The 72089-nt window shown below is 36.8% G+C and overlaps 2 non-coding genes across 2 annotated transcripts; both read left to right on the top strand.

Moving 5' to 3' along the window:
- Positions 1 to 42909: 42909 nt before the first annotated feature.
- TRNAN-AUU (transfer RNA asparagine (anticodon AUU)) lies at positions 42910 to 42983 on the top strand. The gene has a single exon. It is a non-coding gene; the product is annotated as a tRNA-Asn (tRNA).
- Positions 42984 to 48750: 5767 nt separating this feature from the next.
- TRNAN-AUU (transfer RNA asparagine (anticodon AUU)) lies at positions 48751 to 48824 on the top strand. The gene has a single exon. It is a non-coding gene; the product is annotated as a tRNA-Asn (tRNA).
- The last annotated feature ends 23265 nt before the right edge of the window (positions 48825 to 72089 follow it).

Here is a 72089-nt window from a genome sequence, read left to right as displayed (position 1 = left end):
CTTCATTTTCTGGCTTTATTTTTATGCTAACAAATTTGTTCTCTGAAAAGTGTCCACAAAGCCAAGTCTCTGATTAACACCTTTGTAGGGATGGTTTTTCACCTATTACTAAATTAAACTTGCTTCATTGGAAAGGCAGCAAGATGCATCCTCATTTCAATGTCTACTGAATTAATACAGGTTGACACCAGGAAACATTAACGCCACTGCATCCTTGCTGCTTTCTCATGTGGAAGTCTGTTTAATGTGAAAACAAGGTGATATCTAATTAGCACACAGGTAAGGAATTAAGAAAATCTTTATTTAAGGGTGAAGATGTTTCTCACAAAATCGTTGCCCCAATGCATCATTGAAATTCAAGCTGGAAAGATGATTTTAATATATCACTTGTACATTTTGTATTGCTCTTCTGGTGACAATGTAGTTTGTTTTTGTCAATTACAATTTTAATAATAGGGTAAAGAAAATTAAGTGGATTTTTGAAAGAAAACAATACTGTCAATATACTATCAAAACAAATTAAAATGGTAAACGTTATTGTACTTTAAGTAAAAATAAAAGAGCCAAAATATCAATCCCAGTTTTGGATTACTTTAATTAACAAAAAAAATGCATATAGCAAAGGATAGTTTCAATCTGCCTACCTCTGGGTTATGGGCCCAGCATGCTTCCATTGCAGTACTCTGCTGCACATGTAAGTGCAAGAGATCCTGAAGCACTCACTCATCATGGGAAAGTACCAATGTGTTTCTTCATTGGTTGATGGAAGAAACATCTTACAAAAACTCTCCAGATTATTGACTTTTTAAAGTTTTTCTAGGAAACGTTCTAGATGAATGCTTATTAGCCTTTGTCAGTATGGACTTTTGCAAAGTGTCTCTGTGGTGCAATTGGTTAGTGTGTAAGGCTATTAACCAAAAGGTTGGTGGTTCAATCCCACCCAGGGATGTAATTGACCTTGTGATCAGATTTTGGTGATATTTAAGTAGACAAGTCAAAATTTCAAACCCCATCTTATTGTGTAGGGTACCTGGCCTTCTCTGATGTTATCAGAGTTAGATTTGATTCAGTGATTTTATAAAAAACAGCTAGGAAGCACAATTTAGCAGTGGGTTGCAGAGAAAAAAAATATGCTGGCAAAAAAATCCAATTGAGTGATTAAACAGCTCTTCATTTTCTGGTTTATTTTTATGCTAACAAATTTGTTCTCTGAAAAGTGTCCACAAAGCCAAGTCTCTGATTAACACCGTTGTAGGGATGGTTTTTCACCTATTACTAAATTAAACTTGCTTCATTGGAAAGGCAGCAAGATGCATCATCATTTCAATGTCTACTGAAATAATACAGGTTGACACCAGGAAACATTAACGCCACTGCATCCTTGCTGCTTTCTCATGTGGAAGTCTGTTTAATGTGAAAACAAGGTGATATCTAATTAGCACACAGGTAAGGAATTAAGAAAATCTTTATTTAAGGGTGAAGATGTTTCTCACAAAATCGTTGCCCCAATGCATCATTGAAATTCAAGCTGGAAAGATGATTTTAATATATCACTTGTACATTTTGTATTGCTCTTCTGGTGACAATGTAGTTTGTTTTTGTCAATTACCATTTTAATAATAGGGTAAAGAAAATGAAGTGGATTTTTGAAAGAAAACAATACTGTCAATATACTATTAAAACAAATTAAAATGGTAAAAGTTATTGTACTTTAAGTAAAAATAAAAGAGACAAAATATCAATCCCAGTTTTGGATTACTTTAATTAACAAAAAAAAATGCATATAGCAGAGGATAGTTTCAATCTACCTATCTCTGGGTTATGGGCCCAGCATGCTTCCATTGCAGTACTCTGCTGCACATGTAAGTGCAAGAGATCCTGAAGCACTCACTCATCATGGGAAAGTACCAATGTGTTTCTTCATTGGTTGATGGAAGAAACATCTTACAAAAACTCTCCAGATTATTGACTTTTTAAAGTTTTTCTAGGAAACGTTCTTGATGAATGCTTATTAGCCTTTGTCAGTATGTACTTTTTGCCAAGTGTCTCTGTGGTGCAATTGGTTAGTGTGTAAGGCTATTAACCAAAAGGTTGGTGGTTCAATCCCACCCAGGAACGTAATTGACCTTGTGGTCAGATTTTGGTGATATTTAAGTAGACAAGTCAAAATTTCAAACCCCCTCTTATTGTGTAGGGTACCTGGCCTTCTCTGATGTAATCAGAGTTAGATTTGATTCAGTGATTTTATAAAAAACAGCTAGGAAGCACAATTTAGCAGTGGGTTGCAGAGAAAAAAAATATGCTGGCAAAAAAAATCCAATTGAGTGATTAAACAGATCTTCATTTTCTGGCTTTATTTTTATGCTAACAAATTTGTTCTCTGAAAAGTGTCCACAAAGCCAAGTCTCTGATTAACACCTTTGTAGGGATGGTTTTTCACCTATTACTAAATTAAACTTGCTTCATTGGAAAGGCAGCAAGATGCATCCTCATTTCAATGTCTACTGAAATAATACAAGTTGACACCAGGAAACATTAACGCCACTGCATCCTTGCTGCTTTCTCATGTGGAAGTCTGTTTAATGCGAAAACAAGGTGATATCTAATTAGCACACAGGTAAGGAATTAAGAAAATCTTTATTTAAGGGTGAAGATGTTTCTCACAAAATCGTTGCCCCAATGCATCATTGAAATTCAAGCTGGAAAGATGATTTTAATATATCACTTGTACATTTTGTATTGCTCTTCTGGTGACAATGTAGTTTGTTTTTGTCAATTACCATTTTAATAATAGGGTAAAGAAAATTAAGTGGATTTTTGAAAGAAAACAATACTGTCAATATACTATTAAAACAAATTAAAATGGTAAAAGTTATTGTACTTTAAGTAAAAATAAAAGAGCCAAAATATCAATCCCAGTTTTGGATTACTTTAATTAAAAAAAAAAAAGCATACAGCAGAGGATAGTTTCAATCTGCCTACCTCTGGGTTATGAGCCCAGCATGCTTCCATTGCTGTACTTTGCTGCACATGTAAGTGCAAGAGATCCTGAAGCACTCACTCATCATGGGAAAGTACCAATGTGTTTCTTCGTTGGTTGATGGAAGAAACATCTTACAAAAACTCTCCAGATTATTGACTTTTTAAAGTTTTTCTAGGAAACGTTTTAGATGAATGCTTATTAGCCTTTGTCAGTATGCACTTTCGCAAAGTGTCTCTGTGGCGCAATCAGTTAGTGTGTATGGCTATTAACTAAAAGGTTGGTGGTTCAATCCCACCCAGGGATGTAATTGATCTTGTTATCAGATTTTGGTGATCTTTAAGTAGACAAGTCAAAATTTCAAACCCCCTCTTATGGTGTAGGGTACCTGGCCTTCTCTGATGTAATCAGAGTTAGATTTGATTCATTGATTTTATAAAAACAGCGAGGAAGCACAATTTAGCAGTGGTTTGCAGAGAAAAAAAATATGCTGGCAGAAAAATCCAATTGAGTGATTAAACAGCTCTTCATTTTCTGGCTTTATTTTTATGCTAACAAATTTGTTCTCTGAAAAGTGTCCACAAAGCCAAGTCTCTGATTAACACCTTTGTAAGGATGGTTTTTCACCTATTACTAAATTAAACTTGCTTCATTGGAAAGGCAGCAAGATGCATCCTCATTTCAATGTCTACTGAAATAATACAAGTTGACACCAGGAAACATTAACGCCACTGCATCCTTGCTGCTTTCTCATGTGGAAGTCTGTTTAATGCGAAAACAAGGTGATATCTAATTATCACACAGGTAAGGAATTAAGAAAATCTTTATTTAAGGGTGAAGATGTTTCTCACAAAATCGTTGCCCCAATGCATCATTGAAATTCAAGCTGGAAAGATGATTTTAATATATCACTTGTACATTTTGTATTGCTCTTCTGGTGACAATGTAGTTTGTTTTTGTCAATTACCATTTTAATAATAGGGTAAAGAAAATTAAGTGGATTTTTGAAAGAAAACAATACTGTCAATATACTATTAAAACAAATTAAAATGGTAAAAGTTATTGTACTTTAAGTAAAAATAAAAGAGCCAAAATATCAATCCCAGTTTTGGATTACTTTAATTAACAAAAAAAAAATGCATATAGCAGAGGATAGTTTCAATCTGCCTACCTCTGGGTTATGGGCCCAGCATGCTTCCATTGCTGTACTCTGCTGCACATGTAAGTGCAAGAGATCCTGAAGCACTCACTCATCATGGGAAAGTACCAATGTGTTTCTTCGTTGGTTGATGGAAGAAACATCTTACAAAAACTCTCCAGATTATTAACTTTTTAAAGTTTTTCTAGGAAACGTTTTAGATGAATGCTTATTAGCCCTTGTCAGTATATACTTTTGCAATGTGTCTCTGTGGCGCAATCAGTTAGTGTGTACGGCTATTAACCAAAAGATTGGTGGTTCAATCCCACCCAGGTACGTAATTGACCTTGTTATCAGATTTTGGTGATCTTTAAGTAGACAAGTCAAAATTTCAAACCCCCTGTTATGGTGTAGGGTACCTGGCCTTCTCTGATGTAATCAGAGTTAGATTTAATTCAGTGATTTATAAAAACAGCTAGGAAGCACAATTTAGCAGTGGGTTGTAGAGAAAAAGAAATATGCTGGCAGAAAAATCCAATTGAGTGATTAAACAGCTCTTCATTTTCTGGCTTTATTTTTATGCTAACAAATTTGTTCTCTGAAAAGTGTCCACAAAGCAAAGTCTCTGATTAACACCTTTGTAGGGATGGTTTTTCACCTATTACTAAATTAAACTTGCTTCATTGGAAAGGCAGCAAGATGCATCCTCATTTCAATGTCTACTGAAATAATACAAGTTGACACCAGGAAACATTAACGCCACTGCATCCTTGCTGCTTTCTCATGTGGAAGTCTGTTTAATGTGAAAACAAGGTGATATCTAATTAGCACACAGGTAAGGAAATAAGAAAATCTTTATTTAAGGGTGAAGATGTTTCTCACAAAATCGTTGCCCCAATGCATCATTGAAATTCAAGCTGGAAAGATGATTTTAATATATCACTTGTACATTTTGTATTGCTCTTCTGGTGACAATGTAGTTTGTTTTTGTCAATTACCATTTTAATAATAGGGTAAAGAAAATGAAGTGGATTTTTGAAAGAAAACAATACTGTCAATATACTATTAAAACAAATTAAAATGGTAAGAGTTATTGTACTTTAAGTAAAAATAAAAGAGCCAAAATATCAATCCCAGTTTTGGATTACTTTAATTAACAAAAAAAATGCATATAGCAAAGGATAGTTTCAATCTGCCTACCTCTGGGTTATGGGCCCAGCATGCTTCCATTGCAGTACTCTGCTGCACATGTAAGTGCAAGAGATCCTGAAGCACTCACTCATCATGGGAAAGTACCAATGTGTTTCTTCATTGGTTGATGGAGGAAACATCTTACAAAAACTCTCCAGATTATTGACTTTTTAAAGTTTTTCTAGGAAACGTTCTAGATGAATGCTTATTAGCCTTTGTCAGTATGGACTTTTGCAAAGTGTCTCTGTGGTGCAATTGGTTAGTGTGTAAGGCTATTAACCAAAAGGTTGGTGGTTCAATCCCACCCAGGGACGTAATTGACCTTGTGATCAGATTTTGGTGATATTTAAGTAGACAAGTCAAAATTTCAAACCCCCTCTTATTGTGTAGGGTACCTGGCCTTCTCTGATGTTACCAGAGTTAGATTTGATTCAATGATTTTATAAAAAACAGCTAGGAAGCACAATTTAGCAGTGGGTTGCAGAGAAAAAAAATATGCTGGCAAAAAAATCCAATTGAGTGATTAAACAGCTCTTCATTTTCTGGTTTATTTTTATGCTAACAAATTTGTTCTCTGAAAAGTGTCCACAAAGCCAAGTCTCTGATTAACACCGTTGTAGGGATGGTTTTTCACCTATTACTAAATTAAACTTGCTTCATTGGAAAGGCAGCAAGATGCATCCTCATCTCAATGTCTACTGAAATAATACAGGTTGACACCAGGAAACATTAACGCCACTGCATCCTTGCTGCTTTCTCATGTGGAAGTCTGTTTAATGTGAAAACAAGGTGATATCTAATTAGCACACAGGTAAGGAATTAAGAAAATCTTTATTTAAGGGTGAAGATGTTTCTCACAAAATCGTTGCCCCAATGCATCATTGAAATTCAAGCTGGAAAGATGATTTTAATATATCACTTGTACATTTTGTATTGCTCTTCTGGTGACAATGTAGTTTGTTTTTGTCAATTACCATTTTAATAATAGGGTAAAGAAAATGAAGTGGATTTTTGAAAGAAAACAATACTGTCAATATACTATTAAAACAAATTAAAATGGTAAAAGTTATTGTACTTTAAGTAAAAATAAAAGAGACAAAATATCAATCCCAGTTTTGGATTACTTTAATTAACAAAAAAAAAAATGCATATAGCAGAGGATAGTTTCAATCTACCTATCTCTGGGTTATGGGCCCAGCATGCTTCCATTGCAGTACTCTGCTGCACATGTAAGTGCAAGAGATCCTGAAGCACTCACTCATCGTGGGAAAGTACCAATGTGTTTCTTCATTGGTTGATGGAAGAAACATCTTACAAAAACTCTCCAGATTATTGACTTTTTAAAGTTTTTCTAGGAAACGTTCTAGATGAATGCTTATTAGCCTTTGTCAGTATGGACTTATGCAAAGTGTCTCTGTGGTGCAATTGGTTAGTGTGTAAGGCTATTAACCAAAAGGTTGGTGGTTCAATCCCACCCAGGGACGTAATTGACCTTGTGATCAGATTTTGGTGATATTTAAGTAGACAAGTCAAATTTCATACTCCCTGTTATTGTGTAGGGTACCTGGCCTTCTCTGATGTAATCAGAGTTAGATTTGATTCAGTGATTTTATAAAAAAAGCTAGGAAGCACAATTTAGCAGTGGGTTGCAGAGAAAAAAAATATGCTGGCAGAAAAATCCAATTGAGTGATTAAACAGCTCTTTATTTTCTGGCTTTATTTTTATGCTAACAAATTTGTTCTCTGAAAAGTGTCCACAAAGCCAAGTCTCTGATTAACACCTTTGTAAGGATGGTTTTTCACCTATTACTAAATTAAACTTGCTTCATTGGAAAGGCAGCAAGATGCATCCTCATTTCAATGTCTACTGAAATAATACAGGTTGACACCAGGAAACATTAACGCCACTGCATCCTTGCTGCTTTCTCATGTGGAAGTCTGTTTAATGTGAAAACAAGGTGATATCTAATTATCACACAGGTAAGGAATTAAGAAAATCTTTATTTAAGGGTGAAGATGTTTCTCACAAAATCGTTGCCCCAATGCATCATTGAAATTCAAGCTGGAAAGATGATTTTAATATATCACTTGTACATTTTGTATTGCTCTTCTGGTGACAATGTAGTTTGTTTTTGTCAATTACCATTTTAATAATAGGGTAAAGAAAATAAAGTGGATTTTTGACAGAAAACAATACTGTCAATATACTATTAAAACAAATTAAAATGGTAAAAGTTATTGTACTTTAAGTAAAAATAAAAGAGCCAAAATATCAATCCCAGTTTTGGATTACTTTAATTAAAAAAAAAAAAGCATACAGCAGAGGATAGTTTCAATCTGCCTACCTCTGGGTTATGAGCCCAGCATGCTTCCATTGCTGTACTTTGCTGCACATGTAAGTGCAAGAGATCCTGAAGCACTCACTCATCATGGGAAAGTACCAATGTGTTTCTTCGTTGGTTGATGGAAGAAACATCTTACAAAAACTCTCCAGATTATTGACTTTTTAAAGTTTTTCTAGGAAACGTTTTAGATGAATGCTTATTAGCCTTTGTCAGTATGCACTTTCGCAAAGTGTCTCTGTGGCGCAATCAGTTAGTGTGTACGGCTGTTAACTAAAAGGTTGGTGGTTCAATCCCACCCAGGGATGTAATTGATCTTGTTATCAGATTTTGGTGATCTTTAAGTAGACAAGTCAAAATTTCAAACCCCCTCTTATGGTGTAGGGTACCTGGCCTTCTCTGATGTAATCAGAGTTAGATTTGATTCATTGATTTTATAAAAACAGCGAGGAAGCACAATTTAGCAGTGGTTTGCAGAGAAAAAAAATATGCTGGCAGAAAAATCCAATTGAGTGATTAAACAGCTCTTCATTTTCTGGCTTTATTTTTTGCTAACAAATTTGTTCTCTGAAAAGTGTCCACAAAGCCAAGTCTCTGATTAACACCTTTGTAAGGATGGTTTTTCACCTATTACTAAATTAAACTTGCTTCATTGGAAAGGCAGCAAGATGCATCCTCATTTCAATGTCTACTGAAATAATACAAGTTGACACCAGGAAACATTAACGCCACTGCATCCTTGCTGCTTTCTCATGTGGAAGTCTGTTTAATGCGAAAACAAGGTGATATCTAATTATCACACAGGTAAGGAATTAAGAAAATCTTTATTTAAGGGTGAAGATGTTTCTCACAAAATCGTTGCCCCAATGCATCATTGAAATTCAAGCTGGAAAGATGATTTTAATATATCACTTGTACATTTTGTATTGCTCTTCTGGTGACAATGTAGTTTGTTTTTGTCAATTACCATTTTAATAATAGGGTAAAGAAAATTAAGTGGATTTTTGAAAGAAAACAATACTGTCAATATACTATTAAAACAAATTAAAATGGTAAAAGTTATTGTACTTTAAGTAAAAATAAAAGAGCCAAAATATGAATCCCAGTTTTGGATTACTTTAATTAACAAAAAAAAAGCATATAGCAGAGGATAGTTTCAATCTGCCTACCTCTGGGTTATGGGCCCAGCATGCTTCCATTGCTGTACTCTGCTGCACATGTAAGTGCAAGAGATCCTGAAGCACTCACTCATCATGGGAAAGTACCAATGTGTTTCTTCGTTGGTTGATGGAAGAAACATCTTACAAAAACTCTCCAGATTATTAACTTTTTAAAGTTTTTCTAGGAAACGTTTTAGATGAATGCTTATTAGCCCTTGTCAGTATATACTTTTGCAATGTGTCTCTGTGGCGCAATCAGTTAGTCTGTACGGCTATTAACCAAAAGGTTGGTGGTTCAATCCCACCCAGGTACGTAATTGACCTTGTTATCAGATTTTGGTGATCTTTAAGTAGACAAGTCAAAATTTCAAACCCCCTGTTATGGTGTAGGGTACCTGGCCTTCTCTGATGTAATCAGAGTTAGATTTGATTCAGTGATTTATAAAAACAGCTAGGAAGCACAATTTAGCAGTGGGTTGTAGAGAAAAAGAAATATGCTGGCAGAAAAATCCAATTGAGTGATTAAACAGCTCTTCATTTTCTGGCTTTATTTTTATGCTAACAAATTTGTTCTCTGAAAAGTGTCCACAAAGCAAAGTCTCTGATTAACACCTTTGTAGGGATGGTTTTTCACCTATTACTAAATTAAACTTGCTTCATTGGAAAGGCAGCAAGATGCATCCTCATTTCAATGTCTACTGAAATAATACAAGTTGACACCAGGAAACATTCACGCCACTGCATCCTTGCTGCTTTCTCATGTGGAAGTCTGTTTAATGTGAAAACAAGGTGATATCTAATTAGCACACAGGTAAGGAATTAAGAAAATCTTTATTTAAGGGTGAAGATGTTTCTCACAAAATCGTTGCCCCAATGCATCATTGAAATTCAAGCTGGAAAGATGATTTTAATATATCACTTGTACATTTTGTATTGCTCTTCTGGTGACAATGTAGTTTGTTTTTGTCAATTACCATTTTAATAATAGGGTAAAGAAAATGAAGTGGATTTTTGAAAGAAAACAATACTGTCAATATACTATTAAAACAAATTAAAATGGTAAGAGTTATTGTACTTTAAGTAAAAATAAAAGAGCCAAAATATCAATCCCAGTTTTGGATTACTTTAATTAACAAAAAAAAATGCATATAGCAGAGGATAGTTTCAATCTGCCTACCTCTGGGTTATGGGCCCAGCATGCTTCCATTGCTGTACTCTGCTGCACATGTAAGTGCAAGAGATCCTGAAGCACTCACTCATCATGGGAAAGTACCAATGTGTTTCTTCGTTGGTTGATAGAAGAAACATCTTACAAAAACTCTCCAGATTATTGACTTTTTTAAGTTTTTCTAGGAAACGTTTTAGATGAATGCTTATTAGCATTTGTCAGTATGTACTTTTGCAAAGTGTCTCTGTGGCGCAATCAGTTAGTGTGTACGGCTATTAACCAAAAGGTTAGTGGTTCAATCCCACCCAGGGACGCAATTGACCTTGTGATCAGATTTTGGTGATCTTTAAGTAGACAAGTCAAATTTCATACTCCCTGTTATTGTGTAGGGTACCTGGCCTTCTCTGATGTAATCAGAGTTAGATTTGATTCAGTGATTTTATAAAAAAAAGCTAGGAAGCACAATTTAGCAGTGGGTTGCAGAGAAAAAAAATATGCTGGCAGAAAAATCCAATTGAGTGATTAAACAGCTCTTTATTTTCTGGCTTTATTTTTATGCTAACAAATTTGTTCTCTGAAAAGTGTCCACAAAGCCAAGTCTCTGATTAACACCTTTGTAAGGATGGTTTTTCACCTATTACTAAATTAAACTTGCTTCATTGGAAAGGCAGCAAGATGCATCCTCATTTCAATGTCTACTGAAATAATACAGGTTGACACCAGGAAACATTAACGCCACTGCATCCTTGCTGCTTTCTCATGTGGAAGTCTGTTTAATGTGAAAACAAGGTGATATCTAATTAGCACACAGGTAAGGAATTAAGAAAATCTTTATTTAAGGGTGAAGATGTTTCTCACAAAATCGTTGCCCCAATGCATCATTGAAATTCAAGCTGGAAAGATGATTTTAATATATCACTTGTACATTTTGTATTGCTCTTCTGGTGACAATGTAGTTTGTTTTTGTCAATTACCATTTTAATAATAGGGTAAAGAAAATTAAGTGGATTTTTGACAGAAAACAATACTGTCAATATACTATTAAAACAAATTAAAATGGTAAAAGTTATTGTACTTTAAGTAAAAATAAAAGAGCCAAAATATCAATCCCAGTTTTGGATTACTTTAATTAAAAAAAAAAAAGCATACAGCAGAGGATAGTTTCAATCTGCCTACCTCTGGGTTATGAGCCCAGCATGCTTCCATTGCTGTACTTTGCTGCACATGTAAGTGCAAGAGATCCTGAAGCACTCACTCATCATGGGAAAGTACCAATGTGTTTCTTCGTTGGTTGATGGAAGAAACATCTTACAAAAACTCTCCAGATTATTGACTTTTTAAAGTTTTTCTAGGAAACGTTTTAGATGAATGCTTATTAGCCTTTGTCAGTATGCACTTTCGCAAAGTGTCTCTGTGGCGCAATCAGTTAGTGTGTAAGGCTATTAACTAAAAGGTTGGTGGTTCAATCCCACCCAGGGATGTAATTGATCTTGTTATCAGATTTTGGTGATCTTTAAGTAGACAAGTCAAAATTTCAAACCCCCTCTTATGGTGTAGGGTACCTGGCCTTCTCTGATGTAATCAGAGTTAGATTTGATTCATTGATTTTATAAAAACAGCGAGGAAGCACAATTTAGCAGTGGTTTGCAGAGAAAAAAAATATGCTGGCAGAAAAATCCAATTGAGTGATTAAACAGCTCTTCATTTTCTGGCTTTATTTTTATGCTAACAAATTTGTTCTCTGAAAAGTGTCCACAAAGCCAAGTCTCTGATTAACACCTTTGTAAGGATGGTTTTTCACCTATTACTAAATTAAACTTGCTTCATTGGAAAGGCAGCAAGATGCATCCTCATTTCAATGTCTACTGAAATAATACAAGTTGACACCAGGAAACATTAACGCCACTGCATCCTTGCTGCTTTCTCATGTGGAAGTCTGTTTAATGCGAAAACAAGGTGATATCTAATTATCACACAGGTAAGGAATTAAGAAAATCTTTATTTAAGGGTGAAGATGTTTCTCACAAAATCGTTGCCCCAATGCATCATTGAAATTCAAGCTGGAAAGATGATTTTAATATATCACTTGTACATGTTGTATTGCTCTTCTGGTGACAATGTAGTTTGTTTTTGTCAATTACCATTTTAATAATAGGGTAAAGAAAATTAAGTGGATTTTTGAAAGAAAACAATACTGTCAATATACTATTAAAACAAATTAAAATGGTAAAAGTTATTGTACTTTAAGTAAAAATAAAAGAGCCAAAATATGAATCCCAGTTTTGGATTACTTTAATTAACAAAAAAAAAGCATATAGCAGAGGATAGTTTCAATCTGCCTACCTCTGGGTTATGGGCCCAGCATGCTTCCATTGCTGTACTCTGCTGCACATGTAAGTGCAAGAGATCCTGAAGCACTCACTCATCATGGGAAAGTACCAATGTGTTTCTTCGTTGGTTGATGGAAGAAACATCTTACAAAAACTCTCCAGATTATTAACTTTTTAAAGTTTTTCTAGGAAACGTTTTAGATGAATGCTTATTAGCCCTTGTCAGTATATACTTTTGCAATGTGTCTCTGTGGCGCAATCAGTTAGTGTGTACGGCTATTAACCAAAAGGTTGGTGGTTCAATCCCACCCAGGTACGTAATTGACCTTGTTATCAGATTTTGGTGATCTTTAAGTAGACAAGTCAAAATTTCAAACCCCCTGTTATGGTGTAGGGTACCTGGCCTTCTCTGATGTAATCAGAGTTAGATTTGATTCAGTGATTTATAAAAACAGCTAGGAAGCACAATTTAGCAGTGGGTTGTAGAGAAAAAGAAATATGCTGGCAGAAAAATCCAATTGAGTGATTAAACAGCTCTTCATTTTCTGGCTTTATTTTTATGCTAACAAATTTGTTCTCTGAAAAGTGTCCACAAAGCAAAGTCTCTGATTAACACCTTTGTAGGGATGGTTTTTCACCTATTACTAAATTAAACTTGCTTCATTGGAAAGGCAGCAAGATGCATCCTCATTTCAATGTCTACTGAAATAATACAAGTTGACACCAGGAAACATTCACGCCACTGCATCCTTGCTGCTTTCTCATGTGGAAGTCTGTTTAATGTGAAAACAAGGTGATATCTAATTAGCACACAGGTAAGGAATTAAGAAAATCTTTATTTAAGGGTGAAGATGTTTCTCACAAAATCGTTGCCCCAATGCATCATTGAAATTCAAGCTGGAAAGATGATTTTAATATATCACTTGTACATTTTGTATTGCTCTTCTGGTGACAATGTAGTTTGTTTTTGTCAATTACCATTTTAATAATAGGGTAAAGAAAATGAAGTGGATTTTTGAAAGAAAACAATACTGTCAATATACTATTAAAACAAATTAAAATGGTAAGAGTTATTGTACTTTAAGTAAAAATAAAAGAGCCAAAATATCAATCCCAGTTTTGGATTACTTTAATTAACAAAAAAAAATGCATATAGCAGAGGATAGTTTCAATCTGCCTACCTCTGGGTTATGGGCCCAGCATGCTTCCATTGCTGTACTCTGCTGCACATGTAAGTGCAAGAGATCCTGAAGCACTCACTCATCATGGGAAAGTACCAATGTGTTTCTTCGTTGGTTGATAGAAGAAACATCTTACAAAAACTCTCCAGATTATTGACTTTTTTAAGTTTTTCTAGGAAACGTTTTAGATGAATGCTTATTAGCATTTGTCAGTATGTACTTTTGCAAAGTGTCTCTGTGGCGCAATCAGTTAGTGTGTACGGCTATTAACCAAAAGGTTAGTGGTTCAATCCCACCCAGGGACGCAATTGACCTTGTGATCAGATTTTGGTGATCTTTAAGTAGACAAGTCAAATTTCATACTCCCTGTTATTGTGTAGGGTACCTGGCCTTCTCTGATGTAATCAGAGTTAGATTTGATTCAGTGATTTTATAAAAAAAGCTAGGAAGCACAATTTAGCAGTGGGTTGCAGAGAAAAAAAATATGCTGGCAGAAAAATCCAATTGAGTGATTAAACAGCTCTTTATTTTCTGGCTTTATTTTTATGCTAACAAATTTGTTCTCTGAAAAGTGTCCACAAAGCCAAGTCTCTGATTAACACCTTTGTAAGGATGGTTTTTCACCTATTACTAAATTAAACTTGCTTCATTGGAAAGGCAGCAAGATGCATCCTCATTTCAATGTCTACTGAAATAATACAGGTTGACACCAGGAAACATTAATGCCACTGCATCCTTGCTGCTTTCTCATGTGGAAGTCTGTTTAATGTGAAAACAAGGTGATATCTAATTAGCACACAGGTAAGGAATTAAGAAAATCTTTATTTAAGGGTGAAGATGTTTCTCACAAAATCGTTGCCCCAATGCATCATTGAAATTCAAGCTGGAAAGATGATTTTAATATATCACTTGTACATTTTGTATTGCTCTTCTGGTGACAATGTAGTTTGCTTTTGTCAATTACCATTTTAATAATAGGGTAAAGAAAATTAAGTGGATTTTTGACAGAAAACAATACTGTCAATATACTATTAAAACAAATTAAAATGGTAAAAGTTATTGTACTTTAAGTAAAAATAAAAGAGCCAAAATATCAATCCCAGTTTTGGATTACTTTAATTAAAAAAAAAAAAGCATACAGCAGAGGATAGTTTCAATCTGCCTACCTCTGGGTTATGAGCCCAGCATGCTTCCATTGCTGTACTTTGCTGCACATGTAAGTGCAAGAGATCCTGAAGCACTCACTCATCATGGGAAAGTACCAATGTGTTTCTTCGTTGGTTGATGGAAGAAACATCTTACAAAAACTCTCCAGATTATTGACTTTTTAAAGTTTTTCTAGGAAACGTTTTAGATGAATGCTTATTAGCCTTTGTCAGTATGCACTTTCGCAAAGTGTCTCTGTGGCGCAATCAGTTAGTGTGTACGGCTATTAACTAAAAGGTTGGTGGTTCAATCCCACCCAGGGATGTAATTGATCTTGTTATCAGATTTTGGTGATCTTTAAGTAGACAAGTCAAAATTTCAAACCCCCTCTTATGGTGTAGGGTACCTGGCCTTCTCTGATGTAATCAGAGTTAGATTTGATTCATTGATTTTATAAAAACAGCGAGGAAGCACAATTTAGCAGTGGTTTGCAGAGAAAAAAAATATGCTGGCAGAAAAATCCAATTGAGTGATTAAACAGCTCTTCATTTTCTGGCTTTATTTTTTGCTAACAAATTTGTTCTCTGAAAAGTGTCCACAAAGCCAAGTCTCTGATTAACACCTTTGTAAGGATGGTTTTTCACCTATTACTAAATTAAACTTGCTTCATTGGAAAGGCAGCAAGATGCATCCTCATTTCAATGTCTACTGAAATAATACAAGTTGACACCAGGAAACATTAACGCCACTGCATCCTTGCTGCTTTCTCATGTGGAAGTCTGTTTAATGCGAAAACAAGGTGATATCTAATTATCACACAGGTAAGGAATTAAGAAAATCTTTATTTAAGGGTGAAGATGTTTCTCACAAAATCGTTGCCCCAATGCATCATTGAAATTCAAGCTGGAAAGATGATTTTAATATATCACTTGTACATTTTGTATTGCTCTTCTGGTGACAATGTAGTTTGTTTTTGTCAATTACCATTTTAATAATAGGGTAAAGAAAATTAAGTGGATTTTTGAAAGAAAACAATACTGTCAATATACTATTAAAACAAATTAAAATGGTAAAAGTTATTGTACTTTAAGTAAAAATAAAAGAGCCAAAATATGAATCCCAGTTTTGGATTACTTTAATTAACAAAAAAAAAGCATATAGCAGAGGATAGTTTCAATCTGCCTACCTCTGGGTTATGGGCCCAGCATGCTTCCATTGCTGTACTCTGCTGCACATGTAAGTGCAAGAGATCCTGAAGCACTCACTCATCATGGGAAAGTACCAATGTGTTTCTTCGTTGGTTGATGGAAGAAACATCTTACAAAAACTCTCCAGATTATTAACTTTTTAAAGTTTTTCTAGGAAACGTTTTAGATGAATGCTTATTAGCCCTTGTCAGTATATACTTTTGCAATGTGTCTCTGTGGCGCAATCAGTTAGTGTGTACGGCTATTAACCAAAAGGTTGGTGGTTCAATCCCACCCAGGTACGTAATTGACCTTGTTATCAGATTTTGGTGATCTTTAAGTAGACAAGTCAAAATTTCAAACCCCCTGTTATGGTGTAGGGTACCTGGCCTTCTCTGATGTAATCAGAGTTAGATTTGATTCAGTGATTTATAAAAACAGCTAGGAAGCACAATTTAGCAGTGGGTTGTAGAGAAAAAGAAATATGCTGGCAGAAAAATCCAATTGAGTGATTAAACAGCTCTTCATTTTCTGGCTTTATTTTTATGCTAACAAATTTGTTCTCTGAAAAGTGTCCACAAAGCAAAGTCTCTGATTAACACCTTTGTAGGGATGGTTTTTCACCTATTACTAAATTAAACTTGCTTCATTGGAAAGGCAGCAAGATGCATCCTCATTTCAATGTCTACTGAAATAATACAAGTTGACACCAGGAAACATTCACGCCACTGCATCCTTGCTGCTTTCTCATGTGGAAGTCTGTTTAATGTGAAAACAAGGTGATATCTAATTAGCACACAGGTAAGGAATTAAGAAAATCTTTATTTAAGGGTGAAGATGTTTCTCACAAAATCGTTGCCCCAATGCATCATTGAAATTCAAGCTGGAAAGATGATTTTAATATATCACTTGTACATTTTGTATTGCTCTTCTGGTGACAATGTAGTTTGTTTTTGTCAATTACCATTTTAATAATAGGGTAAAGAAAATGAAGTGGATTTTTGAAAGAAAACAATACTGTCAATATACTATTAAAACAAATTAAAATGGTAAGAGTTATTGTACTTTAAGTAAAAATAAAAGAGCCAAAATATCAATCCCAGTTTTGGATTACTTTAATTAACAAAAAAAAATGCATATAGCAGAGGATAGTTTCAATCTGCCTACCTCTGGGTTATGGGCCCAGCATGCTTCCATTGCTGTACTCTGCTGCACATGTAAGTGCAAGAGATCCTGAAGCACTCACTCATCATGGGAAAGTACCAATGTGTTTCTTCGTTGGTTGATAGAAGAAACATCTTACAAAAACTCTCCAGATTATTGACTTTTTTAAGTTTTTCTAGGAAACGTTTTAGATGAATGCTTATTAGCATTTGTCAGTATGTACTTTTGCAAAGTGTCTCTGTGGCGCAATCAGTTAGTGTGTACGGCTATTAACCAAAAGGTTAGTGGTTCAATCCCACCCAGGGACGCAATTGACCTTGTGATCAGATTTTGGTGATCTTTAAGTAGACAAGTCAAATTTCATACTCCCTGTTATTGTGTAGGGTACCTGGCCTTCTCTGATGTAATCAGAGTTAGATTTGATTCAGTGATTTTATAAAAAAAGCTAGGAAGCACAATTTAGCAGTGGGTTGCAGAGAAAAAAAATATGCTGGCAGAAAAATCCAATTGAGTGATTAAACAGCTCTTTATTTTCTGGCTTTATTTTTATGCTAACAAATTTGTTCTCTGAAAAGTGTCCACAAAGCCAAGTCTCTGATTAACACCTTTGTAAGGATGGTTTTTCACCTATTACTAAATTAAACTTGCTTCATTGGAAAGGCAGCAAGATGCATCCTCATTTCAATGTCTACTGAAATAATACAGGTTGACACCAGGAAACATTAACGCCACTGCATCCTTGCTGCTTTCTCATGTGGAAGTCTGTTTAATGTGAAAACAAGGTGATATCTAATTAGCACACAGGTAAGGAATTAAGAAAATCTTTATTTAAGGGTGAAGATGTTTCTCACAAAATCGTTGCCCCAATGCATCATTGAAATTCAAGCTGGAAAGATGATTTTAATATATCACTTGTACATTTTGTATTGCTCTTCTGGTGACAATGTAGTTTGCTTTTGTCAATTACCATTTTAATAATAGGGTAAAGAAAATTAAGTGGATTTTTGAAAGAAAACAATACTGTCAATATACTATTAAAACAAATTAAAATGGTAAAAGTTATTGTACTTTAAGTAAAAATAAAAGAGCCAAAATATCAATCCCAGTTTTGGATTACTTTAATTAAAAAAAAAAAAGCATACAGCAGAGGATAGTTTCAATCTGCCTACCTCTGGGTTATGAGCCCAGCATGCTTCCATTGCTGTACTTTGCTGCACATGTAAGTGCAAGAGATCCTGAAGCACTCACTCATCATGGGAAAGTACCAATGTGTTTCTTCGTTGGTTGATGGAAGAAACATCTTACAAAAACTCTCCAGATTATTGACTTTTTAAAGTTTTTCTAGGAAACGTTTTAGATGAATGCTTATTAGCCTTTGTCAGTATGCACTTTCGCAAAGTGTCTCTGTGGCGCAATCAGTTAGTGTGTACGGCTATTAACTAAAAGGTTGGTGGTTCAATCCCACCCAGGGATGTAATTGATCTTGTTATCAGATTTTGGTGATCTTTAAGTAGACAAGTCAAAATTTCAAACCCCCTCTTATGGTGTAGGGTACCTGGCCTTCTCTGATGTAATCAGAGTTAGATTTGATTCATTGATTTTATAAAAACAGCGAGGAAGCACAATTTAGCAGTGGTTTGCAGAGAAAAAAAATATGCTGGCAGAAAAATCCAATTGAGTGATTAAACAGCTCTTCATTTTCTGGCTTTATTTTTTGCTAACAAATTTGTTCTCTGAAAAGTGTCCACAAAGCCAAGTCTCTGATTAACACCTTTGTAAGGATGGTTTTTCACCTATTACTAAATTAAACTTGCTTCATTGGAAAGGCAGCAAGATGCATCCTCATTTCAATGTCTACTGAAATAATACAAGTTGACACCAGGAAACATTAACGCCACTGCATCCTTGCTGCTTTCTCATGTGGAAGTCTGTTTAATGCGAAAACAAGGTGATATCTAATTATCACACAGGTAAGGAATTAAGAAAATCTTTATTTAAGGGTGAAGATGTTTCTCACAAAATCGTTGCCCCAATGCATCATTGAAATTCAAGCTGGAAAGATGATTTTAATATATCACTTGTACATTTTGTATTGCTCTTCTGGTGACAATGTAGTTTGTTTTTGTCAATTACCATTTTAATAATAGGGTAAAGAAAATTAAGTGGATTTTTGAAAGAAAACAATACTGTCAATATACTATTAAAACAAATTAAAATGGTAAAAGTTATTGTACTTTAAGTAAAAATAAAAGAGCCAAAATATGAATCCCAGTTTTGGATTACTTTAATTAACAAAAAAAAAGCATATAGCAGAGGATAGTTTCAATCTGCCTACCTCTGGGTTATGGGCCCAGCATGCTTCCATTGCTGTACTCTGCTGCACATGTAAGTGCAAGAGATCCTGAAGCACTCACTCATCATGGGAAAGTACCAATGTGTTTCTTCGTTGGTTGATGGAAGAAACATCTTACAAAAACTCTCCAGATTATTAACTTTTTAAAGTTTTTCTAGGAAACGTTTTAGATGAATGCTTATTAGCCCTTGTCAGTATATACTTTTGCAATGTGTCTCTGTGGCGCAATCAGTTAGTGTGTACGGCTATTAACCAAAAGGTTGGTGGTTCAATCCCACCCAGGTACGTAATTGACCTTGTTATCAGATTTTGGTGATCTTTAAGTAGACAAGTCAAAATTTCAAACCCCCTGTTATGGTGTAGGGTACCTGGCCTTCTCTGATGTAATCAGAGTTAGATTTGATTCAGTGATTTATAAAAACAGCTAGGAAGCACAATTTAGCAGTGGGTTGTAGAGAAAAAGAAATATGCTGGCAGAAAAATCCAATTGAGTGATTAAACAGCTCTTCATTTTCTGGCTTTATTTTTATGCTAACAAATTTGTTCTCTGAAAAGTGTCCACAAAGCAAAGTCTCTGATTAACACCTTTGTAGGGATGGTTTTTCACCTATTACTAAATTAAACTTGCTTCATTGGAAAGGCAGCAAGATGCATCCTCATTTCAATGTCTACTGAAATAATACAAGTTGACACCAGGAAACATTCACGCCACTGCATCCTTGCTGCTTTCTCATGTGGAAGTCTGTTTAATGTGAAAACAAGGTGATATCTAATTAGCACACAGGTAAGGAATTAAGAAAATCTTTATTTAAGGGTGAAGATGTTTCTCACAAAATCGTTGCCCCAATGCATCATTGAAATTCAAGCTGGAAAGATGATTTTAATATATCACTTGTACATTTTGTATTGCTCTTCTGGTGACAATGTAGTTTGTTTTTGTCAATTACCATTTTAATAATAGGGTAAAGAAAATGAAGTGGATTTTTGAAAGAAAACAATACTGTCAATATACTATTAAAACAAATTAAAATGGTAAGAGTTATTGTACTTTAAGTAAAAATAAAAGAGCCAAAATATCAATCCCAGTTTTGGATTACTTTAATTAACAAAAAAAAATGCATATAGCAGAGGATAGTTTCAATCTGCCTACCTCTGGGTTATGGGCCCAGCATGCTTCCATTGCTGTACTCTGCTGCACATGTAAGTGCAAGAGATCCTGAAGCACTCACTCATCATGGGAAAGTACCAATGTGTTTCTTCGTTGGTTGATAGAAGAAACATCTTACAAAAACTCTCCAGATTATTGACTTTTTTAAGTTTTTCTAGGAAACGTTTTAGATGAATGCTTATTAGCATTTGTCAGTATGTACTTTTGCAAAGTGTCTCTGTGGCGCAATCAGTTAGTGTGTACGGCTATTAACCAAAAGGTTAGTGGTTCAATCCCACCCAGGGACGCAATTGACCTTGTGATCAGATTTTGGTGATCTTTAAGTAGACAAGTCAAATTTCATACTCCCTGTTATTGTGTAGGGTACCTGGCCTTCTCTGATGTAATCAGAGTTAGATTTGATTCAGTGATTTTATAAAAAAAGCTAGGAAGCACAATTTAGCAGTGGGTTGCAGAGAAAAAAAATATGCTGGCAGAAAAATCCAATTGAGTGATTAAACAGCTCTTTATTTTCTGGCTTTATTTTTATGCTAACAAATTTGTTCTCTGAAAAGTGTCCACAAAGCCAAGTCTCTGATTAACACCTTTGTAAGGATGGTTTTTCACCTATTACTAAATTAAACTTGCTTCATTGGAAAGGCAGCAAGATGCATCCTCATTTCAATGTCTACTGAAATAATACAGGTTGACACCAGGAAACATTAACGCCACTGCATCCTTGCTGCTTTCTCATGTGGAAGTCTGTTTAATGTGAAAACAAGGTGATATCTAATTAGCACACAGGTAAGGAATTAAGAAAATCTTTATTTAAGGGTGAAGATGTTTCTCACAAAATCGTTGCCCCAATGCATCATTGAAATTCAAGCTGGAAAGATGATTTTAATATATCACTTGTACATTTTGTATTGCTCTTCTGGTGACAATGTAGTTTGCTTTTGTCAATTACCATTTTAATAATAGGGTAAAGAAAATTAAGTGGATTTTTGAAAGAAAACAATACTGTCAATATACTATTAAAACAAATTAAAATGGTAAAAGTTATTGTACTTTAAGTAAAAATAAAAGAGCCAAAATATCAATCCCAGTTTTGGATTACTTTAATTAAAAAAAAAAAAGCATACAGCAGAGGATAGTTTCAATCTGCCTACCTCTGGGTTATGAGCCCAGCATGCTTCCATTGCTGTACTTTGCTGCACATGTAAGTGCAAGAGATCCTGAAGCACTCACTCATCATGGGAAAGTACCAATGTGTTTCTTCGTTGGTTGATGGAAGAAACATCTTACAAAAACTCTCCAGATTATTGACTTTTTAAAGTTTTTCTAGGAAACGTTTTAGATGAATGCTTATTAGCCTTTGTCAGTATGCACTTTCGCAAAGTGTCTCTGTGGCGCAATCAGTTAGTGTGTACGGCTATTAACTAAAAGGTTGGTGGTTCAATCCCACCCAGGGATGTAATTGATCTTGTTATCAGATTTTGGTGATCTTTAAGTAGACAAGTCAAAATTTCAAACCCCCTCTTATGGTGTAGGGTACCTGGCCTTCTCTGATGTAATCAGAGTTAGATTTGATTCATTGATTTTATAAAAACAGCGAGGAAGCACAATTTAGCAGTGGTTTGCAGAGAAAAAAAATATGCTGGCAGAAAAATCCAATTGAGTGATTAAACAGCTCTTCATTTTCTGGCTTTATTTTTTGCTAACAAATTTGTTCTCTGAAAAGTGTCCACAAAGCCAAGTCTCTGATTAACACCTTTGTAAGGATGGTTTTTCACCTATTACTAAATTAAACTTGCTTCATTGGAAAGGCAGCAAGATGCATCCTCATTTCAATGTCTACTGAAATAATACAAGTTGACACCAGGAAACATTAACGCCACTGCATCCTTGCTGCTTTCTCATGTGGAAGTCTGTTTAATGCGAAAACAAGGTGATATCTAATTATCACACAGGTAAGGAATTAAGAAAATCTTTATTTAAGGGTGAAGATGTTTCTCACAAAATCGTTGCCCCAATGCATCATTGAAATTCAAGCTGGAAAGATGATTTTAATATATCACTTGTACATTTTGTATTGCTCTTCTGGTGACAATGTAGTTTGTTTTTGTCAATTACCATTTTAATAATAGGGTAAAGAAAATTAAGTGGATTTTTGAAAGAAAACAATACTGTCAATATACTATTAAAACAAATTAAAATGGTAAAAGTTATTGTACTTTAAGTAAAAATAAAAGAGCCAAAATATGAATCCCAGTTTTGGATTACTTTAATTAACAAAAAAAAAGCATATAGCAGAGGATAGTTTCAATCTGCCTACCTCTGGGTTATGGGCCCAGCATGCTTCCATTGCTGTACTCTGCTGCACATGTAAGTGCAAGAGATCCTGAAGCACTCACTCATCATGGGAAAGTACCAATGTGTTTCTTCGTTGGTTGATGGAAGAAACATCTTACAAAAACTCTCCAGATTATTAACTTTTTAAAGTTTTTCTAGGAAACGTTTTAGATGAATGCTTATTAGCCCTTGTCAGTATATACTTTTGCAATGTGTCTCTGTGGCGCAATCAGTTAGTGTGTACGGCTATTAACCAAAAGGTTGGTGGTTCAATCCCACCCAGGTACGTAATTGACCTTGTTATCAGATTTTGGTGATCTTTAAGTAGACAAGTCAAAATTTCAAACCCCCTGTTATGGTGTAGGGTACCTGGCCTTCTCTGATGTAATCAGAGTTAGATTTGATTCAGTGATTTATAAAAACAGCTAGGAAGCACAATTTAGCAGTGGGTTGTAGAGAAAAAGAAATATGCTGGCAGAAAAATCCAATTGAGTGATTAAACAGCTCTTCATTTTCTGGCTTTATTTTTATGCTAACAAATTTGTTCTCTGAAAAGTGTCCACAAAGCAAAGTCTCTGATTAACACCTTTGTAGGGATGGTTTTTCACCTATTACTAAATTAAACTTGCTTCATTGGAAAGGCAGCAAGATGCATCCTCATTTCAATGTCTACTGAAATAATACAAGTTGACACCAGGAAACATTCACGCCACTGCATCCTTGCTGCTTTCTCATGTGGAAGTCTGTTTAATGTGAAAACAAGGTGATATCTAATTAGCACACAGGTAAGGAATTAAGAAAATCTTTATTTAAGGGTGAAGATGTTTCTCACAAAATCGTTGCCCCAATGCATCATTGAAATTCAAGCTGGAAAGATGATTTTAATATATCACTTGTACATTTTGTATTGCTCTTCTGGTGACAATGTAGTTTGTTTTTGTCAATTACCATTTTAATAATAGGGTAAAGAAAATGAAGTGGATTTTTGAAAGAAAACAATACTGTCAATATACTATTAAAACAAATTAAAATGGTAAGAGTTATTGTACTTTAAGTAAAAATAAAAGAGCCAAAATATCAATCCCAGTTTTGGATTACTTTAATTAACAAAAAAAAATGCATATAGCAGAGGATAGTTTCAATCTGCCTACCTCTGGGTTATGGGCCCAGCATGCTTCCATTGCTGTACTCTGCTGCACATGTAAGTGCAAGAGATCCTGAAGCACTCACTCATCATGGGAAAGTACCAATGTGTTTCTTCGTTGGTTGATAGAAGAAACATCTTACAAAAACTCTCCAGATTATTGACTTTTTTAAGTTTTTCTAGGAAACGTTTTAGATGAATGCTTATTAGCATTTGTCAGTATGGACTTTTGCAAAGTGTCTCTGTGGCGCAATCAGTTAGTGTGTACGGCTATTAACCAAAAGGTTAGTGGTTCAATCCCACCCAGGGACGCAATTGACCTTGTGATCAGATTTTGGTGATCTTTAAGTAGACAAGTCAAATTTCATACTCCCTGTTATTGTGTAGGGTACCTGGCCTTCTCTGATGTAATCAGAGTTAGATTTGATTCAGTGATTTTATAAAAAAAGCTAGGAAGCACAATTTAGCAGTGGGTTGCAGAGAAAAAAAATATGCTGGCAGAAAAATCCAATTGAGTGATTAAACAGCTCTTTATTTTCTGGCTTTATTTTTATGCTAACAAATTTGTTCTCTGAAAAGTGTCCACAAAGCCAAGTCTCTGATTAACACCTTTGTAAGGATGGTTTTTCACCTATTACTAAATTAAACTTGCTTCATTGGAAAGGCAGCAAGATGCATCCTCATTTCAATGTCTACTGAAATAATACAGGTTGACACCAGGAAACATTAACGCCACTGCATCCTTGCTGCTTTCTCATGTGGAAGTCTGTTTAATGTGAAAACAAGGTGATATCTAATTAGCACACAGGTAAGGAATTAAGAAAATCTTTATTTAAGGGTGAAGATGTTTCTCACAAAATCGTTGCCCCAATGCATCATTGAAATTCAAGCTGGAAAGATGATTTTAATATATCACTTGTACATTTTGTATTGCTCTTCTGGTGACAATGTAGTTTGTTTTTGTCAATTACCATTTTAATAATAGGGTAAAGAAAATTAAGTGGATTTTTGACAGAAAACAATACTGTCAATATACTATTAAAACAAATTAAAATGGTAAAAGTTATTGTACTTTAAGTAAAAATAAAAGAGCCAAAATATCAATCCCAGTTTTGGATTACTTTAATTAAAAAAAAAAAAGCATACAGCAGAGGATAGTTTCAATCTGCCTACCTCTGGGTTATGAGCCCAGCATGCTTCCATTGCTGTACTTTGCTGCACATGTAAGTGCAAGAGATCCTGAAGCACTCACTCATCATGGGAAAGTACCAATGTGTTTCTTCGTTGGTTGATGGAAGAAACATCTTACAAAAACTCTCCAGATTATTGACTTTTTAAAGTTTTTCTAGGAAACGTTTTAGATGAATGCTTATTAGCCTTTGTCAGTATGCACTTTCGCAAAGTGTCTCTGTGGCGCAATCAGTTAGTGTGTACGGCTATTAACTAAAAGGTTGGTGGTTCAATCCCACCCAGGGATGTAATTGATCTTGTTATCAGATTTTGGTGATCTTTAAGTAGACAAGTCAAAATTTCAAACCCCCTCTTATGGTGTAGGGTACCTGGCCTTCTCTGATGTAATCAGAGTTAGATTTGATTCATTGATTTTATAAAAACAGCGAGGAAGCACAATTTAGCAGTGGTTTGCAGAGAAAAAAAATATGCTGGCAGAAAAATCCAATTGAGTGATTAAACAGCTCTTCATTTTCTGGCTTTATTTTTATGCTAACAAATTTGTTCTCTGAAAAGTGTCCACAAAGCCAAGTCTCTGATTAACACCTTTGTAAGGATGGTTTTTCACCTATTACTAAATTAAACTTGCTTCATTGGAAAGGCAGCAAGATGCATCCTCATTTCAATGTCTACTGAAATAATACAAGTTGACACCAGGAAACATTAACGCCACTGCATCCTTGCTGCTTTCTCATGTGGAAGTCTGTTTAATGCGAAAACAAGGTGATATCTAATTATCACACAGGTAAGGAATTAAGAAAATCTTTATTTAAGGGTGAAGATGTTTCTCACAAAATCGTTGCCCCAATGCATCATTGAAATTCAAGCTGGAAAGATGATTTTAATATATCACTTGTACATTTTGTATTGCTCTTCTGGTGACAATGTAGTTTGTTTTTGTCAATTACCATTTTAATAATAGGGTAAAGAAAATTAAGTGGATTTTTGAAAGAAAACAATACTGTCAATATACTATTAAAACAAATTAAAATGGTAAAAGTTATTGTACTTTAAGTAAAAATAAAAGAGCCAAAATATCAATCCCAGTTTTGGATTACATTAATTAACAAAAAAAAAGCATATAGCAGAGGATAGTTTCAATCTGCCTACCTCTGGGTTATGGGCCCAGCATGCTTCCATTGCTGTACTCTGCTGCACATGTAAGTGCAAGAGATCCTGAAGCACTCACTCATCATGGGAAAGTACCAATGTGTTTCTTCGTTGGTTGATGGAAGAAACATCTTACAAAAACTCTCCAGATTATTAACTTTTTAAAGTTTTTCTAGGAAACGTTTTAGGTGAATGCTTATTAGCCCTTGTCAGTATATACTTTTGCAATGTGTCTCTGTGGCGCAATCAGTTAGTGTGTACGGCTATTAACCAAAAGGTTGGTGGTTCAATCCCACCCAGGTACGTAATTGACCTTGTTATCAGATTTTGGTGATCTTTAAGTAGACAAGTCAAATTTCATACCCCCTGTTATTGTGTAGGGTACCTGGCCTTCTCAGATGTAATCAGAGTTAGATTTGATTCAGTGATTTTATAAAAACATCTAGGAAGCACAATTTAGCAGTGGGTTGCAGAGAAAAAGAAATATGCTGGCAAAAAAATCAAATTGCGTGATTAAACAGCTCTTCATTTTCTGGCTTTATTTTTATGCTAACAAATTTGTTCTCTGAAAAGTGTCCACAAAGCCAAGTCTCTGATTAACACCTTTGTAGGGATGGTTTTTCACCTATTACTAAATTAAACTTGCTTCATTGGAAAGGCAGCAAGATGCATCCTCATTTCAATGTCTACTGAAATAATACAGGTTGAAACCAGGAAACATTAACGCCACTGCATCCTTGCTGCTTTCTCATGTGGAAGTCTGTTTAATGTGAAAACAAGGTGATATCTAATTAGCACACAGGTAAGGAATTACGAAAATCTTTATTTAAGGGTGAAGATGTTTCTCACAAAATTGTTGCCCCAATGCATCATTGAAATTTAAGCTGGAAAGATGATTTTAATATATCACTTGTACATTTTGTATTGCTCTTCTGGTGACAATGTAGTTTTTTTTGTCAATTACCATTTTAATAATAGGGTAAAGAAAATTAAGTGGATTTTTGAAAGAAAACTATACTGTCAATATACTATTAAAACAAATTAAAATGGTAAAAGTTATTGTACTTTAAGTAAAAATAAAAGAGCAAAAATATCAATCCCAGTTTTGATTACTTAAATTAACAACAAAAAATGCATATAGCAAAGGATAGTTTCAATCTGCCTACCTCTGGGTTATGGGTCCAGCATGCTTCCATTGCAGTACTCTGCTGCACATGTAAGTGCAAGAGATCCTGAAGCACTCACTCATCATGGGAAAGTACCAATGTGTTTATTCGTTGGTTGATAGAAGAAACATCTTACAAAAACTCTCCAGATTATTGATTTTTTAATGTTTTTCTAGGAAACGTTCTAGATGTATGCTTATTAGCCTTTGTCAGTATGTACTTTTTGCAAAGTGTCTCTGTGGCGCAATTGGTTAGTGTGTTCGGCTATTAACCAAAAGGTTGGTGGTTCAATCCCACCCAGGGACGTAATTGACCTTGTTATCAGATTTTGGTGATCTTTAAGTAGACAAGTCAAATTTCATACCCCCTGTTATTGTGTAGGGTACCTGGCCTTCTCAGATGTAATCAGAGTTAGATTTGATTCAGTGATTTTATAAAAACATCTAGGAAGCACAATTTAGCAGTGGGTTGCAGAGAAAAAGAAATATGCTGGCAAAAAAATCAAATTGCGTGATTAAACAGCTCTTCATTTTCTGGCTTTATTTTTATGCTAACAAATTTGTTCTCTGAAAAGTGTCCACAAAGCCAAGTCTCTGATTAACACCTTTGTAGGGATGGTTTTTCACCTATTACTAAATAAAACGTGCTTCATTGGAAAGGCAGCAAGATGCATCCTCATTTCAATGTCTACTGAAATAATACAGGTTGAAACCAGGAAACATTAACGCCACTGCATCCTTGCTGCTTTCTCATGTGGAAGTCTGTTTAATGTGAAAACAAGGTGATATCTAATTAGCACACAGGTAAGGAATTACGAAAATCTTTATTTAAGGGTGAAGATGTTTCTCACAAAATTGTTGCCCCAATGCATCATTGAAATTCAAGCTGGAAAGATGATTTTAATATATCACTTGTACATTTTGTATTGCTCTTCTGGTGACAATGTAGTTTTTTTTGTCAATTACCATTTTAATAATAGGGTAAAGAAAATTAAGTGGATTTTTGAAAGAAAACTATACTGTCAATATACTATTAAAACAAATTAAAATGGTAAAAGTTATTGTACTTTAAGTAAAAATAAAAGAGCAAAAATATCAATCCCAGTTTTGATTACTTAAATTAAAAAAAAAAATGCATATAGCAAAGGATAGTTTCAATCTGCCTACCTCTGGGTTATGGGTCCAGCATGCTTCCATTGCAGTACTCTGCTGCACATGTAAGTGCAAGAGATCTTGAAGCACTCACTCATCATGGGAAAGTACCAATGTGTTTATTCGTTGGTTGATAGAAGAAACATCTTACAAAAACTCTCCAGATTATTGATTTTTTAATGTTTTTCTAGGAAACGTTCTAGATGTATGCTTATTAGCCTTTGTCAGTATGTACTTTTTGCAAAGTGTCTCTGTGGCGCAATCGGTTAGTGTGTTCGGCTATTAACCAAAAGGTTGGTGGTTCAATCCCACCCAGGGACGTAATTGACCTTGTGATCAGATTTTGGTGATATTTAAGTAGACAAGTCAAAATTTCAAACCCCCTCTTATTGTGTAGGGTACCTGGCCTTCTCTGATGTAATCAGAGTTAGATTTGATTCAGTGATTTTATAAAAAACAGCTAGGAAGCACAATTTAGCAGTGGGTTGCAGAGAAAAAAAATATGCTGGCAAAAAAAAATCCAATTGAGTGATTAAACAGCTCTTCATTTTCTGGCTTTATTTTTATGCTAACAAATTTGTTCTCTGAAAAGTGTCCACAAAGCCAAGTCTCTGATTAACACCTTTGTAGGGATGGTTTTTCACCTATTACTAAATTAAACTTGCTTCATTGGAAAGGCAGCAAGATGCATCCTCATTTCAATGTCTACTGAAATAATACAAGTTGACACCAGGAAACATTAACGCCACTGCATCCTTGCTGCTTTCTCATGTGGAAGTCTGTTTAATGCGAAAACAAGGTGATATCTAATTAGCACACAGGTAAGGAATTAAGAAAATCTTTATTTAAGGGTGAAGATGTTTCTCACAAAATCGTTGCCCCAATGCATCATTGAAATTCAAGCTGGAAAGATGATTTTAATATATCACTTGTACATTTTGTATTGCTCTTCTGGTGACAATGTAGTTTGTTTTTGTCAATTACCATTTTAATAATAGGGTAAAGAAAATTAAGTGGATTTTTGAAAGAAAACTATACTGTCAATATACTATTAAAACAAATTAAAATGGTAAAAGTTATTGTACTTTAAGTAAAAATAAAAGAGCAAAAATATCAATCCCAGTTTTGATTACTTAAATTAACAAAAAAAAATGCATATAGCAAAGGATAGTTTCAATCTGCCTACCTCTGGGTTATGGGTCCAGCATGCTTCCATTGCAGTACTCTGCTGCACATGTAAGTGCAAGAGATCCTGAAGCACTCACTCATCATGGGAAAGTACCAATGTGTTTATTCGTTGGTTGATAGAAGAAACATCTTACAAAAACTCTCCAGATTATTGATTTTTTAATGTTTTTCTAGGAAACGTTCTAGATGTATGCTTATTAGCCTTTGTCAGTATGTACTTTTTGCAAAGTGTCTCTGTGGCGCAATCGGTTAGTGTGTTCGGTTATTAACCAAAAGGTTGGTGGTTCAATCCCACCCAGGGACGTAATTGACCTTGTGATCAGATTTTGGTGATATTTAAGTAGACAAGTCAAAATTTCAAACCCCATCTTATTGTGTAGGGTACCTGGCCTTCTCTGATGTTATCAGAGTTAGATTTGATTCAGTGATTTTATAAAAAACAGCTAGGAAGCACAATTTAGCAGTGGGTTGCAGAGAAAAAAAATATGCTGGCAAAAAAATCCAATTGAGTGATTAAACAGCTCTTCATTTTCTGGTTTATTTTTATGCTAACAAATTTGTTCTCTGAAAAGTGTCCACAAAGCCAAGTCTCTGATTAACACCGTTGTAGGGATGGTTTTTCACCTATTACTAAATTAAACTTGCTTCATTGGAAAGGCAGCAAGATGCATCCTCATTTCAATGTCTACTGAAATAATACAGGTTGACACCAGGAAACATTAACGCCACTGCATCCTTGCTGCTTTCTCATGTGGAAGTCTGTTTAATGTGAAAACAAGGTGATATCTAATTAGCACACAGGTAAGGAATTAAGAAAATCTTTATTTAAGGGTGAAGATGTTTCTCACAAAATCGTTGCCCCAATGCATCATTGAAATTCAAGCTGGAAAGATGATTTTAATATATCACTTGTACATTTTGTATTGCTCTTCTGGTGACAATGTAGTTTGTTTTTGTCAATTACCATTTTAATAATAGGGTAAAGAAAATGAAGTGGATTTTTGAAAGAAAACAATACTGTCAATATACTATTAAAACAAATTAAAATGGTAAAAGTTATTGTACTTTAAGTAAAAATAAAAGAGACAAAATATCAATCCCAGTTTTGGATTACTTTAATTAACAAAAAAAAATGCATATAGCAGAGGATAGTTTCAATCTAGCTATCTCTGGGTTATGAGCCCAGCATGCTTCCATTGCAGTACTCTGCTGCACATGTAAGTGCAAGAGATCCTGAAGCACTCACTCATCATGGGAAAGTACCAATGTGTTTCTTCATTGGTTGATGGAAGAAACATCTTACAAAAACTCTCCAGATTATTGACTTTTTAATGTTTTTCTAGGAAACGTTCTAGATGTATGCTTATTAGCCTTTGTCAGTATGGACTTTTTGCAAAGTGTCTCTGTGGTGCAATTGGTTAGTGTGTAAGGCTATTAACCAAAAGGTTGGTGGTTCAATCCCACCCAGGGACGTAATTGACCTTGTGATCAGATTTTGGTGATCTTTAAGTAGACAAGTCAAAATTTCAAACCCCCTCTTATTGTGTAGGGTACCTGGCCTTCTCTGATGTAATCAGAGTTAGATTTGATTCAGTGATTTTATAAAAAACAGCTAGGAAGCACAATTTAGCAGTGGGTTGCAGAGAAAAAAAATATGCTGGCAAAAAAAATCCAATTGAGTGATTAAACAGCTCTTCATTTTCTGGCTTTATTTTTATGCTAACAAATTTGTTCTCTGAAAAGTGTCCACAAAGCCAAGTCTCTGATTAACACCTTTGTAGGGATGGTTTTTCACCTATTACTAAATTAAACTTGCTTCATTGGAAAGGCAGCAAGATGCATCCTCATTTCAATGTCTACTGAAATAATACAAGTTGACACCAGGAAACATTAACGCCACTGCATCCTTGCTGCTTTCTCATGTGGAAGTCTGTTTAATGCGAAAACAAGGTGATATCTAATTAGCACACAGGTAAGGAATTAAGAAAATCTTTATTTAAGGGTGAAGATGTTTCTCACAAAATCGTTGCCCCAATGCATCATTGAAATTCAAGCTGGAAAGATGATTTTAATATATCACTTGTACATTTTGTATTGCTCTTCTGGTGACAATGTAGTTTGTTTTTGTCAATTACCATTTTAATAATAGGGTAAAGAAAATTAAGTGGATTTTTGAAAGAAAACAATACTGTCAATATACTATTAAAACAAATTAAAATGGTAAAAGTTATTGTACTTTAAGTAAAAATAAAAGAGCCAAAATATCAATCCCAGTTTTGGATTACTTTAATAAAAAAAAAAAAGCATACAGCAGAGGATAGTTTCAATCTGCCTACCTCTGGGTTATGAGCCCAGCATGCTTCCATTGCTGTACTTTGCTGCACATGTAAGTGCAAGAGATCCTGAAGCACTCACTCATCATGGGAAAGTACCAATGTGTTTCTTCGTTGGTTGATGGAAGAAACATCTTACAAAAACTCTCCAGATTATTGACTTTTTAAAGTTTTTCTAGGAAACGTTTTAGATGAATGCTTATTAGCCTTTGTCAGTATGCACTTTCGCAAAGTGTCTCTGTGGCGCAATCAGTTAGTGTGTACGGCTATTAACTAAAAGGTTGGTGGTTCAATCCCACCCAGGGATGTAATTGATCTTGTTATCAGATTTTGGTGATCTTTAAGTAGACAAGTCAAAATTTCACACCCCCTCTTATGGTGTAGGGTACATGGCCTTCTCTGATGTAATCAGAGTTAGATTTGATTCATTGATTTTATAAAAACAGCGAGGAAGCACAATTTAGCAGTGGTTTGCAGAGAAAAAAAATATGCTGGCAGAAAAATCCAATTGAGTGATTAAACAGCTCTTCATTTTCTGGCTTTATTTTTATGCTAACAAATTTGTTCTCTGAAAAGTGTCCACAAAGCCAAGTCTCTGATTAACACCTTTGTAAGGATGGTTTTTCACCTATTACTAAATTAAACTTGCTTCATTGGAAAGGCAGCAAGATGCATCCTCATTTCAATGTCTACTGAAATAATACAAGTTGACACCAGGAAACATTAACGCCACTGCATCCTTGCTGCTTTCTCATGTGGAAGTCTGTTTAATGCGAAAACAAGGTGATATCTAATTATCACACAGGTAAGGAATTAAGAAAATCTTTATTTAAGGGTGAAGATGTTTCTCACAAAATCGTTGCCCCAATGCATCATTGAAATTCAAGCTGGAAAGATGATTTTAATATATCACTTGTACATTTTGTATTGCTCTTCTGGTGACAATGTAGTTTGTTTTTGTCAATTACCATTTTAATAATAGGGTAAAGAAAATTAAGTGGATTTTTGAAAGAAAACAATACTGTCAATATACTATTAAAACAAATTAAAATGGTAAAAGTTATTGTACTTTAAGTAAAAATAAAAGAGCCAAAATATCAATCCCAGTTTTGGATTACTTTAATTAACAAAAAAAAAGCATATAGCAGAGGATAGTTTCAATCTGCCTACCTCTGGGTTATGGGCCCAGCATGCTTCCATTGCTGTACTCTGCTGCACATGTAAGTGCAAGAGATCCTGAAGCACTCACTCATCATGGGAAAGTACCAATGTGTTTCTTCGTTGGTTGATGGAAGAAACATCTTACAAAAACTCTCCAGATTATTAACTTTTTAAAGTTTTTCTAGGAAACGTTTTAGATGAATGCTTATTAGCCCTTGTCAGTATATAATTTTGCAATGTGTCTCTGTGGCGCAATCAGTTAGTGTGTACGGCTATTAACCAAAAGGTTGGTGGTTCAATCCCACCCAGGTACGTAATTGACCTTGTTATCAGATTTTGGTGATCTTTAAGTAGACAAGTCAAAATTTCAAACCCCCTGTTATGGTGTAGGGTACCTGGCCTTCTCTGATGTAATCAGAGTTAGATTTGATTCAGTGATTTATAAAAACAGCTAGGAAGCACAATTTAGCAGTGGGTTGTAGAGAAAAAGAAATATGCTGGCAGAAAAATCCAATTGAGCGATTAAACAGCTCTTCATTTTCTGGCTTTATTTTTATGCTAACAAATTTGTTCTCTGAAAAGTGTCCACAAAGCAAAGTCTCTGATTAACACCTTTGTAGGGATGGTTTTTCACCTATTACTAAATTAAACTTGCTTCATTGGAAAGGCAGCAAGATGCATCCTCATTTCAATGTCTACTGAAATAATACAAGTTGACACCAGGAAACATTAACGCCACTGCATCCTTGCTGCTTTCTCATGTGGAAGTCTGTTTAATGTGAAAACAAGGTGATATCTAATTAGCACACAGGTAAGGAATTAAGAAAATCTTTATTTAAGGGTGAAGATGTTTCTCACAAAATCGTTGCCCCAATGCATCATTGAAATTCAAGCTGGAAAGATGATTTTAATATATCACTTGTACATTTTGTATTGCTCTTCTGGTGACAATGTAGTTTGTTTTTGTCAATTACCATTTTAATAATAGGGTAAAGAAAATGAAGTGGATTTTTGAAAGAAAACAATACTGTCAATATACTATTAAAACAAATTAAAATGGTAAGAGTTATTGTACTTTAAGTAAAAATAAAAGAGCCAAAATATCAATCCCAGTTTTGGATTACTTTAATTAACAAAAAAAAATGCATATAGCAGAGGATAGTTTCAATCTGCCTACCTCTGGGTTATGGGCCCAGCATGCTTCCATTGCTGTACTCTGCTGCACATGTAAGTGCAAGAGATCCTGAAGCACTCACTCATCATGGGAAAGTACCAATGTGTTTCTTCGTTGGTTGATAGAAGAAACATCTTACAAAAACTCTCCAGATTATTGACTTTTTTAAGTTTTTCTAGGAAACGTTTTAGATGAATGCTTATTAGCATTTGTCAGTATGTACTTTTGCAAAGTGTCTCTGTGGCGCAATCAGTTAGTGTGTACGGCTATTAACCAAAAGGTTAGTGGTTCAATCCCACCCAGGGACGTAATTGACCTTGTGATCAGATTTTGGTGATCTTTAAGTAGACAAGTCAAATTTCATACTCCCTGTTATTGTGTAGGGTACCTGGCCTTCTCTGATGTAATCAGAGTTAGATTTGATTCAGTGATTTTATAAAAAAAAGCTAGGAAGCACAATTTAGCAGTGGGTTGCAGAGAAAAAAAATATGCTGGCAGAAAAATCCAATTGAGTGATTAAACAGCTCTTTATTTTCTGGCTTTATTTTTATGCTAACAAATTTGTTCTCTGAAAAGTGTCCACAAAGCCAAGTCTCTGATTAACACCTTTGTAAGGATGGTTTTTCACCTATTACTAAATTAAACTTGCTTCATTGGAAAGGCAGCAAGATGCATCCTCATTTCAATGTCTACTGAAATAATACAGGTTGACACCAGGAAACATTAACGCCACTGCATACTTGCTGCTTTCTCATGTGGAAGTCTGTTTAATGTGAAAACAAGGTGATATCTAATTAGCACACAGGTAAGGAATTAAGAAAATCTTTATTTAAGGGTGAAGATGTTTCTCACAAAATCGTTGCCCCAATGCATCATTGAAATTCAAGCTGGAAAGATGATTTTAATATATCACTTGTACATTTTGTATTGCTCTTCTGGTGACAATGTAGTTTGTTTTTGTCAATTACCATTTTAATAATAGGGTAAAGAAAATGAAGTGGATTTTTGAAAGAAAACAATACTGTCAATATACTATTAAAACAAATTAAAATGGTAAAAGTTATTGTACTTTAAGTAAAAATAAAAGAGCCAAAATATCAATCCCAGTTTTGGAATACTTTAATTAACAAACAAAAAAATGCATATAGCAGAGGATAGTTTCAATCTGCCTACCTCTGGGTTATGGGCCCAGCATGCTTCCATTGCTGTACTCTGCTGCACATGTAAGTGCAAGAGATCCTGAAGCACTCACTCATCATGGGAAAGTACCAATGTGTTTCTTCGTTGGTTGATAGAAGAAACATCTTACAAAAACTCTCCAGATTATTGACTTTATTAAGTTTTTCTAGGAAACGTTTTAGATGAATGCTTATTAGCCTTTGTCAGTATGTAGTTTTGCAAAGTGTCTCTGTGGCGCAATCAGTTAGTGTGTATGGCTATTAACCAAAAGGTTGGTGGTTCAATCCCACCCAGGGACGTAATTGACCTTGTTATCAGATTTTGGTGATATTTAAGTAGACAAGTCAAAATTTCACACCCCCTCTTATTGTGTAGGGTACCTGGCCTTCTCTGATGTAATCAGAGTTAGATTTGATTCAGTGATTTTATAAAAACATCTAGGAAGCACAATTTAGCAGTGGGTTGCAGAGAAAAAGAAATATGCTTGCAAAAAAATCAAATTGCTTGATTTAACAGCTCTTAATTTTCTTGCTTTATTTTTATGCTAACAAATTTGTTCTCTGAAAAGTGTCCACAAAGCCAAGTCTCTGATTAACACCTTTGTAGGGATGGTTTTTCACCTATTACTAAATTAAACTTGCTTCATTGGAAAGGCAGCAAGATGCATCCTCATTTCAATGTCTACTGAAATAATACAGGTTGACACCAGGAAACATTAACGCCACTGCATCCTTGCTGCTTTCTCATGTGGAAGTCTGTTTAATGTGAAAACAAGGTGATATCTAATTAGCACACAGGTAAGGAATTACGAAAATCTTTATTTAAGGGTGAAGATGTTTCTCACAAAATTGTTGCCCCAATGCATCATTGAAATTCAAGCTGGAAAGATGATTTTAATATATCACTTGTACATTTTGTATTGCTCTTCTGGTGACAATGTAGTTTTTTTTGTCAATTACCATTTTAATAACAGGGTAAAGAAAATTAAGTGGATTTTTGAAAGAAAACTATACTGTCAATATACTATTAAAACAAATTAAAATGGTAAAAGTTATTGTACTTTAAGTAAAAATAAAAGAGCAAAAATATCAATCCCAGTTTTGATTACTTAAATTAACAAAAAAAATGCATATAGCAAAGGATAGTTTCAATCTGCCTACCTCTGGGTTATGGGTCCAGCATGCTTCCATTGCAGTACTCTGCTGCACATGTAAGTGCAAGAGATCCTGAAGCACTCACTCATCATGGGAAAGTACCAATGTGTTTATTCGTTAGTTGATGGAAGAAACATCTTACAAAAACTCTCCAGATTATTGATTTTTTAATGTTTTTCTAGGAAACGTTCTAGATGTATGCTTATTAGCCTTTGTCAGTAGGCACTTTTTGCAAAGTGTCTCTGTGGCGCAATCGGTTAGTGTGTTCAGCTATTAACCGAAAGGTTGGTGGTTCAATCCCACCCAGGGACCTAATTAAACTTGTGATCAGATTTTGGTGATATTTAAGTAGACAAGTCAAAATTTCAAACCCCCTCTTATGGTGTAGGGTACATGGCCTTCTCTGATGTAATCAGAGTTAGATTTGATTCAGTGATTTTATAAAAAACAGCTAGGAAGCACAATTTAGCAGTGGGTTGCAGAGAAAAAAAATATGCTGGCAAAAAAAATCCAATTGAGTGATTAAACAGCTCTTCATTTTCTGGCTTTATTTTTATGCTAACAAATTTGTTCTCTGAAAAGTGTCCACAAAGCCAAGTCTCTGATTAACACCGTTGTAGGGATGGTTTTTCACCTATTACTAAATTAAACTTGCTTCATTGGAAAGGCAGCAAGATGCATCCTCATTTCAATGTCTACTGAAATAATACAGGTTGACACCAGGAAACATTAACGCCACTGCATCCTTGCTGCTTTCTCATGTGGAAGTCTGTTTAATGTGAAAACAAGGTGATATCTAATTATCACACAGGTAAGGAATTAAGAAAATCTTTATTTAAGGGTGAAGATGTTTCTCACAAAATCGTTGCCCCAATGCATCATTGAAATTCAAGCTGGAAAGATGATTTTAATATATCACTTGTACATTTTGTATTGCTCTTCTGGTGACAATGTAGTTTGTTTTTGTCAATTACCATTTTAATAATAGGGTAAAGAAAATGAAGTGGATTTTTGAAAGAAAACAATACTGTCAATATACTATTAAAACAAATTAAAATGGTAAAAGTTATTGTACTTTAAGTAAAAATAAAAGAGACAAAATATCAATCCCAGTTTTGGATTACTTTAATTAACAAAAAAAAATGCATATAGCAGAGGATAGTTTCAATCTACCTATCTCTGGGTTATGGGCCCAGCATGCTTCCATTGCAGTACTCTGCTGCACATGTAAGTGCAAGAGATCCTGAAGCACTCACTCATCATGGGAAAGTACCAATGTGTTTCTTCATTGGTTGATGGAAGAAACATCTTACAAAAACTCTCCAGATTATTGACTTTTTAAAGTTTTTCTAGGAAACGTTCTTGATGAATGCTTATTAGCCTTTGTCAGTATGTAGTTTTTGCAAAGTGTCTCTGTGGTGCAATTGGTTAGTGTGTAAGGCTATTAACCAAAAGGTTGGTGGTTCAATCTCACCCAGGAACGTAATTGACCTTGTGATCAGATTTTGGTGATATTTAAGTAGACAAGTCAAAATTTCAAACCCCCTCTTATGGTGTAGGGTACCTGGCCTTCTCTGATGTAATCAGAGTTAGATTTGATTCATTGATTTTATAAAAACAGCGAGGAAGCACAATTTAGCAGTGGTTTGCAGAGAAAAAAAATATGCTGGCAGAAAAATCCAATTGAGTGATTAAACAGCTCTTCATTTTCTGGCTTTATTTTTATGCTAACAAATTTGTTCTCTGAAAAGTGTCCACAAAGCCAAGTCTCTGATTAACACCTTTGTAGGGATGGTTTTTCACCTATTACTAAATTAAACTTGCTTCATTGGAAAGGCAGCAAGATGCATCCTCATTTCAATGTCTACTGAAATAATACAAGTTGACACCAGGAAACATTAACGCCACTGCATCCTTGCTGCTTTCTCATGTGGAAGTCTGTTTAATGCGAAAACAAGGTGATATCTAATTAGCACACAGGTAAGGAATTAAGAAAATCTTTATTTAAGGGTGAAGATGTTTCTCACAAAATCGTTGCCCCAATGCATCATTGAAATTCAAGCTGGAAAGATGATTTTAATATATCACTTGTACATTTTGTATTGCTCTTCTGGTGACAATGTAGTTTGTTTTTGTCAATTACCATTTTAATAATAGGGTAAAGAAAATTAAGTGGATTTTTGAAAGAAAACAATACTGTCAATATACTATTAAAACAAATTAAAATGGTAAAAGTTATTGTACTTTAAGTAAAAATAAAAGAGCCAAAATATCAATCCCAGTTTTGGATTACTTTAATTAAAAAAAAAAAGCATACAGCAGAGGATAGTTTCAATCTGCCTACCTCTGGGTTATGAACCCAGCATGCTTCCATTGCTGTACTTTGCTGCACATGTAAGTGCAAGAGATCCTGAAGCACTCACTCATCATGGGAAAGTACCAATGTGTTTCTTCGTTGGTTGATGGAAGAAACATCTTACAAAAACTCTCCAGATTATTGACTTTTTAAAGTTTTTCTAGGAAACGTTTTAGATGAATGCTTATTAGCCTTTGTCAGTATGCACTTTCGCAAAGTGTCTCTGTGGCGCAATCAGTTAGTGTGTACGGCTATTAACTAAAAGGTTGGTGGTTCAATCCCACCCAGGGATGTAATTGATCTTGTTATCAGCTTTTGGTGATCTTTAAGTAGACAAGTCAAAATTTCAAACCCCCTCTTATGGTGTAGGGTACCTGGCCTTCTCTGATGTAATCAGAGTTAGATTTGATTCATTGATTTTATAAAAACAGCGAGGAAGCACAATTTAGCAGTGGTTTGCAGAGAAAAAAAATATGCTGGCAGAAAAATCCAATTGAGTGATTAAACAGCTCTTCATTTTCTGGCTTTATTTTTATGCTAACAAATTTGTTCTCTGAAAAGTGTCCACAAAGCCAAGTCTCTGATTAACACCTTTGTAAGGATGGTTTTTCACCTATTACTAAATTAAACTTGCTTCATTGGAAAGGCAGCAAGATGCATCCTCATTTCAATGTCTACTGAAATAATACAAGTTGACACCAGGAAACATTAACGCCACTGCATCCTTGCTGCTTTCTCATGTGGAAGTCTGTTTAATGCGAAAACAAGGTGATATCTAATTATCACACAGGTAAGGAATTAAGAAAATCTTTATTTAAGGGTGAAGATGTTTCTCACAAAATCGTTGCCCCAATGCATCATTGAAATTCAAGCTGGAAAGATGATTTTAATATATCACTTGTACATTTTGTATTGCTCTTCTGGTGACAATGTAGTTTGTTTTTGTCAATTACCATTTTAATAATAGGGTAAAGAAAATGAAGTGGATTTTTGAAAGAAAACAATACTGTCAATATACTATTAAAACAAATTAAAATGGTAAAAGTTATTGTACTTTAAGTAAAAATAAAAGAGCCAAAATATCAATCCCAGTTTTGGATTACTTTAATTAACAAAAAAAAAGCATATAGCAGAGGATAGTTTCAATCTGCCTACCTCTGGGTTATGGGCCCAGCATGCTTCCATTGCTGTACTCTGCTGCACATGTAAGTGCAAGAGATCCTGAAGCACTCACTCATCATGGGAAAGTACCAATGTGTTTCTTCGTTGGTTGATGGAAGAAACATCTTACAAAAACTCTCCAGATTATTAACTTTTTAAAGTTTTTCTAGGAAACGTTTTAGATGAATGCTTATTAGCCCTTGTCAGTATATACTTCTGCAATGTGTCTCTGTGGCGCAATCAGTTAGTGTGTACGGCTATTAACCAAAAGGTTGGTGGTTCAATCCCACCCAGGTACGTAATTGACCTTGTTATCAGATTTTGGTGATCTTTAAGTAGACAAGTCAAAATTTCAAACCCCCTGTTATGGTGTAGGGTACCTGGCCTTCTCTGATGTAATCAGAGTTAGATTTGATTCAGTGATTTATAAAAACAGCTAGGAAGCACAATTTAGCAGTGGGTTGTAGAGAAAAAGAAATATGCTGGCAGAAAAATCCAATTGAGTGATTAAACAGCTCTTCATTTTCTGGCTTTATTTTTATGCTAACAAATTTGTTCTCTGAAAAGTGTCCACAAAGCAAAGTCTCTGATTAACACCTTTGTAGGGATGGTTTTTCACCTATTACTAAATTAAACTTGCTTCATTGGAAAGGCAGCAAGATGCATCCTCATTTCAATGTCTACTGAAATAATACAAGTTGACACCAGGAAACATTAACGCCACTGCATCCTTGCTGCTTTCTCATGTGGAAGTCTGTTTAATGTGAAAACAAGGTGATATCTAATTAGCACACAGGTAAGGAATTAAGAAAATCTTTATTTAAGGGTGAAGATGTTTCTCACAAAATCGTTGCCCCAATGCATCATTGAAATTCAAGCTGGAAAGATGATTTTAATATATCACTTGTACATTTTGTATTGCTCTTCTGGTGACAATGTAGTTTGTTTTTGTCAATTACCATTTTAATAATAGGGTAAAGAAAATGAAGTGGATTTTTGAAAGAAAACAAAACTGTCAATATACTATTAAAACAAATTAAAATGGTAAAAGTTATTGTACTTTAAGTAAAAATAAAAGAGCCAAAATATCAATCCCAGTTTTGGAATACTTTAATTAACAAACAAAAAAATGCATATAGCAGAGGATAGTTTCAATCTGCCTACCTCTGGGTTATGGGCCCAGCATGCTTCCATTGCTGTACTCTGCTGCACATGTAAGTGCAAGAGATCCTGAAGCACTCACTCATCATGGGAAAGTACCAATGTGTTTCTTCGTTGGTTGATAGAAGAAACATCTTACAAAAACTCTCCAGATTATTGACTTTATTAAGTTTTTCTAGGAAACGTTTTAGATGAATGCTTATTAGCCTTTGTCAGTATGTACTTTTGCAAAGTGTCTCTGTGGCGCAATCAGTTAGTGTGTATGGCTATTAACCAAAAGGTTGGTGGTTCAATCCCACCCAGGGACGTAATTGACCTTGTTATCAGATTTTGGTGATATTTAAGTAGACAAGTCAAAATTTCAAACCCCCTCTTATTGTGTAGGGTACCTGGCCTTCTCTGATGTAATCAGAGTTAGATTTGATTCAGTGATTTTATAAAAACATCTAGGAAGCACAATTTAGCAGTGGGTTGCAGAGAAAAAGAAATATGCTTGCAAAAAAATCAAATTGCTTGATTTAACAGCTCTTAATTTTCTTGCTTTATTTTTATGCTAACAAATTTGTTCTCTGAAAAGTGTCCACAAAGCCAAGTCTCTGATTAACACCTTTGTAGGGATGGTTTTTCACCTATTACTAAATTAAACTTGCTTCATTGGAAAGGCAGCAAGATGCATCCTCATTTCAATGTCTACTGAAATAATACAGGTTGACACCAGGAAACATTAACGCCACTGCATCCTTGCTGCTTTCTCATGTGGAAGTCTGTTTAATGTGAAAACAAGGTGATATCTAATTAGCACACAGGTAAGGAATTACGAAAATCTTTATTTAAGGGTGAAGATGTTTCTCACAAAATTGTTGCCCCAATGCATCATTGAAATTCAAGCTGGAAAGATGATTTTAATATATCACTTGTACATTTTGTATTGCTCTTCTGGTGACAATGTAGTTTTTTTTGTCAATTACCATTTTAATAACAGGGTAAAGAAAATTAAGTGGATTTTTGAAAGAAAACTATACTGTCAATATACTATTAAAACAAATTAAAATGGTAAAAGTTATTGTACTTTAAGTAAAAATAAAAGAGCAAAAATATCAATCCCAGTTTTGATTACTTAAATTAACAAAAAAAATGCATATAGCAAAGGATAGTTTCAATCTGCCTACCTCTGGGTTATGGGTCCAGCATGCTTCCATTGCAGTACTCTGCTGCACATGTAAGTGCAAGAGATCCTGAAGCACTCACTCATCATGGGAAAGTACCAATGTGTTTATTCGTTAGTTGATGGAAGAAACATCTTACAAAAACTCTCCAGATTATTGACTTTTTTAATGTTTTTCTAGGAAACGTTCTAGATGTATGCTTATTAGCCTTTGTCAGTAAGCACTTTTTGCAAAGTGTCTCTGTGGCGCAATCGGTTAGTGTGTTCGGCTATTAACCGAAAGGTTGGTGGTTCAATCCCACCCAGGGACCTAATTAAACTTCTGATCAGATTTTGGTGATATTTAAGTAGACAAGTCAAAATTTCAAACCCCCTCTTATGGTGTAGGGTACATGGCCTTCTCTGATGTAATCAGAGTTAGATTTGATTCAGTGATTTTATAAAAAACAGCTAGGAAGCACAATTTAGCAGTGGGTTGCAGAGAAAAAAAATATGCTGGCAAAAAAAATCCAATTGAGTGATTAAACAGCTCTTCATTTTCTGGCTTTATTTTTATGCTAACAAATTTGTTCTCTGAAAAGTGTCCACAAAGCCAAGTCTCTGATTAACACCGTTGTAGGGATGGTTTTTCACCTATTACTAAATTAAACTTGCTTCATTGGAAAGGCAGCAAGATGCATCCTCATTTCAATGTCTACTGAAATAATACAGGTTGACACCAGGAAACATTAACGCCACTGCATCCTTGCTGCTTTCTCATGTGGAAGTCTGTTTAATGTGAAAACAAGGTGATATCTAATTATCACACAGGTAAGGAATTAAGAAAATCTTTATTTAAGGGTGAAGATGTTTCTCACAAAATCGTTGCCCCAATGCATCATTGAAATTCAAGCTGGAAAGATGATTTTAATATATCACTTGTACATTTTGTATTGCTCTTCTGGTGACAATGTAGTTTGTTTTTGTCAATTACCATTTTAATAATAGGGTAAAGAAAATGAAGTGGATTTTTGAAAGAAAACAATACTGTCAATATACTATTAAAACAAATTAAAATGGTAAAAGTTATTGTACTTTTAGTAAAAATAAAAGAGACAAAATATCAATCCCAGTTTTGGATTACTTTAATTAACAAAAAAAAATGCAGATAGCAGAGGATAGTTTCAATCTACCTATCTCTGGGTTATGGGTCCAGCATGCTTCCATTGCAGTACTCTGCTGCACATGTAAGTGCAAGAGATCCTGAAGCACTCACTCATCATGGGAAAGTACCAATGTGTTTCTTCATTGGTTGATGGAAGAAACATCTTACAAAAACTCTCCAGATTATTGACTTTTTAAAGTTTTTCTAGGAAACGTTCTTGATGAATGCTTATTAGCCTTTGTCAGTATGTACTTTTTGCAAAGTGTCTCTGTTGTGCAATTGGTTAGTGTGTAAGGCTATTAACCAAAAGGTTGGTGGTTCAATCCCACCCAGGAATGTAATTGACCTTGTGATCAGATTTTGGTGATATTTAAGTAGACAAGTCAAAATTTCAAACCCCCTCTTATTGTGTAGGGTACCTGGCCTTCTCTGATGTAATCAGAGTTAGATTTGATTCAGTGATTTTATAAAAAACAGCTAGGAAGCACAATTTAGCAGTGGGTTGCAGAGAAAAAAAATATGCTGGCAAAAAAAATCCAATTGAGTGATTAAACAGCTCTTCATTTTCTGGCTTTATTTTTATGCTAACAAATTTGTTCTCTGAAAAGTGTCCACAAAGCCAAGTCTCTGATTAACACCTTTGTAGGGATGGTTTTTCACCTATTACTAAATTTAACTTGCTTCATTGGAAAGGCAGCAAGATGCATCCTCATTTCAATGTCTACTGAAATAATACAAGTTGACACCAGGAAACATTAACGCCACTGCATCCTTGCTGCTTTCTCATGTGGAAGTCTGTTTAATGCGAAAACAAGGTGATATCTAATTAGCACACAGGTAAGGAATTAAGAAAATCTTTATTTAAGGGTGAAGATGTTTCTCACAAAATCGTTGCCCCAATGCATCATTGAAATTCAAGCTGGAAAGATGATTTTAATATATCACTTGTACATTTTGTATTGCTCTTCTGGTGACAATGTAGTTTGTTTTTGTCAATTACCATTTTAATAATAGGGTAAAGAAAATTAAGTGGATTTTTGAAAGAAAACAATACTGTCAATATACTATTAAAACAAATTAAAATGGTAAAAGTTATTGTACTTTAAGTAAAAATAAAAGAGCCAAAATATCAATCCCAGTTTTGGATTACTTTAATTAAAAAAAAAAAGCATACAGCAGAGGATAGTTTCAATCTGCCTACCTCTGGGTTATGAACCCAGCATGCTTCCATTGCTGTACTTTGCTGCACATGTAAGTGCAAGAGATCCTGAAGCACTCACTCATCATGGGAAAGTACCAATGTGTTTCTTCGTTGGTTGATGGAAGAAACATCTTACAAAAACTCTCCAGATTATTGACTTTTTAAAGTTTTTCTAGGAAACGTTTTAGATGAATGCTTATTAGCCTTTGTCAGTATGCACTTTCGCAAAGTGTCTCTGTGGCGCAATCAGTTAGTGTGTACGGCTATTAACTAAAAGGTTGGTGGTTCAATCCCACCCTGGGATGTAATTGATCTTGTTATCAGCTTTTGGTGATCTTTAAGTAGACAAGTCAAAATTTCAAACCCCCTCTTATGGTGTAGGGTACCTGGCCTTCTCTGATGTAATCAGAGTTAGATTTGATTCATTGATTTTATAAAAACAGCGAGGAAGCACAATTTAGCAGTGGTTTGCAGAGAAAAAAAATATGCTGGCAGAAAAATCCAATTGAGTGATTAAACAGCTCTTCATTTTCTGGCTTTATTTTTATGCTAACAAATTTGTTCTCTGAAAAGTGTCCACAAAGCCAAGTCTCTGATTAACACCTTTGTAAGGATAGTTTTTCACCTATTACTAAATTAAACTTGCTTCATTGGAAAGGCAGCAAGATGCATCCTCATTTCAATGTCTACTGAAATAATACAAGTTGACACCAGGAAACATTAACGCCACTGCATCCTTGCTGCTTTCTCATGTGGAAGTCTGTTTAATGCGAAAACAAGGTGATATCTAATTATCACACAGGTAAGGAATTAAGAAAATCTTTATTTAAGGGTGAAGATGTTTCTCACAAAATCGTTGCCCCAATGCATCATTGAAATTCAAGCTGGAAAGATGATTTTAATATATCACTTGTACATTTTGTATTGCTCTTCTGGTGACAATGTAGTTTGTTTTTGTCAATTACCATTTTAATAATAGGGTAAAGAAAATGAAGTGGATTTTTGAAAGAAAACAATACTGTCAATATACTATTAAAACAAATTAAAATGGTAAAAGTTATTGTACTTTAAGTAAAAATAAAAGAGCCAAAATATCAATCCCAGTTTTGGATTACTTTAATTAACAAAAAAAAAGCATATAGCAGAGGATAGTTTCAATCTGCCTACCTCTGGGTTATGGGCCCAGCATGCTTCCATTGCTGTACTCTGCTGCACATGTAAGTGCAAGAGATCCTGAAGCACTCACTCATCATGGGAAAGTACCAATGTGTTTCTTCGTTGGTTGATGGAAGAAACATCTTACAAAAACTCTCCAGATTATTGACTTTTTTAAGTTTTTCTAGGAAACGTTTTAGATGAATGCTTATTAGCATTTGTCAGTATGTACTTTTGCAAAGTGTCTCTGTGGCGCAATCAGTTAGTGTGTACGGCTATTAACCAAAAGGTTAGTGGTTCAATCCCACCCAGGGACGTAATTGACCTTGTGATCAGATTTTGGTGATCTTTAAGTAGACAAGTCAAATTTCATACTCCCTGTTATTGTGTAGGGTACCTGGCCTTCTCTGATGTAATCAGAGTTAGATTTGATTCAGTGATTTTATAAAAAAAGCTAGGAAGCACAATTTAGCAGTGGGTTGCAGAGAAAAAAATATGCTGGCAGAAAAATCCAATTGAGTGATTAAACAGCTCTTTATTTTCTGGCTTTATTTTTATGCTAACAAATTTGTTCTCTGAAAAGTGTCCACAAAGCCAAGTCTCTGATTAACACCTTTGTAAGGATGGGTTTTCACCTATTACTAAATTAAACTTGCTTCATTGGAAAGGCAGCAAGATGCATCCTCATTTCAATGTCTACTGAAATAATACAGGTTGACACCAGGAAACATTAACGCCACTGCATCCTTGCTGCTTTCTCATGTGGAAGTCTGTTTAATGTGAAAACAAGGTGATATCTAATTAGCACACAGGTAAGGAATTAAGAAAATCTTTATTTAAGGGTGAAGATGTTTCTCACAAAATCGTTGCCCCAATGCATCATTGAAATTCAAGCTGGAAAGATGATTTTAATATATCACTTGTACATTTTGTATTGCTCTTCTGGTGACAATGTAGTTTGTTTTTGTCAATTACCATTTTAATAATAGGGTAAAGAAAATGAAGTGGATTTTTGAAAGAAAACAAAACTGTCAATATACTATTAAAACAAATTAAAATGGTAAAAGTTATTGTACTTTAAGTAAAAATAAAAGAGCCAAAATATCAATCCCAGTTTTGGAATACTTTAATTAACAAACAAAAAAATGCATATAGCAGAGGATAGTTTCAATCTGCCTACCTCTGGGTTATGGGCCCAGCATGCTTCCATTGCTGTACTCTGCTGCACATGTAAGTGCAAGAGATCCTGAAGCACTCACTTATCATGGGAAAGTACCAATGTGTTTCTTCGTTGGTTGATAGAAGAAACATCTTACAAAAACTCTCCAGATTATTGACTTTATTAAGTTTTTCTAGGAAACGTTTTAGATGAATGCTTATTAGCCTTTGTCAGTATGTACTTTTGCAAAGTGTCTCTGTGGCGCAATCAGTTAGTGTGTATGGCTATTAACCAAAAGGTTGGTGGTTCAATCCCACCCAGGGACGTAATTGACCTTGTTATCAGATTTTGGTGATATTTAAGTAGACAAGTCAAAATTTCAAACCCCCTCTTATTGTGTAGGGTACCTGGCCTTCTCTGATGTAATCAGAGTTAGATTTGATTCAGTGATTTTATAAAAACATCTAGGAAGCACAATTTAGCAGTGGGTTGCAGAGAAAAAGAAATATGCTTGCAAAAAAATCAAATTGCTTGATTTAACAGCTCTTAATTTTCTTGCTTTATTTTTATGCTAACAAATTTGTTCTCTGAAAAGTGTCCACAAAGCCAAGTCTCTGATTAACACCTTTGTAGGGATGGTTTTTCACCTATTACTAAATTAAACTTGCTTCATTGGAAAGGCAGCAAGATGCATCCTCATTTCAATGTCTACTGAAATAATACAGGTTGACACCAGGAAACATTAACGCCACTGCATCCTTGCTGCTTTCTCATGTGGAAGTCTGTTTAATGTGAAAACAAGGTGATATCTAATTAGCACACAGGTAAGGAATTACGAAAATCTTTATTTAAGGGTGAAGATGTTTCTCACAAAATTGTTGCCCCAATGCATCATTGAAATTCAAGCTGGAAAGATGATTTTAATATATCACTTGTACATTTTGTATTGCTCTTCTGGTGACAATGTAGTTTTTTTTGTCAATTACCATTTTAATAACAGGGTAAAGAAAATTAAGTGGATTTTTGAAAGAAAACTATACTGTCAATATACTATTAAAACAAATTAAAATGGTAAAAGTTATTGTACTTTAAGTAAAAATAAAAGAGCAAAAATATCAATCCAAGTTTTGATTACTTAAATTAACAAAAAAAATGCATATAGCAAAGGATAGTTTCAATCTGCCTACCTCTGGGTTATGGGTCCAGCATGCTTCCATTGCAGTACTCTGCTGCACATGTAAGTGCAAGAGATCCTGAAGCACTCACTCATCATGGGAAAGTACCAATGTGTTTATTCGTTAGTTGATGGAAGAAACATCTTACAAAAACTCTCCAGATTATTGATTTTTTAATGTTTTTCTAGGAAACGTTCTAGATGTATGCTTATTAGCCTTTGTCAGTAGGCACTTTTTGCAAAGTGTCTCTGTGGCGCAATCGGTTAGTGTGTTCGGCTATTAACCGAAAGGTTGGTGGTTCAATCCCACCCAGGGACCTAATTAAACTTGTGATCAGATTTTGGTGATATTTAAGTAGACAAGTCAAAATTTCAAACCCCCTCTTATGGTGTAGGGTACATGGCCTTCTCTGATGTAATCAGAGTTAGATTTGATTCAGTGATTTTATAAAAAAACAGCTAGGAAGCACAATTTAGCAGTGGGTTGCAGAGAAAAAAAATATGCTGGCAGAAAAATCCAATCGAGTGATTAAACAGCTCTTCATTTTCTGGCTTTATTTTTATGCTAACAAATTTGTTCTCTGAAAAGTGTCCACAAAGCCAAGTCTCTGATTAACACCTTTGTAAGGATGGTTTTTCACCTATTACTAAATTAAACTTGCTTCATTGGAAAGGCAGCAAGATGCATCCTCATTTCAATGTCTACTGAAATAATACAAGTTGACACCAGGAAACATTAACGCCACTGCATCCTTGCTGCTTTCTCATGTGGAAGTCTGTTTAATATGAAAACAAGGTGATATCTAATTAGCACACAGGTAAGGAATTAAGAAAATCTTTATTTAAGGGTGAAGATGTTTCTCACAAATTTGTTGACCCAATGCATCATTGAAATTCAAGCTGGAAAGATGATTTTAATATATCACTTGTACATTTTGTATTGCTCTTCTGGTGACAATGTAGTTTGTTTTTGTCAATTACCATTTTAATAATAGGGTAAAGAAAATGAAGTGGATTTTTGAAAGAAAACAATACTGTCAATATACTATTAAAACAAATTAAAATGGTAAAAGTTATTGTACTTTAAGTAAAAATAAAAGAGACAAAATATCAATCCCAGTTTTGGATTACTTTAATTAACAAAAAAAAATGCATATAGCAGAGGATAGTTTCAATCTGCCTACCTCTGGGTTATGGGCCCAGCATGCTTCCATTGCAGTACTCTGCTGCACATGTAAGTGCAAGAGATCCTGAAGCACTCACTCATCATGGGAAAGTACCAATGTGTTTCTTCGTTGGTTGATGGAAGAAACATCTTACAAAAACTCTCCAGATTATTGACTTTTTAAAGTTTTTCTAGGAAACGTTTTAGATGAATGCTTATTAGCCTTTGTCAGTATGGACTTTTGCAAAGTGTCTCTGTGGCGCAATCAATTAGTATGTACGGCTGTTAACCATAAGGTTGGTGGTTCAATCCCACCCAGGGACCTAATTTCCCTTGTTATCAGATTTTGGTGATCTTTAAGTAGACAAGTCAAAATTTCAAACCCCCTGTTACGGTGTAGGGTACCTGGCCTTCTCTGATGTAATCAGAGTTAGATTTGATTCAGTGATTTTATAAAAACAGCTAGGAAGCACAATTTAGCAGTGGGTTGCAGAGAAAAAAAATATGCTGGCAGAAAAATCCAATTGAGTGATTAAACAGCTCTTCATTTTCTGGCTTTATTTTTATGCTAACAAATTTGTTCTCTGAAAAGTGTCCACAAAGCCAAGTCTCTGATTAACACCTTTGTAAGGATGGTTTTTCACCTATTACTAAATTAAACTTGCTTCATTGGAAAGGCAGCAAGATGCATCCTCATTTCAATGTCTACTGAAATAATACAAGTTGACACCAGGAAACATTAACGCCACTGCATCCTTGCTGCTTTCTCATGTGGAAGTCTGTTTAATATGAAAACAAGGTGATATCTAATTAGCACACAGGTAAGGAATTAAGAAAATCTTTATTTAAGGGTGAAGATGTTTCTCACAAAATCGTTGCCCCAATGCATCATTGAAATGCAAGCTGGAAATATGATTTTAATATATCACTTGTACATTTTGTATTGCTCTTCTGGTGACAATGTAGTTTGTTTTTGTCAATTACCATTTTAATAATAGGGTAAAGAAAATTAAGTGGATTTTTGAAAGAAAACAATACTGTCAATATACTATTAAAACAAATTAAAATGGTAAAAGTTGTTGTACTTTAAGTAAAAATAAAAGAGCCAAAATATCAATCCCAGTTTTGGATTACTTTAATTAACAAAAAAAAATGCATATAGCAGAAGATAGTTTCAATCTGCCTACCTCTGGGTTATGGGCCTAGCATGCTTCCATTGCTGTACTCTGCTGCACATGTAAGTGCAAGAGATCCTGAAGCACTCACTCATCATGGGAAAGTACCAATGTGTTTCTTCGTTGGTTGATGGAAGAAACATCTTACAAAAACTCTCCAGATTATTGACTTTTTAAAGTTTTTCTAGGAAACGTTTTAGATGAATGCTTATTAGCCTTTGTCAGTATGTACTTTTGCAAAGTGTCTCTGTGGCGCAATCAGTTAGTGTGTACGGCTATTAACCAAAAGGTTGGTGGTTCAATCCCACCCAGGGACGTACTTGACCTTGTTATCAGATTTTGGTGATCTTTAAGTAGACAAGTCAAATTTCATACCCCCTGTTATGGTGTAGGGTACCTGGCCTTCTCTGATGTAATCAGAGTTAGATTTGATTCAGTGATTTTATAAAAACATCTAGGAATCACAATTTAGCAGTGGGTTGCAGAGAAAAAGAAATATGCTGGCAAAAAAATCAAATTGCGTGATTAAACAGCTCTTCATTTTCTGGCTTTATTTTTATGCTAACAAATTTGTTCTCTGAAAAGTGTCCACAAAGCCAAGTCTCTGATTAACACCTTTGTAAGGATGGTTTTTCACCTATTACTAAATTAAACTTGCTTCATTGGAAAGGCAGCAAGATGCATCCTCATTTCAATGGTAAGTCAACCTTCTTGCCCTATGTTCCCTGTCAACGGATGAAGACGCATCATTATCTACCGCAGTCATTTTGGCCCAATAGATATGCAAGAAGTTTAGATTCCCCTTTCTTTGCAGGTAGAGGAAGGAAAAGGAAGAGGTCTGTAGCCTCTTCAAGATCGCAGGACCAGAGATTGTCCTCTGCTTCTGCCAAATCCACTGCATGACACTGGGGCTTTCTTGCAGGAGCCCACACCAGTGGGGGCACGTCTAAAACTCTTCAGTCAGTTCTGGATTCATTCGGACCTGGACTCGTGGGTTTTACAAATAGTGTCCCAAGGGTACAAACTGGGGTTTCAAGACGTTCCCCCTCACCGATTGTTCAAATTGGCCTTTGTCAGCAGGGAGAAGGTTTTTATTCAAGCCTCTTCGTGGTCCCGAAGCCGGACGGCTCAGTCAGACCAATCTTAAATCTGAAATCCCTCAATTTCTTCCTAAAGAAATTCAATTTCAAGATGGAATTTCTCAGGGCAGTGATCTCCAGTCCGGAGGACGGAGATTTCATGGTTTTGGTAGACATAAAGGATGCCTACTTACATGTTCCCATTTAGCCACTGCCTCAAGCTACCTAAGGTTTGCAATTCAGGATTGTCATTACCAATTTCAGACATTGCCGTTTGGTCTGTCCACGGCTCCGAGGATTTTCACCAGGGTGATGGCGGAAATTATGGTTCTCCTTCGCAAGCAAGGAGTCACAATTATCCCGTACTTGGATGATCTCCTGATAAAGGCGAGATCCAGGGACCAGTTGGTGCAAAACATTGCACTCTCCCTGACAGTTCTTCAACAACATGGTTGGCTCCTAAACTTGCCAAAATCGCAGTTGGTCCCAATGACGCGGTTGTTGTTTTTGGGAGTCATACTGTTAGGCGCCAGGGTCCGCATGATGGTCTGCGCGGCCCGGCGCCTAGCAACTAGAGACGCCGTGCACGTACAGCCGCCGGCTCCCTAGCAACGCTAGACGCCGGGCGCGCTGAGCCGCACGGACCCTAGCAACGGGGACGCCACTGGCGGACCGCGTTCCCCATTGCTAGGCTTTAGGAAATTAAGATATTCACCTGCTCTCTGGCCGTGCAGCAAGGCAGCTGCACGGCATTTATTCTAATCAGCCTTTAGCAGCTGATTGGAGGACTCCTTGTTAAATACACTCCCAGGGCTTCTCACAGACGCCGGTAATAGCTTCCTGCATGCTGCCTTTGTTTGCTGAGAGTCTGTTTCCAGTCCTGCTGTATCCGGTCATTCCAGTCCGCAGAAGTCCGGTATTCGGGAGTTGTCATCTCATCCCAAGAGGTCGTTTGGTTCCCTGGAGTCCTGACTGATCACCGTTTTATATCCAGTGGTGTTCGTGAGTTGCGGCTCTGCCGTGTGTTGCGGCTCAGCCGCTTTACCTTTTATATTTTGTGTTTGGAGCATTTGCGGAGGGTTCCGCTTCCACAAGTCCTCTCTGGTACTTGGCGGTGCCGGGTAGGAGAATTGGACAAGTGGATATTTTGGTTGTCCTTTTTCCTGGCGGTTTCTCCGCACATATTATAGTTTTGAGTTTGCTTAGCCCCTGGCCTGGTTGTTTAGTTAGAGGGCCTCTTGTTATCACCCTGTCTCAGGTTTCCCTTTGTCTCTCATTAAGACCGGGGGGCATCGAAGTTGGGCAGACATAATCCGCCCTTCAAACGCGGCTGCCAAGGGCTCAAGAAACCATAGTCTCGCAGGGGATTTCTGACAACACGGGTGAGACAACAGAGTTAGGGCGCCAGGGGCTATTTTCCTGTCCTGCTCCCTTCCCCAGCATTCCGTTCCAGTGCTCCAGTCCTTGCCATAAGATCTTCTCTGACCAGAGTGCTGGAATCATAACATTATTACCGGCCATACCAAAACTTAAAATTAAACAGGGTTTAATTTTTGCTCATTCAGTTTTGTGAGAGTTTATCGGCCTCATGAATCCAACAGGTTTAGGGCCAAATCCTGGTCAGCTCTTAGTCAGCCAGATTCAAGAACTTACTCAGATGGTTCAGGATCTTTCTCTTCGGGTGAAGTCGCAGGAAGATCTTTTGCGAGCTTCCCCAAGGGTAGTCCCTGAACCAAAGATGCATTTGCCTGACCGTTTTTCTGGTGATAGAAAAGAGTTTTTTTAATTTTAAAGAATCCTGTAAACTTTATTTTCGTTTAAGACCGACTTCCTCGGGTACTGAATCTCAGCGGGTCGGGTTTATTATTTCTTTGCTCCAGGGGGATCCTCAGACCTGGGCATTTGGTTTAAGAGCAGAGGATCCGGCATTGTTGTCAATTGACGCTTTTTTTGAGTCTTTAGGGCTCTTGTATGATGACCCTGATAGAGAGGTGTCCGCTGAAAGTCAGTTGCGCGCTCTCAGACAGGGTAGAAATCCTGCAGAGGTTTATTGTACGGAGTTTCGCCGTTGGTCGAACGACTGTGGCTGGAATGACCCAGCCCTGCGCAGTCAGTTTCGCCTCGGCTTATCAGAGTCTATAAAAGACAGTCTCCTTCAGTACCCCGCTCCTGAGACTCTCGATAAACTCATGGAGCTTTCTATTAAGATTGATCGTCGTCTCAGAGAGCGGAGGGCTGAAAAAGGAGCACCTGTAAGGTCAAGTCCGTGTGTATATTCCATTCCTGAAGACGTAGAGGAGACCATGCAGATGGGTCTCTCCCGGCTGCATTTTTCTCCCAAACGAAGGTCACTAGAAAGAAAATTTTAAAGCCTCCTGTTAGGCCATCATCTACACGACATAGCCCTGAATTTTCCAATGCGCAGCTCTTTGCAAAAGAGAGATATTGGCAAGGAAAAGCGGTCTTGTACCATTGCATTTTTCTCCCAAACGAAGGACACTAGAAAGAAAATTTTAAAGCCTCCTGTTAGGCCATCATCTACACGACATAGCCCTGAATTTTCCAATGCGCAGCTCTTTGCAAAAGAGAGATATTGGCAAGGAAAAGCTGTCTTGTACCATTGCATTTTTCTCCCAAACGAAGGACACTAGAAAGAAAATGTTAAAGCCTCCTGTTAGGCCATCATCTACACGACATAGCCCTGAATTTTCCAATGCGCAGCTCTTTGCAAAAGAGAGATATTGGCAAGGAAAAGCTGTCTTGTACCTTTGCATTTTTCTCCCAAACGAAGGTCACTAGAAAGAAAATTTTAAAGCCCCCTGTTAGGCCATCATCTACACGACATAGCCCTGAATTTTCCAATGCGCAGCTCTTTGCAAAAGAGAGATATTGGCAAGGAAAAGCTGTCTTGTACCTTTGCATTTTTCTCCCAAACGAAGGTCACTAGAAAGAAAATTTTAAAGCCTCCTGTCAGGCCATCATCTACACGACATAGCCCTGAATTTTCCAATGCGTAGCTCTTTGCAAAAGAGAGATATTTGCAAGGAAAAGCTGTCTTGTACCTTTGCATTTTTCTCCCAAACGAAGAACACTAGAAAGAAAATTTTAAAGCCTCCTGTTAGGCCATCATCTACACGACATAGCCCTGAATTTTCCAATGCGCAGCTCTTTGCAAAAGAGAGATATTGGCAAGGAAAAGCTGTCTTGTACCTTTGCATTTTTCTCCCAAACGAAGGACACTAGAAAGAAAATTTTAAAGCCTCCTGTTAGGCCATCATCTACACGACATAGCCCTGAATTTTCCAATGCGCAGCTCTTTGCAAAAGAGAGATATTGGCAAGGAAAAGCTGTCTTGTACCATTGCATTTTTCTCCCAAACGAAGGACACTAGAAAGAAAATTTTAAAGCCTCCTGTTAGGCCATCATCTACACGACATAGCCCTGAATTTTCCAATGCGCAGCTCTTTGCAAAAGAGAGATATTGGCAAGGAAAAGCTGTCTTGTACCATTGCATTTTTCTCCCAAACGAAGGACACTAGAAAGAAAATGTTAAAGCCTCCTGTTAGGCCATCATCTACACGACATAGCCCTGAATTTTCCAATGCGCAGCTCTTTGCAAAAGAGAGATATTGGCAAGGAAAAGCTGTCTTGTACCTTTGCATTTTTCTCCCAAACGAAGGTCACTAGAAAGAAAATTTTAAAGCCCCCTGTTAGGCCATCATCTACACGACATAGCCCTGAATTTTCCAATGCGCAGCTCTTTGCAAAAGAGAGATATTGGCAAGGAAAAGCTGTCTTGTACCATTGCATTTTTCTCCCAAACGAAGGACACTAGAAAGAAAATGTTAAAGCCTCCTGTTAGGCCATCATCTACACGACATAGCCCTGAATTTTCCAATGCGCAGCTCTTTGCAAAAGAGAGATATTGGCAAGGAAAAGCTGTCTTGTACCTTTGCATTTTTCTCCCAAACGAAGGTCACTAGAAAGAAAATTTTAAAGCCTCCTGTTAGGCCATCATCTACACGACATAGCCCTGAATTTTCCAATGCGTAGCTCTTTGCAAAAGAGAGATATTGGCAAGGAAAAGCTGTCTTGTACCTTTGCATTTTTCTCCCAAACGAAGGACACTAGAAAGAAAATTTTAAAGCCTCCTGTTAGGCCATCATCTACACGACATAGCCCTGAATTTTCCAATGCGCAGCTCTTTGCAAAAGAGAGATATTGGCAAGGAAAAGCTGTCTTGTACCATTGCATTTTTCTCCCAAACGAAGGACACTAGAAAGAACATTTTAAAGCCTCCTGTTAGGCCATCATCTACACGACATAGCCCTGAATTTTCCAATGCGCAGCTCTTTGCAAAAGAGAGATATTGGCAAGGAAAAGCTGTCTTGTACCTTTGCATTTTTCTCCCAAACGAAGGACACTAGAAAGAAAATTTTAAAGCCTCCTGTTAGGCCATCATCTACACGACATAGCCCTGAATTTTCCAATGCGCAGCTCTTTGCAAAAGAGAGATATTGGCAAGGAAAAGCTGTCTTGTACCATTGCATTTTTCTCCCAAACGAAGGACACTAGAAAGAAAATTTTAAAGCCTCCTGTTAGGCCATCATCTACACGACATAGCCCTGAATTTTCCAATGCGCAGCTCTTTGCAAAAGAGAGATATTGGCAAGGAAAAGCTGTCTTGTACCTTTGCATTTTTCTCCCAAACGAAGGTCACTAGAAAGAAAATTTTAAAGCCTCCTGTTAGGCCATCATCTACACGACATAGCCCTGAATTTTCCAATGCGTAGCTCTTTGCAAAAGAGAGATATTGGCAAGGAAAAGCTGTCTTGTACCTTTGCATTTTTTTCCCAAACGAAGGACACTAGAAAGAAAATTTTAAAGCCTCCTGTTAGGCCATCATCTACACGACATAGCCCTGAATTTTCCAATGCGCAGCTCTTTGCAAAAGAGAGATATTGGCAAGGAAAAGCTGTCTTGTACCATTGCATTTTTCTCCCAAACGAAGGACACTAGAAAGAACATTTTAAAGCCTGCTGTTAGGCCATCATCTACACGACATAGCCCTGAATTTTCCAATGCGCAGCTCTTTGCAAAAGAGAGATATTGGCAAGGAAAAGCTGTCTTGTACCTTTGCATTTTTCTCCCAAACGAAGGTCACTAGAAAGAAAATTTTAAAGCCTCCTGTTAGGCCATCATCTACACGACATAGCCCTGAATTTTCCAATGCGTAGCTCTTTGCAAAAGAGAGATATTTGCAAGGAAAAGCTGTCTTGTACCTTTGCATTTTTCTCCCAAACGAAGGACACTAGAAAGAAAATTTTAAAGCCTCCTGTTAGGCCATCATCTACACGACATAGCCCTGAATTTTCCAATGCGCAGCTCTTTGCAAAAGAGAGATATTGGCAAGGAAAAGCTGTCTTGTACCATTGCATTTTTCTCCCAAACGAAGGACACTAGAAAGAAAATTTTAAAGCCTCCTGTTAGGCCATCATCTACACGACATAGCCCTGAATTTTCCAATGCGCAGCTCTTTGCAAAAGAGAGATATTGGCAAGGAAAAGCTGTCTTGTACCATTGCATTTTTCTCCCAAACGAAGGACACTAGAAAGAAAATGTTAAAGCCTCCTGTTAGGCCATCATCTACACGACATAGCCCTGAATTTTCCAATGCGCAGCTCTTTGCAAAAGAGAGATATTGGCAAGGAAAAGCTGTCTTGTACCTTTGCATTTTTCTCCCAAACGAAGGTCACTAGAAAGAAAATTTTAAAGCCCCCTGTTAGGCCATCATCTACACGACATAACCCTGAATTTTCCAATGCGCAGCTCTTTGCAAAAGAGAGATATTGGCAAGGAAAAGCTGTCTTGTACCATTGCATTTTTCTCCCAAACGAAGGACACTAGAAAGAAAATGTTAAAGCCTCCTGTTAGGCCATCATCTACACGACATAGCCCTGAATTTTCCAATGCGCAGCTCTTTGCAAAAGAGAGATATTGGCAAGGAAAAGCTGTCTTGTACCATTGCATTTTTCTCCCAAACGAAGGACACTAGAAAGAAAATGTTAAAGCCTCCTGTTAGGCCATCATCTACACGACATAGCCCTGAATTTTCCAATGCGCAGCTCTTTGCAAAAGAGAGATATTGGCAAGGAAAAGCTGTCTTGTACCTTTGCATTTTTCTCCCAAACGAAGGTCACTAGAAAGAAAATTTTAAAGCCCCCTGTTAGGCCATCATCTACACGACATAGCCCTGAATTTTCCAATGCGCAGCTCTTTGCAAAAGAGAGATATTGGCAAGGAAAAGCTGTCTTGTACCATTGCATTTTTCTCCCAAACGAAGGACACTAGAAAGAAAATGTTAAAGCCTCCTGTTAGGCCATCATCTACACGACATAGCCCTGAATTTTCCAATGCGCAGCTCTTTGCAAAAGAGAGATATTGGCAAGGAAAAGCTGTCTTGTACCTTTGCATTTTTCTCCCAAACGAAGGTCACTAGAAAGAAAATTTTAAAGCCTCCTGTTAGGCCATCATCTACACGACATAGCCCTGAATTTTCCAATGCGTAGCTCTTTGCAAAAGAGAGATATTGGCAAGGAAAAGCTGTCTTGTACCTTTGCATTTTTCTCCCAAACGAAGGACACTAGAAAGAAAATTTTAAAGCCTCCTGTTAGGCCATCATCTACACGACATAGCCCTGAATTTTCCAATGCGCAGCTCTTTGCAAAAGAGAGATATTGGCAAGGAAAAGCTGTCTTGTACCATTGCATTTTTCTCCCAAACGAAGGACACTAGAAAGAACATTTTAAAGCCTCCTGTTAGGCCATCATCTACACGACATAGCCCTGAATTTTCCAATGCGCAGCTCTTTGCAAAAGAGAGATATTGGCAAGGAAAAGCTGTCTTGTACCTTTGCATTTTTCTCCCAAACGAAGGACACTAGAAAGAAAATTTTAAAGCCTCCTGTTAGGCCATCATCTACACGACATAGCCCTGAATTTTCCAATGCGCAGCTCTTTGCAAAAGAGAGATATTGGCAAGGAAAAGCTGTCTTGTACCATTGCATTTTTCTCCCAAACGAAGGACACTAGAAAGAAAATTTTAAAGCCTCCTGTTAGGCCATCATCTACACGACATAGCCCTGAATTTTCCAATGCGCAGCTCTTTGCAAAAGAGAGATATTGGCAAGGAAAAGCTGTCTTGTACCTTTGCATTTTTCTCCCAAACGAAGGTCACTAGAAAGAAAATTTTAAAGCCTCCTGTTAGGCCATCATCTACACGACATAGCCCTGAATTTTCCAATGCGTAGCTCTTTGCAAAAGAGAGATATTGGCAAGGAAAAGCTGTCTTGTACCTTTGCATTTTTTTCCCAAACGAAGGACACTAGAAAGAAAATTTTAAAGCCTCCTGTTAGGCCATCATCTACACGACATAGCCCTGAATTTTCCAATGCGCAGCTCTTTGCAAAAGAGAGATATTGGCAAGGAAAAGCTGTCTTGTACCATTGCATTTTTCTCCCAAACGAAGGACACTAGAAAGAACATTTTAAAGCCTGCTGTTAGGCCATCATCTACACGACATAGCCCTGAATTTTCCAATGCGCAGCTCTTTGCAAAAGAGAGATATTGGCAAGGAAAAGCTGTCTTGTACCTTTGCATTTTTCTCCCAAACGAAGGTCACTAGAAAGAAAATTTTAAAGCCTCCTGTTAGGCCATCATCTACACGACATAGCCCTGAATTTTCCAATGCGTAGCTCTTTGCAAAAGAGAGATATTTGCAAGGAAAAGCTGTCTTGTACCTTTGCATTTTTCTCCCAAACGAAGGACACTAGAAAGAAAATTTTAAAGCCTCCTGTTAGGCCATCATCTACACGACATAGCCCTGAATTTTCCAATGCGCAGCTCCTTGCAAAAGAGAGATATTGGCAAGGAAAAGCTGTCTTGTACCTTTGCATTTTTCTCCCAAACGAAGGACACTAGAAAGAAAATTTTAAAGCCTCCTGTTAGGCCATCATCTACACGACATAGCCCTGAATTTTCCAATGCGCAGCTCTTTGCAAAAGAGAGATATTGGCAAGGAAAAGCTGTCTTGTACCATTGCTTTTTTCTCCCAAACGAAGGACACTAGAAAGAAAATTTTAAAGCCTCCTGTTAGGCCATCATCTACACGACATAGCCCTGAATTTTCCAATGCGCAGCTCTTTGCAAAAGAGAGATATTGGCAAGGAAAAGCTGTCTTGTACCATTGCATTTTTCTCCCAAACGAAGGACACTAGAAAGAAAATGTTAAAGCCTCCTGTTAGGCCATCATCTACACGACATAGCCCTGAATTTTCCAATGCGCAGCTCTTTGCAAAAGAGAGATATTGGCAAGGAAAAGCTGTCTTGTACCTTTGCATTTTTCTCCCAAACGAAGGTCACTAGAAAGAAAATTTTAAAGCCCCCTGTTAGGCCATCATCTACACGACATAGCCCTGAATTTTCCAATGCGCAGCTCTTTGCAAAAGAGAGATATTGGCAAGGAAAAGCTGTCTTGTACCATTGCATTTTTCTCCCAAACGAAGGACACTAGAAAGAAAATGTTAAAGCCTCCTGTTAGGCCATCATCTACACGACATAGCCCTGAATTTTCCAATGCGCAGCTCTTTGCAAAAGAGAGATATTGGCAAGGAAACGCTGTCTTGTACCATTGCATTTTTCTCCCAAACGAAGGACACTAGAAAGAAAATGTTAAAGCCTCCTGTTAGGCCATCATCTACACGACATAGCCCTGAATTTTCCAATGCGCAGCTCTTTGCAAAAGAGAGATATTGGCAAGGAAAAGCTGTCTTGTACCTTTGCATTTTTCTCCCAAACGAAGGTCACTAGAAAGAAAATTTTAAAGCCTCCTGTTAGGCCATCATCTACACGACATAGCCCTGAATTTTCCAATGCGTAGCTCTTTGCAAAAGAGAGATATTGGCAAGGAAAAGCTGTCTTGTACCTTTGCATTTTTCTCCCAAACGAAGGACACTAGAAAGAAAATTTTAAAGCCTCCTGTTAGGCCATCATCTACACGACATAGCCCTGAATTTTCCAATGCGCAGTTCTTTGCAAAAGAGAGATATTGGCAAGGAAAAGCTGTCTTGTACCTTTGCATTTTTCTCCCAAACGAAGGAAACTAGAAAGAAAATTTTAAAGCCTCCTGTTAGGCCGTCATCTACACGACATAGCCCTGAATTTTCCAATGCGCAGCTCTTTACAAAAGAGAGATATTGGCAAGGAAAAGCTGTCTTGTACCATTGCATTTTTCTCCCAAACGAAGGACACTAGAAAGAAAATTTTAAAGCCTCCTGTTAGGCCATCATCTACACGACATAGCCCTGAATTTTCCAATGCGTACCTCTTTGCAAAAGAGAGATATTGGCAAGGAAAAGCTGTCTTGTACCTTTGCATTTTTCTCCCAAACGAAGGACGCTAGAAAGAAAATTTTAAAGCCTCCTGTTAGGCCATCATCTACACGACATAGCCCTGAATTTTCCAATGCGCAGCTCTTTGCAAAAGAGAGATATTGGCAAGGAAAAGCTGTCTTGTACCTTTGCATTTTTCTCCCAAACGAAGGTCACTAGAAAGAAAATTTTAAAGCCTCCTGTTAGGCCATCATCTACACGACATAGCCCTGAATTTTCCAATGCGTAGCTCTTTGCAAAAGAGAGATATTGGCAAGGAAAAGCTGTCTTGTACCTTTGCATTTTTCTCCCAAACGAAGGACACTAGAAAGAAAATGTTAAAGCCTCCTGTTAGGCCATCATCTACACGACATAGCCCTGAATTTTCCAATGCGCAGCTCTTTGCAAAAGAGAGATATTGGCAAGGAAAAGCTGTCTTGTACCATTGCATTTTTCTCCCAAACGAAGGACACTAGAAAGAACATTTTAAAGCCTGCTGTTAGGCCATCATCTACACGACATAGCCCTGAATTTTCCAATGCGCAGCTCTTTGCAAAAGAGAGATATTGGCAAGGAAAAGCTGTCTTGTACCTTTGCATTTTTCTCCCAAACGAAGGTCACTAGAAAGAAAATTTTAAAGCCTCCTGTTAGGCCATCATCTACACGACATAGCCCTGAATTTTCCAATGCGTAGCTCTTTGCAAAAGAGAGATATTTGCAAGGAAAAGCTGTCTTGTACCTTTGCATTTTTCTCCCAAACGAAGGACACTAGAAAGAAAATTTTAAAGCCTCCTGTTAGGCCATCATCTACACGACATAGCCCTGAATTTTCCAATGCGCAGCTCCTTACAAAAGAGAGATATTGGCAAGGAAAAGCTGTCTTGTACCTTTGCATTTTTCTCCCAAACGAAGGACACTAGAAAGAAAATTTTAAAGCCTCCTGTTAGGCCATCATCTACACGACATAGCCCTGAATTTTCCAATGCGCAGCTCTTTGCAAAAGAGAGATATTGGCAAGGAAAAGCTGTCTTGTACCATTGCTTTTTTCTCCCAAACGAAGGACACTAGAAAGAAAATTTTAAAGCCTCCTGTTAGGCCATCATCTACACGACATAGCCCTGAATTTTCCAATGCGCAGCTCTTTGCAAAAGAGAGATATTGGCAAGGAAAAGCTGTCTTGTACCATTGCATTTTTCTCCCAAACGAAGGACACTAGAAAGAAAATGTTAAAGCCTCCTGTTAGGCCATCATCTACACGACATAGCCCTGAATTTTCCAATGCGCAGCTCTTTGCAAAAGAGAGATATTGGCAAGGAAAAGCTGTCTTGTACCTTTGCATTTTTCTCCCAAACGAAGGTCACTAGAAAGAAAATTTTAAAGCCCCCTGTTAGGCCATCATCTACACGACATAGCCCTGAATTTTCCAATGCGCAGCTCTTTGCAAAAGAGAGATATTGGCAAGGAAAAGCTGTCTTGTACCATTGCATTTTTCTCCCAAACGAAGGACACTAGAAAGAAAATGTTAAAGCCTCCTGTTAGGCCATCATCTACACGACATAGCCCTGAATTTTCCAATGCGCAGCTCTTTGCAAAAGAGAGATATTGGCAAGGAAACGCTGTCTTGTACCATTGCATTTTTCTCCCAAACGAAGGTCACTAGAAAGAAAATTTTAAAGCCTCCTGTTAGGCCATCATCTACACGACATAGCCCTGAATTTTCCAATGCGCAGCTCTTTGCAAAAGAGAGATATTGGCAAGGAAAAGCTATTTTGTACCATTGCATTTTTCTCCCAAACGAAGGACACTAGAAAGAAAATTTTAAAGCCTCCTGTTAGGCCATCATCTACACGACATAGCCCTGAATTATCTAATGCGCAGCTCTTTGCAAAAGAGAGATATTGGCAAGGAAAAGCTGTCTTGTACCTTTGCATTTTTCTCCCAAACGAAGGTCACTAGAAAGAAAATTTTAAAGCCTCCTGTTAGGCCATCATCTACACGACATAGCCCTGAATTTTCCAATGCGTAGCTCTTTGCAAAAGAGAGACATTGGCAAGGAAAAGCTGTCTTGTACCTTTGCATTTTTCTCCCAAACGAAGGACACTAGAAAGAAAATTTTAAAGCCTCCTGTTAGGCCATCATCTACACGACATAGCCCTGAATTTTCCAATGCGCAGCTCTTTGCAAAAGAGAGATATTGGCAAGGAAAAGCTGTCTTGTACCATTGCATTTTTCTCCCAAACGAAGGACACTAGAAAGAACATTTTAAAGCCTCCTGTTAGGCCATCATCTACACGACATAGCCCTGAATTATCTAATGCGCAGCTCTTTGCAAAAGAGAGATATTGGCAAGGAAAAGCTGTCTTGTACCTTTGCATTTTTCTCCCAAACGAAGGTCACTAGAAAGAAAATTTTAAAGCCTCCTGTTAGGCCATCATCTACACGACATAGCCCTGAATTTTCCAATGCGTAGCTCTTTGCAAAAGAGAGATATTGGCAAGGAAAAGCTGTCTTGTACCTTTGCATTTTTCTCCCAAACGAAGGACACTAGAAAGAAAATTTTAAAGCCTCCTGTTAGGCCATCATCTACACGACATAGCCCTGAATTTTCCAATGCGCAGCTCTTTGCAAAAGAGAGATATTGGCAAGGAAAAGCTGTCTTGTACCATTGCATTTTTCTCCCAAACGAAGGACACTAGAAAGAAAATTTTAAAGCCTCCTGTTAGGCCATCATCTACACGACACAGCCCTGAATTTTCCAATGCGCAGCTCTTTGCAAAAGAGAGATATTGGCAAGGAAAAGCTGTCTTGTACCTTTGCATTTTTCTCCCAAACGAAGGACACTAGAAAGAAAATTTTAAAGCCTCCTGTTAGGCCATCATCTACACGACATAGCCCTGAATTATCCAATGCGCAGCTCTTTGCAAAAGAGAGATATTGGCAAGGAAAAGCTGTCTTGTACCTTTGCATTTTTCTCCCAAACGAAGGTCACTAGAAAGAAAATTTTAAAGCCTCCTGTTAGGCCATCATCTACACGACATAGCCCTGAATTTTCCAATGCGCAGCTCTTTGCAAAAGAGAGATATTGGCAAGGAAAAGCTGTCTTGTACCATTGCATTTTTCTCCCAAACGAAGGACACTAGAAAGAAAATTTTAAAGCCTCCTGTTAGGCCATCATCTACACGACATAGCCCTGAATTATCTAATGCGCAGCTCTTTGCAAAAGAGAGATATTGGCAAGGAAAAGCTGTCTTGTACCATTGCATTTTTCTCCCAAACGAAGGACACTAGAAAGAAAATGTTAAAGCCTCCTGTTAGGCCATCATCTACACGACATAGCCCTGAATTTTCCAATGCGCAGCTCTTTGCAAAAGAGAGATATTGGCAAGGAAAAGCTGTCTTGTACCTTTGCATTTTTCTCCCAAACGAAGGTCACTAGAAAGAAAATTTTAAAGCCCCCTGTTAGGCCATCATCTACACGACATAACCCTGAATTTTCCAATGCGCAGCTCTTTGCAAAAGAGAGATATTGGCAAGGAAAAGCTGTCTTGTACCATTGCATTTTTCTCCCAAACGAAGGACACTAGAAAGAAAATGTTAAAGCCTCCTGTTAGGCCATCATCTACACGACATAGCCCTGAATTTTCCAATGCGCAGCTCTTTGCAAAAGAGAGATATTGGCAAGGAAAAGCTGTCTTGTACCATTGCATTTTTCTCCCAAACGAAGGACACTAGAAAGAAAATTTTAAAGCCTCCTGTTAGGCCATCATCTACACGACACAGCCCTGAATTTTCCAATGCGCAGCTCTTTGCAAAAGAGAGATATTGGCAAGGAAAAGCTGTCTTGTACCTTTGCATTTTTCTCCCAAACGAAGGACACTAGAAAGAAAATTTTAAAGCCTCCTGTTAGGCCATCATCTACACGACATAGCCCTGAATTATCCAATGCGCAGCTCTTTGCAAAAGAGAGATATTGGCAAGGAAAAGCTGTCTTGTACCTTTGCATTTTTCTCCCAAACGAAGGTCACTAGAAAGAAAATTTTAAAGCCTCCTGTTAGGCCATCATCTACACGACATAGCCCTGAATTTTCCAATGCGCAGCTCTTTGCAAAAGAGAGATATTGGCAAGGAAAAGCTGTCTTGTACCATTGCATTTTTCTCCCAAACGAAGGACACTAGAAAGAAAATTTTAAAGCCTCCTGTTAGGCCATCATCTACACGACATAGCCCTGAATTATCTAATGCGCAGCTCTTTGCAAAAGAGAGATATTGGCAAGGAAAAGCTGTCTTGTACCATTGCATTTTTCTCCCAAACGAAGGACACTAGAAAGAAAATGTTAAAGCCTCCTGTTAGGCCATCATCTACACGACATAGCCCTGAATTTTCCAATGCGCAGCTCTTTGCAAAAGAGAGATATTGGCAAGGAAAAGCTGTCTTGTACCTTTGCATTTTTCTCCCAAACGAAGGTCACTAGAAAGAAAATTTTAAAGCCCCCTGTTAGGCCATCATCTACACGACATAACCCTGAATTTTCCAATGCGCAGCTCTTTGCAAAAGAGAGATATTGGCAAGGAAAAGCTGTCTTGTACCATTGCATTTTTCTCCCAAACGAAGGACACTAGAAAGAAAATGTTAAAGCCTCCTGTTAGGCCATCATCTACACGACATAGCCCTGAATTTTCCAATGCGCAGCTCTTTGCAAAAGAGAGATATTGGCAAGGAAAAGCTGTCTTGTACCTTTGCATTTTTCTCCCAAACGAAGGTCACTAGAAAGAAAATTTTAAAGCCTCCTGTTAGGCCATCATCTACACGACATAGCCCTGAATTTTCCAATGCGTAGCTCTTTGCAAAAGAGAGATATTGGCAAGGAAAAGCTGTCTTGTACCTTTGCATTTTTCTCCCAAACGAAGGACACTAGAAAGAAAATTTTAAAGCCTCCTGTTAGGCCATCATCTACACGACATAGCCCTGAATTTTCCAATGCGCAGTTCTTTGCAAAAGAGAGATATTGGCAAGGAAAAGCTGTCTTGTACCTTTGCATTTTTCTCCCAAACGAAGGAAACTAGAAAGAAAATTTTAAAGCCTCCTGTTAGGCCATCATCTACACGACATAGCCCTGAATTTTCCAATGCGCAGCTCTTTGCAAAAGAGAGATATTGGCAAGGAAAAGCTGTCTTGTACCTTTGCATTTTTCTCCCAAACGAAGGTCACTAGAAAGAAAATTTTAAAGCCTCCTGTTAGGCCATCATCTACACGACATAGCCCTGAATTTTCCAATGCGTAGCTCTTTGCAAAAGAGAGATATTGGCAAGGAAAAGCTGTCTTGTACCTTTGCATTTTTCTCCCAAACGAAGGACACTAGAAAGAAAATTTTAAAGCCTCCTGTTAGGCCATCATCTACACGACATAGCCCTGAATTTTCCAATGCGCAGTTCTTTGCAAAAGAGAGATATTGGCAAGGAAAAGCTGTCTTGTACCTTTGCATTTTTCTCCCAAACGAAGGAAACTAGAAAGAAAATTTTAAAGCCTCCTGTTAGGCCGTCATCTACACGACATAGCCCTGAATTTTCCAATGCGCAGCTCTTTACAAAAGAGAGATATTGGCAAGGAAAAGCTGTCTTGTACCATTGCATTTTTCTCCCAAACGAAGGACACTAGAAAGAAAATTTTAAAGCCTCCTGTTAGGCCATCATCTACACGACATAGCCCTGAATTTTCCAATGCGTAGCTCTTTGCAAAAGAGAGATATTTGCAAGGAAAAGCTGTCTTGTACCTTTGCATTTTTCTCCCAAACGAAGGACACTAGAAAGAAAATTTTAAAGCCTCCTGTTAGGCCATCATCTACACGACATAGCCCTGAATTTTCCAATGCGCAGCTCTTTGCAAAAGAGAGATATTGGCAAGGAAAAGCTGTCTTGTACCATTGCATTTTTCTCCCAAACGAAGGACACTAGAAAGAAAATTTTAAAGCCTCCTGTTAGGCCATCATCTACACGACATAGCCCTGAATTTTCCAATGCGCAGCTCTTTGCAAAAGAGAGATATTGGCAAGGAAAAGCTGTCTTGTACCATTGCATTTTTCTCCCAAACGAAGGACACTAGAAAGAAAATGTTAAAGCCTCCTGTTAGGCCATCATCTACACGACATAGCCCTGAATTTTCCAATGCGCAGCTCTTTGCAAAAGAGAGATATTGGCAAGGAAAAGCTGTCTTGTACCTTTGCATTTTTCTCCCAAACGAAGGTCACTAGAAAGAAAATTTTAAAGCCCCCTGTTAGGCCATCATCTACACGACATAACCCTGAATTTTCCAATGCGCAGCTCTTTGCAAAAGAGAGATATTGGCAAGGAAAAGCTGTCTTGTACCATTGCATTTTTCTCCCAAACGAAGGACACTAGAAAGAAAATGTTAAAGCCTCCTGTTAGGCCATCATCTACACGACATAGCCCTGAATTTTCCAATGCGCAGCTCTTTGCAAAAGAGAGATATTGGCAAGGAAAAGCTGTCTTGTACCATTGCATTTTTCTCCCAAACGAAGGACACTAGAAAGAAAATGTTAAAGCCTCCTGTTAGGCCATCATCTACACGACATAGCCCTGAATTTTCCAATGCGCAGCTCTTTGCAAAAGAGAGATATTGGCAAGGAAAAGCTGTCTTGTACCTTTGCATTTTTCTCCCAAACGAAGGTCACTAGAAAGAAAATTTTAAAGCCCCCTGTTAGGCCATCATCTACACGACATAGCCCTGAATTTTCCAATGCGCAGCTCTTTGCAAAAGAGAGATATTGGCAAGGAAAAGCTGTCTTGTACCATTGCATTTTTCTCCCAAACGAAGGACACTAGAAAGAAAATGTTAAAGCCTCCTGTTAGGCCATCATCTACACGACATAGCCCTGAATTTTCCAATGCGCAGCTCTTTGCAAAAGAGAGATATTGGCAAGGAAAAGCTGTCTTGTACCTTTGCATTTTTCTCCCAAACGAAGGTCACTAGAAAGAAAATTTTAAAGCCTCCTGTTAGGCCATCATCTACACGACATAGCCCTGAATTTTCCAATGCGTAGCTCTTTGCAAAAGAGAGATATTGGCAAGGAAAAGCTGTCTTGTACCTTTGCATTTTTCTCCCAAACGAAGGACACTAGAAAGAAAATTTTAAAGCCTCCTGTTAGGCCATCATCTACACGACATAGCCCTGAATTTTCCAATGCGCAGCTCTTTGCAAAAGAGAGATATTGGCAAGGAAAAGCTGTCTTGTACCATTGCATTTTTCTCCCAAACGAAGGACACTAGAAAGAACATTTTAAAGCCTCCTGTTAGGCCATCATCTACACGACATAGCCCTGAATTTTCCAATGCGCAGCTCTTTGCAAAAGAGAGATATTGGCAAGGAAAAGCTGTCTTGTACCTTTGCATTTTTCTCCCAAACGAAGGACACTAGAAAGAAAATTTTAAAGCCTCCTGTTAGGCCATCATCTACACGACATAGCCCTGAATTTTCCAATGCGCAGCTCTTTGCAAAAGAGAGATATTGGCAAGGAAAAGCTGTCTTGTACCATTGCATTTTTCTCCCAAACGAAGGACACTAGAAAGAAAATTTTAAAGCCTCCTGTTAGGCCATCATCTACACGACATAGCCCTGAATTTTCCAATGCGCAGCTCTTTGCAAAAGAGAGATATTGGCAAGGAAAAGCTGTCTTGTACCTTTGCATTTTTCTCCCAAACGAAGGTCACTAGAAAGAAAATTTTAAAGCCTCCTGTTAGGCCATCATCTACACGACATAGCCCTGAATTTTCCAATGCGTAGCTCTTTGCAAAAGAGAGATATTGGCAAGGAAAAGCTGTCTTGTACCTTTGCATTTTTTTCCCAAACGAAGGACACTAGAAAGAAAATTTTAAAGCCTCCTGTTAGGCCATCATCTACACGACATAGCCCTGAATTTTCCAATGCGCAGCTCTTTGCAAAAGAGAGATATTGGCAAGGAAAAGCTGTCTTGTACCATTGCATTTTTCTCCCAAACGAAGGACACTAGAAAGAACATTTTAAAGCCTGCTGTTAGGCCATCATCTACACGACATAGCCCTGAATTTTCCAATGCGCAGCTCTTTGCAAAAGAGAGATATTGGCAAGGAAAAGCTGTCTTGTACCTTTGCATTTTTCTCCCAAACGAAGGTCACTAGAAAGAAAATTTTAAAGCCTCCTGTTAGGCCATCATCTACACGACATAGCCCTGAATTTTCCAATGCGTAGCTCTTTGCAAAAGAGAGATATTTGCAAGGAAAAGCTGTCTTGTACCTTTGCATTTTTCTCCCAAACGAAGGACACTAGAAAGAAAATTTTAAAGCCTCCTGTTAGGCCATCATCTACACGACATAGCCCTGAATTTTCCAATGCGCAGCTCTTTGCAAAAGAGAGATATTGGCAAGGAAAAGCTGTCTTGTACCATTGCATTTTTCTCCCAAACGAAGGACACTAGAAAGAAAATTTTAAAGCCTCCTGTTAGGCCATCATCTACACGACATAGCCCTGAATTTTCCAATGCGCAGCTCTTTGCAAAAGAGAGATATTGGCAAGGAAAAGCTGTCTTGTACCATTGCATTTTTCTCCCAAACGAAGGACACTAGAAAGAAAATGTTAAAGCCTCCTGTTAGGCCATCATCTACACGACATAGCCCTGAATTTTCCAATGCGTAGCTCTTTGCAAAAGAGAGATATTTGCAAGGAAAAGCTGTCTTGTACCTTTGCATTTTTCTCCCAAACGAAGGACACTAGAAAGAAAATTTTAAAGCCTCCTGTTAGGCCATCATCTACACGACATAGCCCTGAATTTTCCAATGCGCAGCTCTTTGCAAAAGAGAGATATTGGCAAGGAAAAGCTGTCTTGTACCATTGCATTTTTCTCCCAAACGAAGGACACTAGAAAGAAAATTTTAAAGCCTCCTGTTAGGCCATCATCTACACGACATAGCCCTGAATTTTCCAATGCGCAGCTCTTTGCAAAAGAGAGATATTGGCAAGGAAAAGCTGTCTTGTACCATTGCATTTTTCTCCCAAACGAAGGACACTAGAAAGAAAATGTTAAAGCCTCCTGTTAGGCCATCATCTACACGACATAGCCCTGAATTTTCCAATGCGCAGCTCTTTGCAAAAGAGAGATATTGGCAAGGAAAAGCTGTCTTGTACCTTTGCATTTTTCTCCCAAACGAAGGTCACTAGAAAGAAAATTTTAAAGCCCCCTGTTAGGCCATCATCTACACGACATAACCCTGAATTTTCCAATGCGCAGCTCTTTGCAAAAGAGAGATATTGGCAAGGAAAAGCTGTCTTGTACCATTGCATTTTTCTCCCAAACGAAGGACACTAGAAAGAAAATGTTAAAGCCTCCTGTTAGGCCATCATCTACACGACATAGCCCTGAATTTTCCAATGCGCAGCTCTTTGCAAAAGAGAGATATTGGCAAGGAAAAGCTGTCTTGTACCATTGCATTTTTCTCCCAAACGAAGGACACTAGAAAGAAAATGTTAAAGCCTCCTGTTAGGCCATCATCTACACGACATAGCCCTGAATTTTCCAATGCGCAGCTCTTTGCAAAAGAGAGATATTGGCAAGGAAAAGCTGTCTTGTACCTTTGCATTTTTCTCCCAAACGAAGGTCACTAGAAAGAAAATTTTAAAGCCCCCTGTTAGGCCATCATCTACACGACATAGCCCTGAATTTTCCAATGCGCAGCTCTTTGCAAAAGAGAGATATTGGCAAGGAAAAGCTGTCTTGTACCATTGCATTTTTCTCCCAAACGAAGGACACTAGAAAGAAAATGTTAAAGCCTCCTGTTAGGCCATCATCTACACGACATAGCCCTGAATTTTCCAATGCGCAGCTCTTTGCAAAAGAGAGATATTGGCAAGGAAAAGCTGTCTTGTACCTTTGCATTTTTCTCCCAAACGAAGGTCACTAGAAAGAAAATTTTAAAGCCTCCTGTTAGGCCATCATCTACACGACATAGCCCTGAATTTTCCAATGCGTAGCTCTTTGCAAAAGAGAGATATTGGCAAGGAAAAGCTGTCTTGTACCTTTGCATTTTTCTCCCAAACGAAGGACACTAGAAAGAAAATTTTAAAGCCTCCTGTTAGGCCATCATCTACACGACATAGCCCTGAATTTTCCAATGCGCAGCTCTTTGCAAAAGAGAGATATTGGCAAGGAAAAGCTGTCTTGTACCATTGCATTTTTCTCCCAAACGAAGGACACTAGAAAGAACATTTTAAAGCCTCCTGTTAGGCCATCATCTACACGACATAGCCCTGAATTTTCCAATGCGCAGCTCTTTGCAAAAGAGAGATATTGGCAAGGAAAAGCTGTCTTGTACCTTTGCATTTTTCTCCCAAACGAAGGACACTAGAAAGAAAATTTTAAAGCCTCCTGTTAGGCCATCATCTACACGACATAGCCCTGAATTTTCCAATGCGCAGCTCTTTGCAAAAGAGAGATATTGGCAAGGAAAAGCTGTCTTGTACCATTGCATTTTTCTCCCAAACGAAGGACACTAGAAAGAAAATTTTAAAGCCTCCTGTTAGGCCATCATCTACACGACATAGCCCTGAATTTTCCAATGCGCAGCTCTTTGCAAAAGAGAGATATTGGCAAGGAAAAGCTGTCTTGTACCTTTGCATTTTTCTCCCAAACGAAGGTCACTAGAAAGAAAATTTTAAAGCCTCCTGTTAGGCCATCATCTACACGACATAGCC

Source organism: Pseudophryne corroboree, unplaced genomic scaffold (genome assembly GCF_028390025.1).
Source record: "Pseudophryne corroboree isolate aPseCor3 unplaced genomic scaffold, aPseCor3.hap2 scaffold_1016, whole genome shotgun sequence".
NCBI classification, from domain to species: Eukaryota; Metazoa; Chordata; class Amphibia; order Anura; family Myobatrachidae; genus Pseudophryne; species Pseudophryne corroboree.
Note: the sequence above shows the minus strand (reverse complement) of the source record. Positions and strands in the feature narration are given on the sequence as shown.